The sequence below is a fragment of the Manis javanica genome, chromosome 14, assembly GCF_040802235.1.
Source record: "Manis javanica isolate MJ-LG chromosome 14, MJ_LKY, whole genome shotgun sequence".
NCBI lineage: Eukaryota > Metazoa > Chordata > Mammalia > Pholidota > Manidae > Manis > Manis javanica.
The window spans coordinates 47,499,853-47,571,941 of NC_133169.1; the positions used below are offsets into that span (position 1 = coordinate 47,499,853).

A 72,089-nucleotide genomic window follows, 5' to 3' on the forward strand; every position below is an offset into this window, starting at 1 on the left:
CGGACGCCCGCGCTCTCCCTCCCAGCGCCCGGCCGCGGCCGGCGGGCTGTCGGAAACCGGAGGTCGCGCTCCGGTTCCGCCAGCGACAGCCGCGGGGCCCTCCGACCTGTCCTCCTCGGCCTCCGGGCCCTCGGACGCCATCCCCGCCCTCTGCCTGTCTGGACCTTGCAGCCCTCCGCCCGGGAGGCCGCGCGGCAGGGCGGCCAGGGCCCGCGCACCGCACCTGCGGCCGGGACGGCCCCTGCACAGTGGCGGCGGCGCCAGGGTGCTCCGAGGGCGGGGATCGGAGCGCATGAGCTCAACGCCTCTGGGGCCGACCCGACAGGCAAAGAAATTCCCCTCCCCCAGTGGGGCCAGGTGGGGGAGGCCTTTACCGCCCAACTTTGAAGAGCAAAATACATCAACAGAACTGTTCCTGTGGCCAAAAATGGAAGTTTATATTTAGGAATTTAAGAATTTTGATGTAAAAGCTTTCTAAATGTGTAGGCTTCTCAACCAACATGCAGAATCTAATTAGGTACCTCAGATATTTAATGGAATTAAGTAAGTTTCCTGGTGCATATTAATTCCTAATCTAACATTTTTAGTGCCATTCCTGATGGAATTCACAAATTGCTTAAAAACATGCAAGAAAGACATCTCCCAGATGAGCATTACTATCTACAGAGAAGAGCTACACTCTGGTAAATTACATCACAAATTTAATTTTAAATAAAACTGAATACCTCCCTCCCCACCCCTAACCACTATAGCTGTTATATTATTGAAAATACTGACTCCTGAAGAAGACACCTTTTGTTCTTAATAAAACAAAGTCTTAAAGTAAAGACATCATTTTACACTACATCAAATTGGCAATTAATAAAGTTTGGAGAATAAAAATGCTAAAATATTATTTCTTTATTGCAGTTCTAATTGAACTAATTGGATAAATCTAAAGGGGACAGGTTTAATGTTTCAATAAGAATTCTCATTTCTTCAGCTATCTGTCATCATCTGGAATTTCTGATGATGACATTTTGTCATTTTTGATAGCTCCCTTTTACTACATTCTGGGAGTGAAATAACGAGATGCTCAGGACTAATGTACTGAATTCGAACTCAGTAATGGAAAAACAAAGTGTTTACAAGAAATAATAAGCTATGAGGCTACTTTACCAATTTAAAAGGTGGACATCAGTGACACCTGTTTAAAATCACTGTGTGCAATGAAACAGAACAAAAACATAGTATGACAAAGTGACTACAATGACAGAATCCTGATCAGGTCATGATTTGGAATGATTCAGTTCAGGGTCTTGTCAGTAGATGGAACTAAATCTGAGATGGAATTAAATCTCACTGATCTTGAGCAATCCTTGTCACTATACACTCTTAAGTTTCCTCATCTGTGACAGGAGAAAGTTGGGTCAATGATCTCTAGGTAATTATCCTGCTTTAATGATTTCCATATTTATCTGACAAATAAGAACTTCAATAGGGCCTGTGAGCACAGCAAAACTTAGCTGAGTCTGATTAAATTCTTTCAGTATTGCTGTAGGGAGGCAAATTGTCATAACTCCATCATAAGACGTGTAATAAAAAAATGGAGTCAGAAATCTCAATAAAGTGGTAGCACAATATAATCAACTTACATATTTGGGGAGTCATCCCATGGAATCTATGCTAAAATACACAAACCAATGGAATCCTATTTATATTAATAAAAAATAAAATATCTATTTAAGAATGATCTTAGGAACCACTTCTCTAAACCTAAACCAGTTCAGGAGGAAGGACATGGAGACCCAGAACCGTGAAGAACTGCCTAGAGACAGAGTAAATGGCACCTTCACAGCTCAGATCCTGGCCTTTACATATCCTAAGTCACGCTGCTTTCTTTTTTTCTACTCTATGGTGTTAACTCTACTTTCTTATAAATAAAGCAATACAAGAAACTGAATGGCCCAAATTCTATTGCTCTGAATTGAACTGGAAATTATTATGTATAAAGTATACTACAAATTGTTCATGACATATGCAAAACCAGAACTGTTTAAATAATTTTACTATTTTAAATGAAGTAATTGAAATGTGTTTTTCTCTGCTCCCTCCTTAAAATGCAGTAAAGAGATTTAAGAAACAAAAATGCATAAACCAAAAAGGACAGAGAAGAGGAAAGGTGATTACAGAAATTAAATATAAAATTTGGAAGATGGATATATTAGTATTAGATGACTTAACCGAACTCTAGACTGGCCAGGGAATAGAGAGCAAACACTGAAGAATCAGAGAATAATTAAGGACTTTGGAGGAACAGCCCCCCTGAAACTGGGCTACAGATCCTCTGTCCTATCCTGTGGCTAAAAAATCAATTTTCTCCCTCAGAAGAAAATCAGAATTTTCCTCTTGGAGAGATTTAACAAGAGAGATGTAGAACTGGGAAACACATGGACACCAGTGAGGATGTGGAAACCAGACTGAAAGAGATTAAAAGAAATTCTTCCTATTAAACGGTGAGTTATAATGTCCTTCCTTCTACTTGGCCTGAGAATACCAGCAGCTTAAGTTACACCTTTTAAGTACTAGAGTGGATAATTCTTCTCCAGGGAATCTCACCAGCTCCAAAGAAAAACCTTAAGACATTGAGAGTTGGTATTTGACAATAAAAATAAGGCCCAGACCTAATACCTACAATGAAGACCAGCAAATCTATAAACTACAACCATGTCCAAAATTCCATGGGCTATTTTAATGTTCCATGGATCTTTCTGAAAAAGTATAAAGACTAGATTAAATGAAGTTGGTGATTAGGTCAAAGCAATGATCAGATGAAAAGTGTTAAATGATTTACTAGCTTCAAGAAAATAGGGAAAGTAACACATCAGTAAAATTAAGTGGTATAGAAGGCTATAAGAACATCAGATTGTGGAAAATAACTTATTGAAAAGTTCAAAATCTAATGGGAAACAATTATATTTAAATACAATAGCTGGAAAATAAAGTTGAAACAATCTATAATCCCTTTATTCATTTGTTTAATGCTATTCAATGAACTCCTAGAGATATAGTAGTAAAGACACAAATTTTATTTTTTGGGGGAATGACATGATCAAGGTAAACAAAGGAAACAGTGTAAAAATAGTGTTAGAAGCTAAGAAGAAGAAAGAGGGGATATGACATTTTGGAAGAGGGCTGAAATTGTAGAATGGGTAGCCAGGGAAGGTTTCACTGTGACTTTGCAGGAAAAGACCTGAAGGAACCTAGACAATCTGGAATCCCGACATCTGAGATGGAAACATTGTACCAAGAGAGAGAGAAGAGCCAAGTATCCCAAGAGCATGGATGGCCCATTCCAGGAACACCAAAAAGAAGTGTTCTGGAACTGAAAAAATGAGAGGAGTATAAACTAAGGGAGGTAATAGAAGACTGGTAAGCTCCTCTGACCAGACGATGAAAGGGCCACACTGAGATGGAAGGAGAGGCAGAGACAGTCTTGCCAACAGCCCTCCTTCCAGGACAGTGACCCACAGTGAGGAGGGAGCTCACACTTGCGGAGCTCTCCACGGAGCAAGGGGTGTGTGCCCCACGTCACGTACCCAATCTTTGGGACCTGTACTGGAAAGATGACCCCCCAAAACATCTGCTTTGAAAACCAATGGGACTTATTTCAAGGAGACTCAAAAGGCTATAGGATATTGAGATTCTGATTTTCAAGGGTTCACACATAAACTCGTTCACCCTGGGACCAGTGCAAAACCAGCAGTTTGAAATACGTCCAGACTGTATGAGATGGAGATTCATTGGGTAACCTCAAATAGTCTGTTGGAGGAGCCGGGGCCTGGTGGGATTCTCTCAGGCAACTGAAAGTAGAGTGTCTTCCATACATGTGCTAGATTAAAAACTCCTCTGGCTTTAACTCTGTATCTGGAATTCTTTCCTTTCAGAAGAGGACACACACACACACACACATACACACGTAGCTTGGCATATATGAATCTCATACTAACCACAAACCAAAAACACATAATAGATAACACACAAAAATAGTGGCAATGTTAGAGTAGGCAGTTAGAGAGACAGGAGCAGGAGAGGAGAGAGGAAGGCAGCCGCCCACCCAGTCTCTGGTCAGAGACCGCCTGTCTCCTTCAGACCAACCCGTTCAGTGGTTCAGCACAAACTGATAAACAGAAGATACGGTCACTGGACCTTCCTGATTTTAGAGCATATGCACTTACGAAAGACCTTGTTGTTAATGACCCTGAAGCCACCATATCAGTATTGTATCATTTACATTAAAGTTTTGACCCCACCATGCATCTCTCTTGGATGTTCATGGGAAAAAATGACAAACACAAACTTATACAAAGAGGCTGAAGAGGAGGAAACAAGACATCTGAAAGACAGTGTGAGAATGAAAAAATGGGAGGGAGGAAACCAAATAAACTCCATAAAAGACACAATGAAAAGCCCAATGAGTGGCTACCCACCCTTGGGGTCAGTCTGCTTCTCTGTCTCAGGAGTAGTACTGTCTTTTGCTGCGCTGAATAAAAACACCCTGCAGCTTTAACTGTCTATTGGGTTTTTAAATTGAATTCTTTCCTTCAAGACAAGAACCCAGGAGATCCACAATGCACACTGCCCAGTCACAAAAGGAATCCAGCCAGAATATTAAAGAAAAACACCAAACCACAAAAGAGCAAGAGAAGAAAGGAACAGAGAACTATCAAACCAATCAGAAAACAATCAACAAAATCACAGTTAAGTGCATACCTATCAATCATTATGTAAATGTAAATGGCCTAAATGCCCTAATCAAAACACATAGGATGGCTTAATGGATAAAAACAACACCCATCTCTCTACAAAAGATTCGCTTCATATCTAGAGATACACAGAAATTCAAAGTGAAGTTGTGGAAAAAGTTATTCCATGCAAATGGAAATGAAAAGGAAGATGGGGTAGCAGTAATTATATCAAACAAATTCAAAGTGAAGTTATGGGAAAAGTTATTCCATGCAAATGGAAATGAAAAGGAAGATGGGGTAGCAGTAATTATATCAGACAAATTCAAAGTGAAGTTATGGGAAAAGTTATTCCATGCAAATGGAAATGAAAAGGAAGATGGGGTAGCAGTAATTATATCAAACAAAATAGACTTTAAACCAAAGACTGTAAAAAAGACAAGGGCATTACATAGTGATAAGGGGATCAATCCAAAAAGAAAGTATAACATTTAAAAATATTTATGCACCTAATGAAGGAGCACCCAAATACATAAAGTGACAGTTAACAGGCATATAGGGAGAAACTGACAGCAATACAATAACAGTAGGAGATTTTAATATCTCATGTCAATAGACAGATCACCTAGATTGAAAATCAATAAGGAAACATTGGCTTTAAATGACACATTAATCAGATGGACTTAACAGATACACAGAGTGCAGTTCTTCCAACAGCAGAACACATATTCTTTTCAAATGCACATGGAACTTTCTTAATGATAGACCACATGTTTGGCCACAAAATAGGTCTTCATAAATTTAAGAATATTTAAGAAGACTGAAATCATATCATCTTTTCCAACCACAATAGAATAAAACTGGAAATCAGTTACAGAAGAAAACTAGAGGAAACACAAACATGTGGAGACTAAACCACACGCGCCTAATGAAAGGTTCAGCAAATAAAGAGAAAATAAAAAAAATACCTGGAGACTAATGAAAACAGAAACGCAATGATTGGGATACAGAAAATCAGTTCTAAGAAGGAAGTTTATAGAAATACCTCAAAAAAAAAAAAAAAACAAGAAAGATCTCCAATAAGGAATCTAACCCTGTACCCTAAAGGAACTAGCAAAAGGAAACAAAGCCCAGAGTCGGTAGAAGGAAGGAAATAATGAAGTGCAGAAATAAATGAAATAAAGACAAAAAAAGCAACAGAAAAGGTCATTGAAACTAAGAGCAGGTTCTTTGAAAAGATAAACAAAACCGATAAGCCTTTAGGTAGACTTACTGAGAAAAGAAAGAGGACTCAAAAAAAATAAGAGAAGACATCATAACTGATACCACAGAAACTCAAAAGGATGTGAGAAACAGCCATGAACAATTATAGCCAACAAATTGGATGGACAACCTTGAAGAAATGGAAAAATCCCTAGAAAGAAAAATCCCTAGAAACATACAATCTTCTCAGACTGAATTCATGAAGAAATAGAAAAATTACTAGAAGGAAATTCTGAATCAGTAATCAGAAAACTCCCAACAAAATCAAAGGCTGACGACTTTGTGGGAAAATTCTACCAAATAATGAAAGAGTTAATACCTTTCCCTCTCATATTCTTCCAAAAAACATAAGAGGAGAGAATGCTTCCAAATTCATTTTATGAGATCAACATCACCCTCATACCAAAACCAGACAAGTACACCATAGAAAAAGACAACCATAGGCTAATAACCCTAATGAGCACAGATGCAATAAATCCTCAAGAAAGTATTAGCAAAATGAATTAAACAAACATTGAAAAGATCATGCACCCTAATAAACGGAGATTTATTTCAGGGATGGCTTGATAAAATGAAGGATGAAAATCATATAATAATTTCAACAGATGCAGAAAAAACCTTTGACAAAATTCACCCATTTATGATAGGGGTTCTGGGGACATAGGAAGACACGCGCTCACCTCTTCCCATAGACACACACTATCTGCAGCTCCTGGTGCAACAACAATTTCTGAAATACACTTGCACACTAAGCACTCCTAAGTATGGGGCTAGTAAGAGACCGCCGCGTGGACGCGGGCAGGAGAGGCTGGGACACGGTCTCACCATGAACCCACCCCAGGGCGGGCAGCCCAGTCAAGAGCTTCTCTCCGAACATGGAGAGTTTGAAGCCCACATCCGCTAAGTTTAGGTCCTGCCACTTCCAGAGGCTGTCACAAAGCCCAACTCACTCCGCTTGGACACAAGCTACCGAGTGACACCTCTCCCTCCATGGGGCCCTCCAGCCAGACCTTGACTTTCAGCACTTTCACGCAGAGCCGCCACGCAAACAGGCAAAGACACGCCATTCCGGACCCAGCACAGTCTCCCTGACGCCAGCAATTCTGCCCGCGGGCCCCTGAGTGGGTGCCGATCTTGGGCAGAGCCCCCCGGGGTCCCCGGCCCCTCAGAAAGGCTCTCGCGCTGAAGGGCCCGCAGAGGAAGCCCCGGGCCCAGGCCGCCGCCTTCCCGGCTGCAGCCTCGCGAACAGGGCAGCCGTCCCTTTCACCGTCCCTGGTCCCCCGAGCTTTGGCCTTTCGAGGGCCAGTCAGCCAAACGTGGGCTGGGAAGAGAGCTGCGGCTGGCAGCACCGCTGAGGACACACCGCCCCAAACATGGCGCCCTGGGAACCAGCCCTCGAGGAAGAGGCTCACAGCTTGGGAAGGCTGCGCGGGTCTCACCCGACCCGGCCGCCGATCCAGGAGCGCTGGGACTCTCCACGGAGGAGGCTCACTGCTCACCCGCCGGGCTCAGTCCGAGCGGCCGGCACCCGAGCCAGGACACACCCGGGGCCGCAGGCTGGCCACAGCCTCTCTTCCCGGGTGAGCACCATCTTGACCTTTTATGCGGACGGGCTTGATGCTCTACCCGGGCGGCTGCCATTACGGTTGTTGTAAAGATGAGCATCTTTTTCCCTTCTTCAGGGAGCATCATGCAAACCCGCTCCCTCCGCGGGGCTGCAGCTCGCTGGACCTCCGGGGGAAGCGCGTACTCGACTGCCTGGCCCTGGAAGCCTTGGAGGGCTGTCTGTCCAGAAGATGCCGAGGAGACGGTTCTTGGCTGGCTCCCGCCTACAGGTCACCGTGGGTGCCAGGCTGACACCCATCTGGAGCCCTCCAGGAGGCCTATGTGCCTGTCCCGGAGCTTTGCTGAGGGGCGGGTTTCGGAATGGCCGCCGAGCCCCCGGAAGCAGTCTTTGCCCGCCCTCAGCCTTGCTCCGGCTTTTGGGGGCACATCTGGGATTCTGTGGCTGCTGCCGGGTCCACCTCAGAAGGCGTGCCTCTGGGAGCCAGTGGGGTAGGGGTGGGTCCCGCCGGACAGTGACCGGAGTCGTGACTCGCTCCAGCCTCCAGAGCACAGTGCACTTGGAGCTCAGCCTTCCTAAAAAGGCACCTATTTGCTTATCAGCAGCAACCGCAGGGCAGGCTGCTGACCCCACAAGACCGCTGTCCTCCATTAGCCTTCACTGAGACGGGGACCATGGGCTGAGGCAGAGGGGGGTGAGTGGGGAACAAAGTAAGATGATGCGGGATTTGCTGTAGACTGCTGGGGGGCCCAGCTTGTATTTTGCCTTTACCCAGGTGTTGCTTTTCCTCCTCCAGCCCTAATCAAGTAATTTGCAACCTGGGCAATTGATTTAGCAAGCACCTAGTAAACAACCTAGTAAAAACAGGAAGGACTCCATCCTGAAGGTTGCACTTTAAAACCCAATTTTTAAAGTGACTTTGTTAACATAGTCTTTAACCAGCAGACAATAAGTCAGCTCACCTTGGAAGCAAAGCAGGCCCTCTTGATTGATATGCCCCCCAGAACAGGAAGCTGCTCTCCTGGGAAGAAATAAGAGTAGTACGTTTCTTGTAAATAACTTGTAAAACTAACAAAAAAATGTCTCTTAAAATATAAACATTTTGGGACCTCTTAGCAGGTCTGCATCTCTAGCCCTTTGTCTCTCAACTGCATATAAATCCCCTAAACAATGCACCACCCAGGGCTCTCTTTTCCCCTCTTGGCATGAGCCAGGAGCTCTATCCTCTCACTTTACCTCCAAATAAAAGCCTCTGACTTGCTCTCCTACCTTGAGTGCAAAGTTCATTCTTGGAATCTGCGAACAAGAACCCCGGCATCATCATCACAGCTGCAACCTGAGAGGCAGGCTGCTAATTACACACACCACTGTCCAAACACCTGGGGGGCCTGGCACTACCTTTGTGCTCTCCCGGCTCTGCAACCAAGCTCCATGAGCCTAACTAAAACTGTGTGCGAGCCTAACTGAAACTGTGGTTAACAATACTACGCTCTCTGTGTGAGGGTAGCTAGGAGAGTGGACCTGGAATGTTCTCTTTACAAGAAAAAAAATGTAATGTCTTTTTAGGAATGATTAGTATTATACTGCATAGAAAAGAATACACATGTCTAAAGAAAGTTTCAACCGTCTGGTTCCTGGAAGGTAATTTTTAAGTGTTTTGAACATCTGGTCTAACAGAATTTTTTTTGTCTACCAGAGAATGTGGGGGACATGATAGATAATTCTAACTCTGTGATGTATGCTGAGGACCGTGTGTCTTGTTGCTCTGTGTTTATTAAAGTTCATTTGACACACAACATTATGTTGGTTTCAGGTATACAACACAGTGTTTCAGCAGTCATATATATTATTAAATCCTCACCCCATCTGGTGTAGTGTCTGTCAACATAGAAAGATGTTATACAACCACTGACTATGTTACCTATCCTATACTTTCATCACTGTGACCAATTTATATTATATTGTGATTCTGTGCCTCTTTATCCCCTTCACCTGTTTCACCCACCCACCCCAAGCCCTCCACCATGGTAACAACCAGTCTTTCCTCCATTTATATAAGTCAATTACTGTTTTGATCATTTTGTTTTGTTTCATTTTTAGATTCCATGTGTGAAGTCATATGGTATTTGTCTTTCTCCACCTGGCTTATTTCACAGAGCATAATACCCTCTAGATCTATCCATGTTGTAAATGGGAGGATTTGTTTTCTTTTTATAGCTGAATATTGTGTATATGTACCACATATTCTTTATCCATGCATCTATTGATAGACACTATTTTCTTCAATCTCTTTGACCAAGGCTTTATAGTTTCTATTGCATAGGGTCTTTCATCTCCTTGGTTAAATCTATCTCTAAGTACTTTATTGCTTTTCAATACTATACCATTGTAAATGAGATTGCTTTTTAAATTTCTTACAGATACTTTGTTTTAAGTTATAGAAATGTAACTTTTCTGTGCATTTATTTAATATCATGTAACTTTACTGAATGCAAATTTCTCTGACAGCTTTTTGGTATAGTCTCTTTAGGGTTTTCTATTCAGAAAATCATGCCATCTGCAAATACGCATAACAGGTGTTAATAAGGATGTAGAGAAATTTGAGCAACCTATCTTTTCAGTGGGTATATGAAATGGTTTTGCCACTTTGAAAGACAGGCTTGCAGTTTCCAAATGATTAAATATAGTTATCATATGACATAGTATTTCCAGTCCTAGGTATATAGATAAAAGAAAACATATGTCTGCAAGAAATTTGTATGTGAATGTTTAAAATAGCATTATTCATAATTACCAAAAAAGTAGAATTAACTAAAATGTTCATTGACTGATAAATTAATAAGAAATCAGAGTATTTTCATGTAATAGAATACTATTGGACAAGAAGGAAAAGTAACTTATTGATACATCCTATAACTTGAATGAAACCTGAAAAACATTACACTCAGTTTAAAAAGGCAATTTATACTGCACATATTGTATGATTTCATTTAGATACAAATATGCAAATCCATAGAGTCTGAAAGTAGATTAATGATTCCCTAGAATTAAAAGAAGTTCGAGGAAATTGGGAGTAACTCCTAAAGCATGTTGGGTTTCTTTCTGTGATTAGAAAATGTTCCAAAATTGATTGTGATGTTGGTTGTACAACTCTGAATTAAAACAGGAATATATACTTTATATTAATGAATGACATATGAATTATACATCACTAAGGAACCTTACTTTATAATTGCAAGAGTGGCAACTATTGGGAAGTTGTGTCTCACTTCCCCCTCCCCTCCCCTTTGGTAACTGCTAGTCCTTTCTTGGAGTCTGTGAGTCGGCTGCTGTTTTGTTCCTTCAGTTTTGCTTTGTTGTTGTACTCCACTTTAGCAAGAACTCACAGTATGGTGCTGAGGGGAGTATAAACAGCTGAAGATATTTTTATTTTTATTTAGGTATCACTGATAGACGCTCTTATGGAGGTTTCACATGCAAAACATTGTGGTTAACATATTCACCCATATTATCAAGCCCCCCACCATACCCCATTGAAGTCACTGTCCATCAGTGTAGTAAGATGTCCCAGAGTCACTACTTGTCTTCTCTGTTACACTGTCTTCCCTGTGAACCCCAAACACACCATGTGTGCCAATCATAATAACCCACAATTCCCTTCTCCCTCCCTCTCCACCCAACTTCCCCCTCGCCTCCCCTTTGGTAACCACTTGTCCTTTCTTGGAGTCTGTGAGTCTGCTGCTGTTTTTTTCCTTCAGTTTTGCTTTGCTGTTATACTCCACAATTGACTGAAATCCTTTGGTACTTTACTTTCTCCACCTGGCTTATTTCACTGAGCACAATACCCTCCAGCTCCATCCATGTTGTTGCAAATGGTAGGATTTGTTTATTTCTTATGGGTTAATAATATTCCATTGGGTGTATATACCAATCTTGGATGAAGATATTTTTAGAAACAAAATTCTTCAGTATGGGAGAATAGCTAAGGTGCTTATGGATAAGGGCATGAATAAATAACGTGTGGCCCATGCTATGAGGTGTAATGCTATAAGAACAGAAGAAACAGATATACTTAGGCAGCTTTCAGTGACCCATTGGGGTTAAATCAAAACAGAAAGTGACACTTTTTAGTAACTATTCTTTGAATTAACAAAACACAGATACATGGATAGACATATTAATATAAATTCAGACCTAGCAGCAATTGTATTTGAAAGAGAAGAGCTGGTGGGTTTTGCTCAATTAGGGTCTGGAACAATGACCACAAAACTTTGTTAATTTTAAGATTTAATTCTGAGATTAGCATGTGGTTATCTATATATCAAAACATCATGGAAATAGTAAACACCCTTTTTCCTAATTATAAATTCCCCTCTACTCCTGGAACAAAAATACTTAACTCAACACTGAAATAAGCATTATACAAGTAAAATTCATCCAGAGTTAAGGCTTTCTAAGATTTTGAGGGGAAAATCTATTTTCTAACTGATCAGGATTGTTCATGTGTGTTCCACTCTGTACTTTTCTCTGTGATATGAATTGTCACTCATTTTACTGTCCTGAATTTGGATTCTCCAAACCCCAGCCATCATATGTTATCCACATTCAATGTACGGAAACATAAGTGACTCCATTCAACTCCCTTACGGCCAGGCTCTCATTCTTCATCCTATAAATATTATTTATGTTATGTATTAGAACATTATCAGAAGTTTGTGTTTCTTATGCTAACGTGTGTTCTCCACACACTATTTGTGTGAATTGTCCATTTTGATTTTTTTATGGCTACAATAAAGTAATTATCTGCTTGTGAAGCATTTGTCCCAAATATCTTCTTTCTCTTTGACGTTAACTCTGATGAATGCGAAATCTGAAATTTATTTTATGTTTACGCACATGAACAGACTTGTTTAAGTAGAGATATTTCTCTCTTCTCATAAAATTATAGACTGTGTTTATGCAAAAAATCCTATACTGACAAAGTATCAAAGAGAAAAATTATTATTCTTTGGAAAAATGTAAAAAAGGCATCTTTTCACAATTAGATGAATTTTTATCAAATATTTGTGACCAAATCAATGTATAAATGGGGAAATAACTCATATTGTTCCAGGCCTTTATGACTTACAAAACAGTGGGAATATAAACAATGATTCACTACATGACACATAAATTACATTCAAAAGAGTGGGTGTAAGAAATAATCATTCATTTTATTCAAGCAAAACTTTTGTTCATATGATTACTAGTAATTTATGTATACATCATTCTCCATTTTTTAATAAAAATAAATGAATAATACTTTAAGATAATACAGTTTGTGTGGTATAATTATTTTCCCAAATTGATTATTGAAATATTAATTTCCAGTAAGAAAAGCTCTTCCTGGGACCTGCACCTATTTATTAAACACTGTTCCCCAAGCACTTTAATCTCCCTGTTTCTCAGGCTGAATATGATAGGATTTGTGAGGGGGGCTCCGTGGTGTAGAACATGGCCATGAGCTGGGTTTGAATGGTTGACACATTTGAGACAGGACCCTATACGGCAAATAATCCAGAAATTGCAAACAGAATAAAAGTAGCTATCTGTGGGGAGCATGTCAATAGGGCTTTGTTCTGGGCTTCTACAGAATTCCTCTGGAGCATAGCTAAAAGAATGTGAACATATGAGGTGAAAAAATTGACAGAGAATAGTAAAAAAATGACAGCACTCACAGCAAGGGCCACAGACTCAGAAAATTGGACATCTGAAGATGATAAGTGCATGATTTGAGGCACATCACAGATATATTGATGGATCACATTGGACTCTGTGAAGGGAAGCCTAAACATAGCCCCTGTGTGGACAGCAGAATAAACCAGGCCACTGGCCCATGAGACACCTGCCACCTGTGTGCACATATGTGGGGTCATGGTGAGCCCATAGTGTGGAGGGTGGCAAATGGCCACATGGAGATCGTAGGACATGACCACAAGGAAGAAGATCTCTGTGGACCCAAAGAAAATAAATAGGAAGTTCTGAACAGCACAAGCTGTGAGAGAAATCAGTTTACTGCCTTTTAGAGAATTTGCAATTGAACTGGGGACAGTAACTGAGATGTAACCAAAATCTATGAGGGATAAATTGCCTATAAAGAAGTACACTGGTGAGTGAAGGTGTGTGTCCATAACAATGATGGTAAAAGTGAGAAAATTTCCAGCTAAGACTCCCAGGTAAATCATTAAAAACAGTAGACCTTGCAAGACTTGGAGTTTCTAGGAGCTTGAGATGTCCATGAGGAGGAATTCCCTGAAGAGGGTGGAGTTCTCCATGTTCACTAACATGCTCTTGCAACTTGTAGTCTATGGATATAGTGATAAGAGGTTCCTACAAGCAGAACTTTAGAGGACAAAACTCTTCATATGATCTACAAGCCCTGAAATGACTTGATTTATAGACTTTATGCATATCACATGTCTAATGGTTATAGAATTAGGATGTAGTAATAAATTTATAAAATGAAAGGCTTTTATTATAGGAAAACATGAAAATGCTAATAACACTGAATGGTATCACTGTACCTTGGCAGTTTGGTTTTCCTCAATCTGATAAAACAATCAAACTGCAATCCCATAAGGAAATAAGCATGAAGAGCAAAAACAGATATCCCTGAAGAATGAGATGAGAGGTCTCTCTTCCTGCAATGAGCACTTGTGCAGACAGACTGATGAAATGCCCAATTTCATTACTCTTCAGTTCAATTCAGTGAGCATCATCCAGATAGTTCTTTCTTGGAGGTGTGTTTGCGCTCTAAGCACAAGAATACATGTGTCTCAGGACTGTCTGACGTGTTTGGTGAATGCTTTCTGAATTACACAGCTGTACTTGTATCTCTGACCATCCTCAGGGGAAGTAATTGCAGCCTCCCGAAAAGGGGCAGGTCCTCTATGCCTTGTTTTCCATAGGCATTTTGGACAATCCATTGAGATTAATTAGACTGGCAAGAGTATGATTTTTAGGAGATAAATTTAGAGTAGGGATTTGTAAAGTTTAAAAAAGTATAAGCTCCTAAAAATGGCTTATGAATCACTGGTGGCTAAATCACTATATAACATATGGACAATATAAAATATGTGTTAAAAATGTGCAGTAGAACTGCATCAATGAGTTCAACTCTCACTGTAATAACAAGATTAAGAGAAACTTTCTGAAAGTCTCAAAATCATCACAATTAATGGCTCATGCAATAACGTTGAAAATTGGAAGCCACAGAATGAGAAAGGAAACTTGCTATTACAGCACAATTTAAGCTCCTAATCTAATGCTTAGGACAGTGTCTGATGGCTGACCCATGACGAGCTCTAATAAAAAATGATAAACAGACAAAAATGTCACAAAGTGATAGAAATCTATGGGATAAATTTAGAGAAAATAAAGTCACTGTGTGGAAAAGGACATAGGAGAGGGTCTCCAGTGACTCCCTGATCAGGGGAGATGGAGGAAAGTTACTGATGTCCCCAAGCCGAGCAGTGAAGAGAAGAAAGCTTCATTGAAAGATGTGCGGGGTTCAGGAGAAGATCCCCCTTCTTGAATTAATGTGAGGATGAGTTCCCAGGCCCATACAGGTTGTGAGTCTTGGTTTTTACAAACAACAAAACTGAAGAATTCATTTCAGATTGTTTCATATGCAGTAAGGGCTTGGATCAATATTTTAAAATAACTAGACCAACACTGAACATTGCTTCAGAGCAGCCTAACAAGACACAGCAACAAGTACAAAGCAGGTTCAAAATAATTGCCTGTGTCCCAGAAAAATTCTGAAGTCTGTTCATAGGAGTACAAATATATCCAGGACATGAAAATAAAAAAGAATACTTTCTGGAATCCAAAATAACAGGAATGCAGTAAAGCAACAAAACACCACGCATAAAGGAAATAATCAATCAAGCTAAAAGAATAAAGAGTTAACAGTTGTTTCTATTAGAAGCCCAGGCACAAAAATTGTATTGTATATGCACCCTATGTTCCCAAGTTAAGGATACTGGTCATAGCAGCATAGCTGTTTGATACTGCCTGTTGGGAAGCACATGAGACATATATAGAACATCACATCAAACAGAGACATAGTACAAAACCTTCTCAAGCACACATAGAATAAATCATAGGTTAAGTACCTTCTAGGATAAATAATATATTAATTACAAAACAATTCTTAGGAAAATAAAGAAGACTAAAATAATACCAAGTATCTTTTTCAAACAGTGGAATGAAACTACAGTAAATAACAGGAAGAAAACTGGTAAATTCAAAAGTCAATGAAAACCAAATGCAACATTCCTGAACAAAAAATAGACCAAGGAAGGAATCAAAATAGAATAAACATATTTTGAGACAAATGAAAATGGAAATACAATATACTAAAACTCATAGGATGGTGCAAAAGCAGATCTACCAAGGAACTTAACAGAAATAATTTCATAGATAAAGAAAAAAATCAAATAAACAAACTTTATATAACAAATAAAAAAGATTTTAAAAATTAGCAGAAGGAAGGCAATAAATATTAGAGCAGACATAAATTCAGGACAGGAAAAGAACAGGAAAGTTTAACAAAACAGTTGGATCTTGAGAAGGTATACCAAAATAACTTTAAAGTACATTAACCTAGAAAAACAGACAAGAAAAAATATGTAAAATTTCAAATAAATGAGCAATTATAAGTGATACTATAGAAATAGGATCGTGACACTTCTATGAATAACTATTTATGACAAGAAATTAAACAACCTACAAAAATGGAAAAATCCTAGAAATACGTAATCTACCAACAATTAACCATGAAGTAATAGGGAATCTGAACAGATCCATGAGTAAGAGTAATAAAAACTTGCCAATAATGAAAACCCAGGAATAAATAGTTTCACTGGTGAATTCAACCAAACAGTTAAAAAAGAAATAATATCAATTCTTCTTAAAATCTTTCAAAAAATTAAGAGGAGGGAAAGCTTCCAATATCATTTTATGAAGCCAGGGTTACTGTGTTAAGAACACTACTATAAAAAAATAAAATTCAATTTCTCAGATAAATATGCATGCAAAAATTCTCCAAAATTTATTAGCAGACTAATTCAATAACATATTAAAATGATCATACACCAGGATCAATTAGGTTTGAACCCTAGGGTGTAAGAATTACTAAAGTACAGAAATCAGTAAATGTGATACATTGTATTAATGGAGTAAAACATAAAATCTTATGATCATCTCAAGAGATGCAGAAAAAAATCACTTTATAAAAGACAAGATTCATCCATAATAAAAACTACTAATAATGAAATAGAGAAGAAATGTACCTCAACATAATAAATACCATCTATGACAAGCCCCAACTAAAATCATAATCAGCGGGGAAAGTTGAAGCTTTTCCTCTAAGAACAAGAACAATAAAAGAATGTCTACTTTCACCACCACTATTCATGATAGTAATGGATGTCCTAGTCAGAGCAAGCTGGAAAGAAGGAAGAAAGGACTTTAAATCAGAAAAAAAGACAGGTAAAATTGTCTTTGTTTTCAGGTGACATGATTTTATATACAGAAAAGCCTAATGACTCTTCCACAAAAGTGTTTATCTAATGAAATAATAGAGTAAAATTGAAAGATATAAACCATTCAATTAAATCACATTTCTGTATATCAACAATGAATTATCTGATAAAGAAAACTACTCCCACTGTCAATAGTAAGAAAAATCATAAAATATTTGGAAGTTAAACTAGTAGGTCTGTCACTCTTATATATTACATATAATTTATTTATTGTATGTAATAATTTATATATAAATAAATTATAAATTATTTATTATAGACAATAAATTTAGTATACACAGGATAGGGATGATGGTAGGTTATACACTGAAGAATGTAGTATCGGAACCTGAAGGCATATGAATAGAAACTATACAAAATAAGACATAAATCATTTAGGAAACTAGAAAAATGTCAACTGAATGAAGATATATAGTTATATATGTATATATATATATATGTGTGTGTGTGTGTGTGTATATATAGACATATCATTGTATATAGATATGTAAATCTGTAGTTCAAAAAAAAGAAGAGTAAAGAATAATGGCAGAGATATGTTTGAAAAATAATGAACAGATTTATACAAATGTGATTATGTTAAATTCACATTTCTAAGAACAATGCATTGCAAATACTAGAAACATGAAGAAAATTTCACCAATTCAAAAAATAGTGAAATGATTCAAAACAAGTGATAAAGGGAAAGTCGAAAAGAGAAAAGACACAAATAGAAGAAAAAAGAAACTGCTATACATATAGAATAAATATAGAAGGAAAATATATTTCTCATTAAAATAATACAAGCTAGAAGACAGTTCTTTCATAAGAATTTTGTATTTTTACATATCTTCACAGTAGATAAATAAGTAAAAATTATCCCTGGAAATATATCGTGAAAAATACAAAGCAAAAGCTATGTCATGGAAGACATTAGAGTGAAGAGCCCCAGGAGTCAGTCCCTCCACCAAAGAATAAATATTCAGCTAAAGGCGTTTGTTAGAAATAACTATTTTCAAGCACCAGACCCTAGTCGACCACTTGCGGCATTCCGGAACATGCTTGATGAAGAACAAGGCTGGTAAATTTTGGTGAGTTTCATTTTTTACATGGGGGCAATCAACCCCAATTCCCCATCCCATATCAGGTATGCATGGAAATATGATGTATGTTCCTACTGTAGGCTGTAGATGCCAAATTAGGTAATAAGGACTGTTCCATTCAAGAAACACGAATATATGCTTTGTTTGACATTTGTGGTTCACTAGTGGACAAGCTTGGTGTAACCACTGTTTTAATAACTACTCTTAAATAACTTCTTGGCCAGCATGTGATGAAAAATGTGCTTAACTTCACCAATCCAGTGAGAAACAAGGAACATTATTCTGGAGTCAATACAGTACAATGTTCAAAATATCCAGATTTCAACAAAACATTATAAACATTATCAATCACAGTCAGAAATGTACACCTTAGTCACAAGAAGTACAAAATACGGTCCTTCCTGGTAGAGCTACATCTTTGGATTCTTTTTTTAGTACAAAAGCTAGTATTATTTTGTTGACTTATAATACATTATTTGTGTCCTATATTATTTAAATGACAAAAGCATAAAGCAATGGCAATAAATGTATGTTAATGACGATACAGTGTGTAAAGTTTATTTAAGACAGTAATAACACAATTATGGGAAGAAGGAGCTGGATAAGAAGATAATTAATTCATGTTATTGAACCTGTTGATATAAATTCAAACTTCCTTGGTATAAATTTAAGACATTATTTGTAATCCCCTTTGTAAACATTAGTGAACAATTTGAAAATATGCAGAATGGAAAATGAAAAGGAAAGAATAAAAATAGTATACTAAAAAATTTATGAAACACAAGAAAGGCAGTATTGGAGGACTCAAGGGGGAGAAGGCATAACAAGTACAGAGAACAAGTAGCAAAATAATAGAAGTAAATTCATCTCTATTGAAAATTATTTTAAGTATAAAAGAATTAAGCTACACAATCAAGACAGAAATTGGAATAATAAAAAGTTAAAAATAACAGGAACTAACCATTCACAGTTTATAAGAGATTCACTTTAGACCTAAAGATACAAATAGGTTGAAAACCAATGGATAGAATAAGATATACTTTGAAAATAGTAACCAAAATTGAACCTGAAAGTCAATACTAATATCAAATAGAATCAAAGTAAAATTGTTATGAGAGAAAACAGTAAATGAAATGTTGATAAACATTTTAATTCATCAAGATATGAAGATTATAAACTTTTCTGCACCACATAACAGAGCCAAGAAAAGAATGAAACAAGTATTCACAGAGCTAAAAGGAGAAATAGACGGCTGTACATGAAAGTTGGATATTTCAATATACTATTCTCAAAAGTGGATAGAACACCTAAATAGAAAATCAACAAAGAAATAGAGGGCTTGAACAATATTATAAATGAACTAGACATGAGTAATATAGACATAAATTTCCATCTCCAAATAGAATACTTCTTTTTCTCATGATCATGGGACATTTTACATGATTTATCATATTTTATACATTAAAACAACTTTAATATTTAAATATTATTTTTGAAAGTATCTTCTCAGATGACAATAGGATAAAATTAGAAAGAAAAAAGAAGTAAATCTGAAATATTTATAAATATATGATAATTAACTACACTCTCAGGAAAACCAGTGTCAGAGAAGAAATTACTAGTGAAATTAGAGAATAATTTTATTAAAATGAAACTAAACAGCCTGTCATACTCATGGGATTCACTTAAAGCAAAGCTCAGAGAGAAAATTACAGCTTTCAAGAACTATATTAAAAAGACAAGAGATCTTTTATCAATAAACTGAAGTTATACCTTGGAAACTAGGGAAAAGAAAGAAACAAATAGAGCTTAAAGCCAGAAGAAGAAAATAACAAAGATTAAAGAAAAGATAAAACAGTGAATTGAACAATAGAGAAAAATCAGTAAGACTAAAAGTTGATTATATACAAAAATTTTTCTAAAAATTGTGAAAAACATAAATACAGAATCTAAAAATATTTTTTAAATTCTCTTCAAAAAATGCCAAAACCTTAATGGCAATGTCTTTGACATTGGCAATGATTTGTGGAAAATGACATCAAGGCAAGGACAACAAAGAAAAAAAATCCACAAGTAAGACTTCATGAAAAATTTTTAAATTTTGCACATGGAAGAGAATGACAGCAGAGTAAAAAGGCAAGTACAAAATGGGAGAAAATATTTGCAAATCAATATCTCACAAGGGATTAATGCTAAGAATATGTAGATACTTCCAAAAGTATACAACAGAAAGAACTCAGTCAAAAATGGGCAAGGGATTTGAAGAGCCTTTTCTTCAAGAATATAAACAAATATAAGTAACAGAAAAGATACACAACATCACTTGCCATTAAAGAATTACAAGTCAAAGTGATAATGAGCCATCAAAGCAAAAATTACATAATATTGACTGTTGATGAGGCTGTGGAGAAATAAGGAAATATATCCTGTTAGCAGGAACATAAAATGGCACAAACACCATGGAAAACAGTGCAAGACTTTATCAAAGGTTATTTATTTTTTTAACAAAAATACAAAAATAGAATTACCATATGATGGAACAATTCCCCTTCTGGGCATGTATCTAAACAATGGAAAGCCAGGTCATGAAGAGAGATCTGTGTGCATGTTTTCACCAGCATTATCCACAACAGCTGAAACATGGAAATGTCATGTGTCCCACAGATGAGTGTATTAAAAAATGTGGCACATAACTAAAATGGAATACTCTGTAACAGTAAAAATGGAGGAAATTATGTCATAGAGTACGACATGGATAAACCTCGAGAATGTGATTCCAAGGGAAATAAGTCAGTAACAAAAACATACACTACATGAATCCACTTATACGAGATACTGACAGTAGTAAAATCACAGACAGAAAGTAGGCTGATGATCGTCAGTTGTCAGGGCCAAAGCATGGGAGTCAGGGCTGAATGGGTTTTCAGTTTTCCCAGATGATAAACGTAATGGGATGGATGGTGATGGTTTCCCTGCAGTAGGAACGTTGTAGGAACTCTGACCTATGCAGTTAAAAATGGTTAAGATATTAAATTTAGTTATGTGAATTTTACTACATTAAAAAATGAACAGATCAACAAAGTTGACAAACTCTAATTGGACTGACTAAAAAAGGAGAGAGAAGATGCAAATAACAGCAAAAAAGAAATTGGGGGCACTACTGCAAGTGGGCGGGAAATTAGAGAAATTCAATGATTACAAGAGAATGCGATGAACACACAACTGCCAACACATTTGATAATTTAGATGAAATGGACAAATTCCCCCAAAAATGTATATTACTACTATAGGCACAAGAAGACTTATAAAATATTAGTGAAAAAAAAATATTAGTGGACATATAACACAAGAGATTGAGTTAGTACTTAAAAACCTCTCTACCAAACTAGTGCAAATCAGATATCTTTGCTGGCATAGTCTAACCAATAATTCAGAATTAAGATCAATGGTGCTCTACATCATCAAAAAGAAAAGAAAAAACAAAAGATTGACAAGAACTCTTCCTAGTTCTTTGTACAATGCCTGAATTACACTGACAATAAAGATAGAAAATGGTATCAAGAGAAAAGAACACAGCAAAGTAATATGTTTTATGAATGTTAATATGAAAATGCTCAAAAAATACAAGTGTTTGAACCCAAGAGTATACACCATAAGACAATGTTTAGGGATTTAGTTTAGGATTGCAAAGGTTTTTCAAGGCATTAAATCAATCAATGTAAAACACAAAAACAGAATGAAGGGAAAAAAATTCAACACATTAAAAAAATGAATTATATAAAATTACACACTATAATAAAAATAGTCAATAAGCTAGAACTAGAAAGCAAGTTCTTTAAAACAATACAAGACATTTAATATACCCAAGGCAAATTTTTTATAGTATTTCTAATTTTATTTTGTATTTTTATTGAAATATAGTTGATATACAATCTTATATTGTTCTCAAGTGTAAAACACACTCATTCAGTAGTTACCCATATTATTAAATCCTCACACCAACTAGTGAATTTACTGTTTGTCAACATAGGAAGATGTTACACAATCAATGACTATATTCTTCATGCTGTACTACCAACCCTGTGATCAGCTTTTGATCAAGAATGTTTGTGCTCTTCAGCCCCCTCACCTTCCCCACCCACCCATCCAAATCCTTCCACACACAGTAACCACCAGTCATTTATCAGTGTCTATGAATCTACTGCTATTTTGTTCCTTTTTTGTTGTGTTTTTAGATTCCACAAATAAGTTAAATCAGAAGGTATTTGCCTTTCTCTACCTGGTATATTTCACATAGCATAATTACCTCTAGATTCATTAATATTATCTCAAATGGCAGGAATTCTCTCTTTCTTGGCTAAATAATATTCCATGGTGTATATGTACCGCCTCTTCTTTATCCATTCATCTGCTATTGACACTTTGGTTGCTTCCATATTTTGGCTATTGTAAATAATGCAGTGATAAACATAGGGGTGCATATATCTTTTTGAAATAAAGATTGTTTTCTTCCTGTAAATTCCTAGAAGTGGAGTTACTGGGTTATATGGTATTTCTATTTTTAATTTTATGAGAAACTTACATACTGCTTTCCACAGTGGATGCACCAATTTACATTCTCACCAGTGTCATAAGAGGGTGTGCTTTTCTCCACATGCTCACAAATGTCTGTTTTTTCTTGTCTTTTAGATAGCAGTCACTCTACCTGGTGTGAGGAGATATCTCACTGTGGTTTTCATTTGCATTTTCCTGATAATTAGCAGTGTTGGGCATCTTTTATGTGTCCGTTGTCAATATGTATTTCTTCTTTGGAGAAATGTATTCAGTTCCTCTGCCCATTTTCTAATTGCTTTATTTTTTTTAGGTGTTGAATTATATGCATTCTTTATACATTTTGGAAGGTAACCCCTTATTGGATAAATCATTTATGAATATACTCTGCCATAATGCAGGTTATTTTATTGTTCTGTTGATGGTGTCCTTTGCTGTACAGAAGATTTTCAGTGTGTTGCAGTCCACTTGTTCCTTTCTGATTTTACTTCCCTTGCCCAGGGAGTTATGTCCAGAAAGAGAATGTGCATGCTTATGTTGTCTTTTAAGAGTTTGTTGGTTTCATCTCTCATATTTAGGCTTTTAATAAAATTTAAGTTTACCTTTGTGTGTGGTGTTAGACAGTAAACCCAGTTTCACTTTCATACAATGTAGCCCTCCAATTTTCCGAAGCCAAGTTATTTAAGAGACTGTCTTTTCTCGTACATTCATGGGTGGTTTATCATATACTGATTGAACACATATTCATGAGTTTATATCTGGGCTCTCTATTCTGTTCCATTCATCTATGGGTCTGCGCTGGTACAAAATTGTTTTGATTACTGTGACTTTGTAGTAGAGCTTGAAGTTGGGGAGCATAATCCTCCTAGCTCTGTTCTTCTTTCTCAGGATTGCTTTGGCTCTTGGGTCTTTTCTGATTTCATATGAATTTATGTTTATTTGCTCTAGTTCATTGAAAAATTCCATTGGTATTTTGACAGTGATTGCATTGAATCTCTAAATGCATTGGATAGAATGGCCATTCTGACAATATTTACTTCTTTCTATGCATCATCATTCAATAGATTTCCATTAGCTTGTGTCTTCTTTAATTTATCTCATGAATGTTTTATATTTTCCATATTATAGGTCTTTTACCTCCTTGGTTAGGTTTATTCCAAAGTATTTTATTCTTTGTTATGTAATTATAAGTGGAATTGTTTTCTTTTTCTGCTACTTCATTCTTAATATATAGGACTAGAACAGATTTCTGCATATTAATTTTGTATTCTGTAACTTTGATGAATGCAGTTATTAGTTCTAATAGTATTTTGGAGGAGCCTTTAGAGTTTTCTGTATGTAGTATCATGTCAATAGTGACAGTTTTACTTCTTCCTTAGCAATCTGGATGCCTTTTAGTTCTTTGTGTTGTATGATTGCCATGGCTAGGACCTCCAGTACTATGTTGGGTAAAAGTGGTGAGAATGGGATCCCTGTCTTGCTCCTGATTTTAGAGGAAAAGACTTAAGCATTTTACCTTTGAGTATAATGCTATCTGTGGGTTTGTATAAAAGGCAATCTTTATTATTTTAAGGTACATTTCCTCAATACCCATTTTGTTGAATTTTTTTCATGAGTGGATGTTGAATTTTTTTGTATGCTTTTTCAGCATCAATTGAGTGATCATATGCCTTTATCCTTCTTTTTGTTAATGTTCTGTATGATAGTAATTGATTTACAAATATACAATCCTTGCATCCCTGGAATGAATTCCATTTGGTCATGGTGGATGATCCTTTTGATGTGTCTTTGAATTTGCTTTGCTCATATTTTGTTGATTATTTTTTTATCCAATGTTCATTTGGGATATTGATCTATAATTTTCCATTTTTAGGGTATTTCTCTGGTTTTGGTTATAGAGTGATGCTGGCCTCACTGAATGAGTTTTGGAGTATTCTCTCCTCTTCTACTTTTTGGAATGCTTTAAGAATAATGGGCATTTTTCTCTTTAAATGTTCGATGGAGTTCAGCTTGGTAGCCATAAGTTCCTGGAATTTTGTTTGTTGGGATTTATTTGATTATTAATTCAATTTTGTTTATTGGTAGTTGTTTTGCTAAGAGTTTGTCTTTCTTCCTGGGACAGTCTTCAGAAGGTTATTGTTTTATAGGAATTTGTCCATTTCTTCTGGGTTCTCCATTTTATTGGCATATATTTTTTCATAGAATTCTCTAGTTCTTTGTATTTCTGCATTCAGTTTTGCTTTTTTTTGTTTCTGATTTTGTTTATTTGTGTTTTCTCTTTTTTATTGATGTGCTGGCTAGGGGTTTCTATATTTTGTTTATGTTTTCAAAGAATCAGTTCTGTGTTTCACTGCTTTTTTCTGTTGTTTTATTATTCTCTACTCAATTTCTTTCTTCTTTGATATGCCCCTCCTTCTAACTTTGGGCTTCCTTTCTTCCTGTTTTTTTTTTTTTAGTTTATGTTGTTGTGAGTTTAGACTGTTTATTTGGGATTGTTCTTGCTTTTTGAGGCAGGCCTCTACTACTAAGTACTTTCCTTTTAGAACCATTGTGGCAGCATCCCACAAAATTTCCCACAGTTATATTTTCATAAACTCTCACCAATTTATCTGAATTAAACAAAGAAATAATCAAATTTGTTTTGTAGTAACATTTATTAAAATTAACAGAAAACAAAAACACATACAAACAGCCACATTCAATATGAATAAATGTAATTATTGTATTTGAAGTGGAATTTCTTGTGTGTTTTGCCTATGTGGTGCCTCAAATCATAAGGGTTATAGTTGATCCTTAATGAATATGAGTTTAAACTTTCCGAGGGGAAAGTCTCGAGGCAAAATATCTTTGAAACTGAAATCAGTCAAAGGGAGAAATAAAGTGGGAGAAACCCATTTATTACTAATAAGCAGTCATCCTTTCTGCTTGCCAGTGTCTCTTGTGGCCTGGCTGCTGAGGAAGGGTGTCCCACCCAACCTCTCTGATCCAGATATTCGTCACTCCATCTTGTAATTACCTACTGATATGGAGATGGACTACTACTTGGAAACACCTTTTGGTATGGAGATGCACTACTATGACCAGGCGAGATATTCTGGAAATATTGCAGTTTTACCCACAACTTATGTGAAGATTTCTTTCAGTAAATAAAATGGAAAATACTTTTGACATTCATATCAATTGGATTTTTTTCTTTTCTCTAGCATACTTTACTGTAAGAATACATATATAACACATATAATACAAAATCTGTGCTAATTGACTTCACTGTTACTGTCTAAATTGGTAAATCTTTGGGTCAACAGTAAGATAATAATTAAGTTTTCAGGGAGTCAAAAGTTATGCATTGATTTTTCGATCAGCACCATTAACTTACATTGTTCACATAATTTTTTCAGTTTTCTAGGGATACAATTCATAGGCTATTGTTTAAGGTTCACAATATGTTGATTGATGCATTTATATATTTTTAAATCATTGCCACCATAACATTCACAAACACCTCCAATGCATTTCATAATTATCCTTATTTCTTTGATGAGATCATTATTATTAGCTGCAATCACCATGATGTACATTACATGTGCAGAACTTGTTATAGATAGAAACTGTGTACCCTTTAAACAATATCTGCCCATTTCCCTTCCCCTGAGCTCTGGTAACCACCACTCTCTATCAGTTCAGCATTTTTCAATTCCACATATAGGTGATATAGAAAATGTTTGTCTTTCTCTGACTTAGCATAGTGCCCTCACGTTACATCAAAGTTATTGCAAATGGCAGAATTTCCTTCATCTCATAGCTGAGTAATAATCCATTATACATGTATTGTTTATCCATTCATCTGCTGACGGACATTTAGGCTATTTCCATGTAGTTTCTATTGTGAAAATACTGCACTGAATATGGGGGTGTGGATATTCTTTGGGTTCCTCAAGAGTGGGACTGCATGATCATTTAGATCTATTCTTAATTTTTGTGGAAGTTCCATACTGTTATCTGTAGTGTCTACTAATTTGAATTCCCATGAGCAGCACACAACGGCCCCTTTTCCCCTCACCTGGGCCCACATTGGTCACCCCTTATAACTGTGAGACGGCCCTTCTGACAAGCGTGAGGTGACGGCAGCAGGTGGTCCTGTGTGCATGTCCATCATGGCTAATGATGCCGAGCACCTGTTCATGGATCTGTGGGCTACTATAACTGTGGCAAAACATGTCTATTCAGTGGTTCTGTCCTTTTTGTCCTGAAGTACAATTGATGTACAATCTTGTGTTAGGTTCAAACATACAACACAGTGGTTCCCCCGTTATCACATTGTTATATCCTCACCCCAACTCATGCAGTTACTATCTGTCAACAGAAAAATGTTGAAAGTGGAAGTATTGAAGTCTCCTGCTATTATTATTGCTTGCCTTTCCCCTTCTGATCTGTTAATATTTTCTTTATATGTTTGGGTGCTGTGATGTTGAGGTCATACATATTACCTTGTTATCTGTTATGTGAATCACTTATACTTATTTCAGTAGGTTTGGTTTATGGTAAATTACCTTGTTTTTGTGTTGACATATATTCCCTAATGCGTTCATTTTCCCTTCCTCATTGTTTTGCTTTTTGTGCATTAAAAAGAGCCAACTCTCCCTGCCTTGAATGCTAGCATGGTTTAGGATAAACTTCACCATTCAGCCTGGCCCAAGATTATAGGTACCTATGAAATTTGGCATATGTCCAAACCATTGTCTCCTTTTTTCAAACAGTTCCCAGGAGATTAGGGTGTGCCAAAGTCTGTCGGTGCTCAGAGGCAGCATAAATACCTATACATCCATTCAGATTCCAGAAGGTGTGATAGTGGCCTGCTCCATGGGCTCTCTGATGCAGGCTTATTAGAAGCCTGATGGTGGACAGCCACTGGGAAATTCAAGACATTAGGGCACCACTCTTGCTCCCAATGTGAGATACTATGAGCTAGGTGATTTTTGCTACTCATTCTGTAACGATCTATGGGAATAGCCCCTAGGAGCACTTGCGCATCTGTATAAAACCACCTCCTTGTTCTCTGTGGTCTTGGAGTCTCATGAATCCTGAGCACCGTCAGCTGGCTAAGATAGGGATACAGGATCCAGGATCCAGTCTTTGGTCTGTGGCCATTAACGCTGGTTGGTAGGTGTTGGACAAGTTCATTTCAAGAAGAATATGGAGACTTTATTGCTGGGTGAGCTGGAAGGAAGCTCCCACACAGTGGACCAAGTTCCTGGAGAAATAATTATATGCCCCATCACTCCCAGGTGCAGTTTAGTTAGAAATTTACAATCATGCATCAGCTTGGAAAGTGTGCAGCTAATCCTCATCCAGGGAGAAATTGTTGGCCTTATGTTTTTGCAGCTATTTCTCTGCTGAGATGGAGAATAACTGTACAAGTTGTTTCTACTTCTCTTTTATTGCTATCATTAATGTACAATTACATGAACAACATTATGGTTACCAGACTTCCCCTACCATCAAGTCCCTACCACATACCCCGTTACACTCACTGTCCATCCATGTAGTAAGATGCTATAGAATCGGTACTTGTCTTTTCTGTGTTATACTTCCTTCCCCGTGTCCCCCACACCTACATCATACATCACACTTCTCTTTGAGACTGCCTTATATTTTGATGTGGTCCCAGGGCACTTGCAATTTCAGTACCCACATTCAGCCTCAGGAATTGGTGATTTGGAACCCATTTCCTCAGTTGACAGCCATAAAATTGGAGCACTAGCTGTGTAGACAAGCTCCTTACCTTGGAAACTTTTCTTTATATCCACAGAGCATGCCAGCAGGAGGAAGTTTGGAGAAATTTCCACAGGCCTCCCAGGTTCCTAGAGGAGCCCAGTAACCTCTTCCATATGGGCTGTAGAACTGTCTCCCTCTGGGACACCTGGGAAAGCAGGCAGTCAAAACCCTTTGAGGGAGAAGCTGGGGGCTGGGCTTTTTACCTCCTATCCTTCTGAACAGCGCCTGTGAGGACATCTAAGGGAAGTGCCTGCACTTCCGCTAACAAGGGCCTCTTTGTAGAAGGTAGTCCTGGGACACTCAAGAATGCCAAGCCCATTGGCTCTCGGAGCTGGATGGTAAGGTGGCAGCTATAAAGGTTGGGCTTCTTGATATTCGGACATGCTCCTTTAAGGGAGAAGCTTGGACTTGGTTTTGCTCTTGGAATAGTCCTGGGTGAGGAGGCCTGAGAAGAAGATATCACAACCCTTTATGGCTCCAAGGAGGATTGCAGTCAGCTTCAGAATGCAAGATAATTAGAAACCGACCCTCAGGAAGTAACTGGGATAATAGGCCATCTAACTTGTCCTAGGGAGAAACTGGGAGCTGAGCATTTTTGCCTGCTCCCTCTGCACTGAGCCCAGGACAGTAGTCGCAGGATGTGTTTACGTGCGTATTTAAAGACATCCCTTTTTAGTGTGGTCTTTGGGGCTCATGAGTGCTTAAATACTCGGCTCTTAAAGCTATGGGGTTTGGAAGCCATTCCTTTCATGTGTAACTACATCAGTAGGGACACTGACTGTGCGGCCCTCAGGCAGAGTCGGAAGATGACAGTTCCCTCTGACTATAATGTGCTCGCTGTTTGACATGATTATGCCTCAGATTTCCCCACCCATTTTTATACTGGTATTTTCTCATTTGCTGAAAGTGTGAGGGTCCCTCAACTAGAGTCTGGGTTTATCTCAGAAATAACAGATCTTTGTGTCACTATATATTTAGTGCATCTCTACGAGGAAGGAGGCGGGAGGCCCCTTTTCTACCATCTTGCAGGTGTTACAACCACGTAATTTTAGTGTGCTTTTCTGTAGGGTCATCCTGAGTGAGGTGGCCGAGGACATCCTAGGCTGTGCTGCCTGTGTGATATGCAGGCTAATGAATGAGACAGAATGCAGAACAGATATATTTATATCCTAGAAAGATGTGATTATAATATTGTTTTGTTTCAATTGGCAGTTTTATTTTTATTTTTTAACTTTCTGAATTATATTATTTCCATTATATCATAAAAGTAAAAATTTTTGTTTTAGAATTATTTTTATATTGACTCATGTTTTGACCTGTGTATACACTCATGTAACCTTCACCCAAATCAAGATTTCACCGATTCTCATTCATTTTCCCCCTTTCAAGATTTAATCCATCCCCCCTCATGGCAGCCACATTCTGTCCTTTATGTGAGACTATTCCTGTCTTATTTATTGATTTGTTTTAACAGTCCACATATAAGTGAAATCAAATAGTAATTTATGTTTCTGTCTTTTTTAAGTTAGATTAATACCTTCTAGGTCGCTCCATGTTGTTGCAAATGGCAAGGTTTCATTCTTTTTTATGACTGAGTAATTTTCTCTTGTATATATGTTACACATCTTTCTCCATTCATCTATTGATGGACATTTAGGTTTAGGTTGCTTTGTATTTTTGTACAAATACAATAGTATTTTGTACTATTGTAAGTAACACTGCAATGAACATAGGAGTGCATATCACTTTTGAAATTAGGGATTACCTCCTCAGATCTATTCTCAGAAGTGGAATTGGTGGATGGTGGATCGTATCATATACGCAGTTTGAGTTTTTTGAGAAACTTTCCACTGTTTTCACCCATGTGCATTCTCACCTGCAGGGTACAAGGATTCCATTTCCTCAACATCCTCTCCAGCATGTTATGTTGTGTGTAGGTGGTGTTAGCTGCTCTGACTGGTGTGGTCTTATCTCACTGTGCAGTTGGCCTTTTGTGACCACATGGACGGACCCAGATTTTATTTTGCTAATTGAAGTAAGTCACACAAAGAAAGACAAACACCACAAGACTTCACCTATATGTGGAATCTCAAAAAGAAAGAAATGAGCAAACACAACAGAAAGAGGCTCAGAGACATAGAGAACACATAGGTGTTCTCCATTGGGTAGCTGAGTGAGGGAATGGGTGTTAAAGGTGAAGGAGGAAAAAATTCTGTGAGATTATTTCATACCTTGATCTTGGTGATGGTCACATGAATGTCCTCACATAGAAACGTTCACTGAGCAATGCACTGAGATTCATGCATCTTTTTGTATTTACCACAGAAACAAAAATGACATAAATAAGAACCAGAAAATCTTTTTGACAAAATTTTTATCAGTAAACGAAATATGTAAACTCACATGAAATAAGCCTTCATACAAAAATTAATTGCATCTTTATACACTGATAATGAACTATGTATAAGAGAAATGGTTCCATTTATAGTAGCCTCAAAAATATATTTAGAATACATTTAACCAAGGAGGTGTAAGACCAGTACACTGAAAATTATAAGATTGCAATGAATGACATGCAAAAAGACACCAATAAATGTAAAAATATCCAATGTTCATAGACTGGAAGAATTCGTATTGTTAGAATGCCCAGACTACCTAAAGCCATCTATAGACTTCTTCTGTTGAAAGTATTTTATCTTTTAAAGTTTACTCTTTATGAAAATAATAACAGATGAGGTGAGGTAGTAAGGAATAGAAAGAAGGAAAGATGATGGAGAAATGGAGATTAAGAAAGAATAAGAAACAAAATCAAAGAAAAGAAAGGTGGAGGGGAAATATGTAACGAGTTAAAAAACTGGAAATTTAGGAACAGGGTCTAAAATTTTTTTAACAACAAACCAATGAACCTGTTGGTAGTTTTACCAATTTTCCTATTAAACCACATATGATAGATGTCTGTTATTTTCCAACATGAATTATCTTGGTCACATTAAATTCATCTGAGATTCTCCAATGGGGATTTATTCATAAATCTGGTTGGCATCCCGGCACTTACTGGGCTAAAGCTTATGCCTGTAGAGGGTGTGCGGAAAGATGGTGGAGTTGAAAAGTACGGCAGAAACACCCCTGCATGCACACTCCAAGGACGCAACTGCGGAAGATACAACTAAACTGAGAAATGAACTGAAGACCGCAGAAGCCGTCGTCTACCTCCAGTGTGGAGGAGAGGACCCACTGCAAAGGGCAAAGGGCCAAAAAGGAACGGAGGGAGAGCGACGGGCCGGGAATCCCCCGCGGGGCCGTGCGCACCGCCGCCGCCGCGGCCAGCGGGCTCCACGACGACGTCCCGGGCGGCGCCGCCGCGCCTGCCGCCCCGGCTCGGGGGGCGAGAACCGCGCTATCGGCCCCGCGGCGGTGAGCCGCCCGCCCCCGGCCGCCCCAGGCCGCCCCAAGCGCGCGGACGGGACCCCTGGCGCGAGGTGGCGGGAGGGCAGCCAGGAAGACCGGGCGGGGCGTGGGGCGCGGGAGGAGCGGGAGGGGCGCGGCGCGGCGCCGGGAGGGACGGGGCGCGGGAGCTGCGGGAGGGGCGGTGCATCACCGGCGCGGTCGGCGTCCCCGCGGTCGATGCCCGGGTGAACAAGACGGGGCCGGAGCAGGGCGGAGAGAACGGAGACGGGGGCGGCGATTCCACAGCAGGTCGCCCTGCGGAAGGAAGCCGGGAGCGTGTCAGACCCGGGCAGCTCCGGTCCGTTACAGGAGCGTCTGCAGCGGTTTCAGGCAGGTGCAAAAGCGTAGCCACGGTCTCAGGGGAAGACCCGTAGGACTCCCCGAACAGAGAGAAGTGGGTGCAGCAGATACAGCCGGGGTGCAAGCGCCTCAGGTGGTTTGATCTCAAGTAGCACATTGGGCAAGAACATGGAAGATCGTGAAAAGGAAGTAGTAAGAGAAAGGCAAGAAAATTGAAGACTTGTGGGACTAATGCAAGATGAAGAGGAAATGATCGGAAAACTCAAAGAAGAAATTGATTTGTTAAATAGAGACCTAGATGACATCGAAGATGAAAATGAACAACTGAAGCAGGAGAATAAAATTCTTTTGAAACTTGTTGGGCAGCTAACAAGGTAGAAGATTCAAGGCTCAATGTGGAAAAAATTTTTAAAACTACTGATTGAATGTTATTGTTAGTGGTAGGACAAAATTCCTATGCTGCCATACATTAAGTAAGTATATTTATTTCTAGAAAATAGTGGATGTTTATTTTCAAAATATTTCTGTTTCATTATTAGTTTAGAAAACTCATCACCCTATTTCACAAATAAATAACATCTTTCAGTTATTAAAATAATAGATTATCCATCTTTTGGTTTCGTGTGGTATTCAGATAACATATGGTTTTCACAACCGTATGAATATATTTTATCTAAGGTAATGTATTTTCTCTCATAAGGAATATACATAGTCTTTGTTTACATAAATTCAAATAATTGTGGGGAGTTATCTGCAAATGCCTTAGTGCTGCTGTGAACAACCTTTTATGTAAATATCCCATCATGTATAAGAAGAATTCATATTGTTAAAATGTACACACTACCCAAAGTTATCTATAGATTCAATACAATTCCCATCAAACTTCCAATGTCAGTTTCCACAGAAATAGAAATCAAAACTCTTATCATATGGAATAAAAAAGAACCTAAAGTTACAAATACTACTGAAAAAAGTACAGAGTAGGTATCACTCTTCTTTACCTCAAACTATATCATGAAGCTATATTATGCAAAAGAGTGTGGTACCAGCCAACAAAACCTTATAATAGACACTTAGACCCATGGAATAGAATTAAAAGCCAGAAGTAAACATACATATATGGGCAGCTAATAACTGATAAGGCAGCCAAGAAACACAATGGAGAAAGGATAGTGTCATAAAATAGAGGTGGTAGATGTGTTAACCAACCTTATGGTGTCAAATATTTTGCAACAAATATATCAAACTATCATTTTGCACACCAAAACTTATACAACATTATATGTCAACTCTATCTCAGTAATGGTGGGGAAAATGATACAATTATAAATTATGTGTGTCCATTTCTCCATAATAGTTACTATATCTAAATGAGAGACTAGTTTCAGGGATTTTAGTCCCTGTAGCTGGAGAATACTGATACTAAAAATACACAGCAACTGATAAGGAGTGTTTGTGGTGTGTGTATGTGTGTGTGTGTCTGTGTTAGAAAATGGTGCTTTCAGTTTTGATCATGTTGAGAGTAAGATGAGAGTACTTTACTGAACTAAATTAGATAACTAAACCAGAGACAGGTAGGTCTAAGAATGTACAGGGTCACAGAAAGAGGAAGAAAAGCAGATAAATACATAGTAAGTAGAAGCAAAAAAAAAAGACAGAATGAGCAAAAGCATAATTTTATGGAGAGAGCACAGGCATTCAATCACATGAGGAAAAGAAGAAAAACAAAGATCTATGAATAGACATTTAGATATAGATGTAAATGTAGATATAAAAACAGGTAGTATAGGTTTAGCTATGGATATGGATATGGCTATGAACATAAATTCTAATTACCTTAAAAGAGGCTCAGTTTATTCTTATATACTATAACTAGTATTCTCTGCTACTCATGAAAAGGTTTATTTTGGGGTTATATACTTTAAGTTCCCCTTGGATTGAGATACAACATATGCATATATAGGAATGTAGGCTTTCAGATAAACTAAAATCATGTGTATGTTTGCATGTTTATAAATTTCAGTGTGCGTAAGTGTATTCTATGTGTCAAATAAAATTATTGTCTATGAATTCTCCTTATAAATGTGTTCTAAAATGAGTATGGACTTTTTCTGTTTTACTCTTACACTCAGTGTAAACATGCTCAGTGACATAAGACCGTGCCAAGTGCCCCTTTCACCTCTGTGTTCCTCAAGCTGTAGGTCATGGGGTTTAGCATTGGGGTGATAACCCCGTAGAGCATGGCGATGAGTCTGTCCCTGTCTGGGGAGTGGTGACTTGAAGACGAATATAGGTGAAGATGGCTGTGGCATAGAACAAACAGACCACCAGGAGGCGGGAGACACATGTGGAGAAGGCTTTGTGCTTCCCTTCCACTGACTGGATCTTTAGGATGGTGGATATGACAGAAACGTAAGAGATGAAGGCACCAATTCCCGAGACACCTCCTGCCACTAAAACAAGCATTTCTGCCATGTAGGTGGATGAGCAGGAGAGGGCCACCAGTGGGGGGTCGTCACAGTAGTACTGGTTAACCCGATTGGACTTGCAGAAAGACAGGCAGAAGGTGGACACTGTGTGGAGGAGGGAATGGAGAAACCCTGCTGCCAGCTGGGCACAGCGAACCTTTGTCATGATGAGGGTGTAATGGAGGGGGAAGCAGATGGCCACGTACCAGTCATAAGCCATGGCAGCGAGAAGGAAGACCTCAGTCCCCGCCAGGGTCACCAGGAAATAAAGCTGCAAAGCACATCCCAGGAAGGAAATCTGTGATTCCCAGTCAGGAGGTTGTCCAGCATCTTGGGGATAGTAGCTGATGGGCAGAACATGTCTAAGAGGGACAGACTAGCCAGAAAGTAATACACGGTGTGTGCAGCTTCTTCTCCATCCAGATGGCCAAGAGAATGGCCCCGTTTCCCACCAAGGTGACCTGGTAGGTGATGGCAAAGACCACAAAGAGAGGATAGTGCACCTCGGGGAGGTCAGAGAGCCTCGTGAGGATAAAGTGAGTCACGGGGGTGAGATTGTAGCCATCCACCCCTCTCTCCACATGATACTCAGCTCCCATTCTCCTTAAAATAAATATTTCAACGTGTCTAATTGTTCAAAGAAATTTGAGATCACAAAAATTAGGTGTGATGGAAGCTCTTGGCCATTGTAACTCCTTTAATGTCTCTCTGGAGGGAAGGAAGGCAAAAACTGGGTTAGAGAAAAAAGCCAAGGGAACTATTGATTAGAAATTTATCAAGTCATTGTGTGTGGTTGATGATGAATATGTTACTTATATTTTAATTAAAGATTCCATTTATTAGACCTGTTGTTAAAAACATCTCCTGACTTCATGCTCTTGCTTGGAATACTCATCCTCAGTTCCTTACCATGAGGAAGCCCTCTGAGACTAGAGATGTTTAAAAATTCACCTCCTCATTAAAACCATTGTGGACCTTTCACTAGCATTTGAAGTTTCACAACTCAGTGATATAGCTGTTTTGGATTCTTGAAACTAATGGGAATTTACCTTATTTTGCTTTTATTATTTCAATGTTTACAATTTTATGCACTATCTCAATTCTAAGTATCTCAAAGGCAGTAGCTATATATTTTACAATGTATGTAATTTTGGGGGGATATTGTTCATGTACAACATTGTATTGGTTTCAGATGTACAACAAACATAGTGACTCAGTACTTACCCACATTCCCAGCGAGTCTTTCTATGGTCCATGTACACCCCGCTACCAACCACCGTATTACTGTGTTATTTTTTATAACCCTTTCTTTCACTTCCATTCCTATGCCCAATTCATTTTATAATTTGAAGTCTGTACCTCTTTATCTGTCACCTTTTCAACCATCTTCACACCCCCATTTTACTTTATGTACAAAAAAACAATGAAAACAAATACATGGTAAATTATTTTAATAAATTTTACCAATGAACATACAATAAAAGAATATTTTACTTTTTTGTATAGGTGCAGATGAATAAATGGTGCATCTCCTGGTTAGACAAATTGTATCTGTTGTTAAGAATAAATATGGAAATGTTTTTTATAATAGAATCACAATAATTTAAGAATGAATTTTAACAGGTGTTCTCCAGAATTAGTATAGCTTGATAAATTGATGCAGCATACAAAGTATAAACTAAACAAGCTAGAAAATAGAAACAGACTCATAAACACAGAGAATAGACTGCTGGTTACCATGGACAGGGGCAAATGAAATAGGTGCATTAGATAAAGAATTACAAATTTCAATGTATTAAATAATTTAGTCACAGGGATGGAAGTAGAGCATAGGCAATAGAACTAATAATATTGTAATATATTTTTGGTGACATATAATCACTACACATTATGATGAGCATTTGGCAATGCATACAATTATTGGATCACTTTGTTCATCTAAAACAAACATAATATTGTGTATCATCTATTTCAATAAAAATTTTTAAAGAATAAAGGACAAATAAAATGTTTGATAGTGCCTAAGTATGAAGAAAATTAGAAACAAATATATTCACATGATACTCAGCTCCCATTCTCCTTAAAATAAATATTTCAACGTGTCTAATTGTTCAAAGAAATTTGAGATCACAAAAATTAGGTGTGATGGAAGCTCTTGGCCATTGTAACTCCTTTAATTTTTAAATTACATTTGTATGTATTTTAAGTCCTCATAATCATTTTGAAAACTATTTAATAAAGAAACCTAGCTGAAGGTCTAAAAATCAGTACTTCTATGGGTGGTTCTGTCACATTGAAAACTACTTTTTTAAATATTGAATGTGTATGACAGAGAGGGAGATGATTAGCTAATAAAATATAACCATCATTTCAGTGCTTCTGCCTCCACATTTATTTTGTCTACTAGAGATTACTGATGATATATTGGCTCAGATAAAATATACAAATAATGCAAATTTATATATAATGATTTATTTTTACAAATGGAATAAAATTTTCTACCACCTTTCTTTAATGCAATATTTCATTATTTCCTTCTTATCCGTCTTCTGATTTCTTTGTTTCTTTTTGTCCTTCCTTCCACCCATTTGTCTGTCTTTTGAAAACTACAGAAAACATTCAGTTGACAAATTTTTCTATTTTATTATTTCTCTTATGTTTCATTAAACTAATACTCTTGAATATCTTCCTGAGGGCTACTACCCTTAACTTTAATTGAAATAAAGTTAATTGAAATATAGTTAACGTACATATTATACTGGTCTCAGTGTACAACATAGTGATTTGAGAATTATACACTTTGCTAAATGCTCACCATGATAAATGTAGATATCTGTAGATAATATCATACAAATATTCCACAATATTATTGACTATATTCCCAGTGCTGTGCTTTCATCCCTGTGGCTTCTTTATTTTATAATGGGAAGCCTGCACCTCTTTGACCCCTCCTCTCACTTAGGCCATCCTCCCGTCCCTCTTCTCCATGTGATGTATATTTAAGCAAGAATCACTGATGTTACTTGGATTATTTTAGCTTTTATATTCGCAAACCACCCCGGGTCTGTATCATGCTTTGGAGGAAAAGACAATGTATTTTTGTGATATTAAAGTCATGATATTTAGGAAAGAAAATTACAACACAGACCAGAAAGTGTTTGGATATAATTCAATCAACAGATGTTTAGTGAGCAAATGAAAATGACTGAACAAAAACACCCACTTTCTCAAATATCAAGGTTCTGTAAAGCTGCACAATTTCAGTTCTCTACATCTTTACACACTCACTTTTTTTGGTTTCATTAATCTACAACTACATGAAGGACATTATGTTTACTAGGCTCCCCCCTTCACCAAGTCCTCCCCACATACCCCTTCACAGTCACTGTCCACAGAGTCACTGTTTGCCTTCTCTGTGCTTCACTGTTCTCCCTGTGATCTCCCACACCATGAGTACTAAACATAATACCCCTCAAACCCCTTCTCCCTCCCTCCCCACCCATCCTACCACACCCCTCCCCTTTGATAACCACTAGACCCTTCTTGGAGTCTCTGAGTCTGCTGCTATTTTGTTCCTTCAGTTTTGTTTCATTGTTATACTCCACAAATGAGGGAAATCACTTGGCACTTGTCTTTCTCTGCCTGGCTTATTCCACTGAGAATATTGTCCTCAAGCTCCATCCATGTTGTTGCAAATGGTAGGATTTGTTTCTTTCTTATGGCTGAATAGTATTCCATTGTGTGTATGTACCACATCTTCTTTATTTATTCATCTACTGATGAACACAAGTTGCTTCCATATCTTGGCTACTGTAAAAAGTGCTGAAATAAACATAGGGGTGCATATGTTTTTTTGAATCTGAGAAGTTGTATTCTTTGGGTTAATTCCAAGGAGTGGGATTTCTGAGTCAAATGGTATTTCTATTTTTAGTTCTTTTAGGAACCTCCATATTGCTTTCCACAATGATTGAATTAGTTGACATTCCTACCAGCAGTATAGGAGGGTTCCCCTTTCTTCGAATCCTTGTCAGCATTTGTTGTTCTTAGTCTTTTTGATTCTGGCCATCCTTACAGATGTGAGGTGATATCTCATTGGGGCTTTAATTTGCATTTCTCTGATGATTAGTGATGTGGAGCATCTTTTCATGTGCTTTTGGCCATCTGAATTTCTTCTTTGGAGAACTGTCTCTTCATATCTCTGCCCATTTTTTAATTGGGTTATTTGCTTTGCTTTTTGGGTGTTGAGGTGTGTAAGTTCTTTATATATTTTGGATATTAACCCCTTGTTGGATATGTCATTTACAAGTATATTCTGCCTTACTGTAGAATGGCTTTTTGCCTGTTGATGGTGTCCTTTGCCGTACAGAAGCTTTTTAGTTTGATGTATTCCCATAAGTTCATTTTTTGCTTTTGTTTCCCTTGCTCAAGGAGATGCATTCAGGAAGAAGTTGCTCATGATTATATTCAGGAGATTTTTGCCTGTTTTCTTCTAAGAGTTTTATGGTTTCATGACTTACATTCAGGTTTTTGATCCATTTTGAGTTTACTTTGTGTATGGGGTTAAGCAATGATCCAGTTTCATTCTCTTGCATGTAGCTGTCCAGTTTTGCCAACACCAACTGTTGAAGAGGCTGTCATCTCCCCATTGTATATCCATGGTTCCTTTATCCTATATTAATTGAGCACATATGCTTGGGTTAATATCTGGACTCTATTCTGTTCCACTGGTCTATGGGTCTGTTCTTTTGCCAATAACAAATTGTCTTGATTACTGTGGCTTTGTAGTAGAGCTTGAAGTCAGGGGGCATAATTTCCCCTCCTTTATTCTTCCTTCTCATGATTGCTTTGTCTATTCGGGGTCTTTTGTGGTTGCATATGAATTTTAGAACTATTTGCTTTAGTTTGTTGAAGAATGCTGTTGGTATTTCAATAGGGATTGCACTGAATCTGTAGATTGCTTTGGGCAGGATGGCAACTTTGACAGTATTAATTCTTCCTATCTATGAGCACAGGATGTGAACCATTTATTGGTATCTTCTTTAATTTCTCTCATGAGTGTCTTACAGTTTTCAGGGTATAGGTCTTTCACTTCCTTTGTTAAGTTTATTCCTCTGTATTTTATTCTTTTTGATGCAATTGTGAATGGAATTGTTTTCCTGATACCTCTTTCTGCTAGTTCATCATTAGTATATGGGAGTGCAACAGATTTCTGTGTGTTAATTTTGTATCCTGCAACATTGCTGAATTCAGATATTTGATTTAGTAGTTTTGGGGTGGATTCTTTAGGGTTTTTTGTGGTATGTGATCTATTCTTGAAAATGTTTTATGTTCAGTTGAGAAGAATGTGTGCCCTGTTGCTTTTGGGTGGAGTGTTCTGTAGATGTCTGTTAGGTCCATCTGTTGTAATGTGTTGTTCAGTGCCTCTGTCTCCTTACTTATTTTCTGTCTGGTTGATCTGTCCTTTGGAGAGAGTGATGTGTTGAAGTCTCCTAAAATGAATGCATCACAATCTATTTCCCTCTTTAATTATGTTAGTACTTGTTTCACATTTTTGAGTGCTTCTTTGTTAAGTACACAGATATTTATAATGGTTATATCCTCTTGTTGGACTGACCCCTTTATCATTATCTAATGTTTTCTTTGTCTTGTTACTTTGTTTCCTGAAGTCTATTTTGTTGAATACAAGTACTGCAATGCCTGCTTTTTTTTCCATTAGTTGCATAAAATATCTTTTTCCATAACTTCAGTTTTAGTCTGTGTATGTCTTTGGGTTTGAACTGAGTCTCTTGTAGGCATTATATAGGTGGGTCTTATTTTTTGTCCCAAAAGACTCTATGTCTTTTGATTGAAGCCTTCAGACCATTTACATTTAGGGTGATTATCAATACGTATGTACTTATTGCCATTGCAGGCTTTAGATTTGTGGTTACCAAAGGTTCAAGGGTAACTTTCTTTCTATCTCATAGTCTAACTTAACTCATGTAATGCTATTACAAACACAATCTAAATGTTATTTTTTCCCCCTCCTTTTCTTCCTCCTCCAGATTTAGTATATTAGGTGTCATAATCTGTACTCTTTGTCTATCCCTTGTCTGACTTTGGGGTAGTTGATTTAATTTTGCATTTGTTTAGTAATTAATTGTTCCACTTTCTTTACTATGGTTTTGTTTGTTCTTGTAACAGCTATTTAGCCGTAGGAACAATGTGGAGACAGTTTGTGGAAGAAGGTAAATTCTCTCAATTTTTGCTTATGTGGAAATTGTTTAATCCCTTCTTCAAATTTAAATGATAATCTTTCTGAGTAGAGTACTGTTGGTTCAAGACCCTTCTGTTTCATTACATTAAATATATCCTGCCGCTCCCTTCTGGCCTGTAACATTTTTGTTGAGAAGTCTGATGATAACCTGATGGGTTTACCTTTGTATGTGATCCTTTTTCTCTCTCTGGCTGCTTTTAATATTCTGTCCCCATCCTTGATCTTTGCCATTTCAAATATTGTATGTCCTGGTGTTATCTTCCTTGGGTCCTTTTTGTTGGGAGATCTGTGCTCTTCCATGGCCTGTGTGACTTTCCTTCCCCAGATTTGGGACATTTTCAATGATTATTTCTTCAGAGACCCTCTTTATCCCTTTTCCTCTCTCTTCTGCTGTTATCTTTATAATGTGAATATTGTTCCTTTTGGATTGGTTACATGGCTCTCTTAATATTCTTTCATTTCTAGGGATCAGTTTTTCTCTCTCTGCCTCAGCTTCTCTGTGTTCCTGTTCTGTTATTTGTATTCCATTGAGTCTCCTGTCACTCTTCTAATCTGCTTTTAAATCCTTCCATTGTATCGTTCAGTTCAGCTATTGTATTTTTCAAAGTCTCTACATCTGTCTTGAATTGTCCCTGAGATCTTGAATATGTTTTTGTAGCTCTGTGAGTTCATGATTTTTACTTTGAAATCTTTATTGAGAAGATGGTTATCTTGGTTTCACTCTCCTCTCTGGTGTTTTAGGGATTTTGGATTGAGCCAGGTTCTTTTGACATTTCTTCCCTACTTGAATCCTATGAAATGATAACTTTGTGTAATTCACTCCCACTAGTGACCAGGATCTTTACTCTCTGGGGTGTTCACATTGGTTGCAGGTATGTGGCACTGGTGCCTGCCAGGATGATGGAGCTCTTTCCTGATTCATGGCCACAGTGTCTGCCTGAACTGCGAGGGCCAGTTAGTCAAGCATGCAGGGAGCAGCCTCTGCATAACACCCCTTTAGCCACTGTATTGGGTGCTGCCCTCCTGCTGATGTGGTGCCATGGAGGGTGTAACAGCTTTGTGAGCAGGTTCTGGCCAGGAGGAAGGAGTGTCTGGCTGCTTGTGATGGTGGGGGTGCCTCAAGGCTGCATTGTCAGCCAGGGGGATGGAGCTCCTGAAACTCCTGAAAGTTCCCATCCTGATGGGCTGAGTGTGTTGGTACAATTTTGTCTACTTATCCTTCCTCCTTAGCAGCAAGCTCTGTGTAATCCTTGCCCCTTTAGCAGCCCTCTCACTGTTGGAAAGTCTTTCAATGCGTCTGCGTTTGTTTTGTCCTGTAGTGGCTGCTTTTGGGTACTTGTTCTATATAAGTGGCTGGAATCTCAGTCTGCCCAAGTGTTCCACCTGTCCCTGCTTTCCAACCCCTTTAATTTCCAGAGCACCATGCAATATGGGTTCGTGGTCCTAGAGTAGATCTTCAGGGCTGGGTATTTAGCAGTCCTGGGCTTCTACTTCTTCCCTCCTCCGTTTCTGTTCCTCCTGCCTGTGTGCTGGGTTTGGGGAGAGGGCTTCGGTTCTGCCCAGTTGTTGCTTTGCTACTTTACCCTTTTCCGTGAGGTATTCTGCTTTCCCCAGATGCAATGTCTGTTGGTGTTTCCTTCTGGTCACTCTTTCAAGATTAGTTGTATTTGCTGTGTTTTCATGTTATATGTGGTTTTGGAGATTATTTCTACTTCACTTCTCATGCTACCATCTTTCCTGCTCTCCTGAAGGATATTGTTTTTATAACCACTGAATACCATTATCATATCAAAGAAATTTAATAATATCATCTATTTTTATATTTAAATTTTCCCAGTTGTCCTAATAATTTTTTTGTAGAGGATTTTTTTTTTTGGTCCAAAAGCCAAGAAAATAATCATGCATTACATTTGCTTGTCATTTCCTTAGTCCCCTTTAATCTAAAACAGTTTTTGCTACCTCTTCTTAAAAAAATTCAAGAGTCCAGTTCTGTACCATGTCTCATTTTCTGGATTTGTGTGATTATTTCCTTATCATTGGATTCAAGTTAAATGCCATTACCAGTTTTGGTAATGGCATTGTATAGATGATGTTCCTTCCCATTTTGTCATATCAGAGGGCTCATAGTGCCATTTGCCATATTGTTGGTGATGCCAACCACGTCTGATTACTTGGTTAAGGTGATAGGTAATCTATATGATGATACTCTATATTTTGACTCTAATAATTTATCCTTGCCCCCTTTTACTTGGAATCCTTGCCTGAATTAGTGAATATATTATCTGTTATTATCATTATTTTTAATGCTCAAATTTTCTCAAATTTGGCTAATTGAAATTTCTTTAGTGCCCTGACCACTCCGTGTTTGAATACTTCCTTGCTCTTTATTACACACAATTATAGTTCACCTTGTGCTTCTCCCCAGTCCTGTACTCAGCTTTTTCTCCAAGGATCACTGTTTCCTGTTATTGAGAAATAATATACTTAGGAAGGAAGTTTATTTATACTGGAGAGTCATAACTTCTAGATTTTTTCAATGGACAGATTTTGGAAACCATCGTCAGTCACTCCATACATCCATCTATCCATCCTTCTTCCATCCATCCATCCATCCATCCATCCATCCATCCATCCATCCATCCACCCATCCATCCATCCACAGAGTTCATACTGATATTTTGTTATTTTTAAAAAATTGGTATATTTGAAGCTTTATTTACTGTATAGAAGAAAATTAGAATACCACTTTAGGTCTTTAAAAATATTCTAATAGTGGAAAAAATTAAAGTAGCTGGAGGTAAATAACAACTTTTCTTGGTGACTCAGGTATATAAGTTTGTTATTTAGTGAGCACTTATCTCTGTTGTTAATGTAATTTTGGGGAAATGCCGTGACAACATTGAGTCAAAAAAGCTGCCTGTCAGTGAAGAGGAGCAGATTTACCCTTGGGACACATGTGCAGCTGTTCATGACGTGAGGCTTTCATTATTACAGCATTATTTTAAGGATGTAAGTACTCTTTTTTTCACATGTATTTTTTTCTGAAAAATTGATGGTTATTTCTCTCCAGAGTGTTATTCTATATTTTTTCTTATACAAAATATTCTAATTTGGAACCTAGATGTTTGTTAGAAAAAACTTAATGTGTGGATTGTAAGGAAATAGAAATCTTTAAAAAGTAAAAGAAATGGATTGTAAACAATAAATGAAAATTTCAGTTTATAGGTGTTATACCTTTGTTTTAAATGTTATTTATTATGAGGCATACAAATTCAGTTCAATGGAATGTAAATATTTACAAAAGCTTTTGATATACAAATATTTTATGAAGATTTTTGCCTTCTTTCACTTTTATTTAAAGATACATAGTATACTGTCATTATGATACTTCTAAAATGTAAAGTAGGGTCAGATTTAATTCATGCCTTTCTGGTTTCCTGTGAACTTGTTTTTTTTTTCCAGCCCTTTGCACCTAGGGGCTCTAGCATTCAGGCATCCTAAACCTCGGAAGATCAACTTTATTTATTTAGTAGCAATAGCATTGTTAACTTCTTTGTAAAATTTCCATACCACTTCTAGTGTTTCCTGAGTAGATTATTAAATGAAGTGTTCTTTCATCTGGTTTTTTTTTGAACTACTGTGTTTTGAATTAAGTAAACATACAATAATAATTTAAAATGCTTAAAATACAAAGTGCAACATTATTTTTGGTTAGCTAATGAGATTCGTGCTCATAATACACTAGATTAATTAAAAGAAAGTAGTAGTACAGGTGGAAGAAAGATTACTTAATCAGATAACCAGTAATTGGCCTAGTGATGCTAACAGTCAGAGTAGTACAGTTCAGTTAGGTGGACAGAGGAGAAAAATTTTGGTGGATTCTTGAGGAGATGATGTCTCTAGTTACAGAGGTGTCGTATAGATTATAAAGAGTCCCAGATCAGAAAAAGTGGGTTGTCATTCTGATTCTTCGATATCTTAGCAATATGAGCTTGGCTATATAAACACTCAAAGGCTCAATTTCCTTATCTGTAAAATAGGGCATATAGTGGTCTTTGATGCAGTAACCCACCAGGTTAGAAATTTCTTTAGATCACTTTATACATAATAAAGGTCAGTGTAAATGTAAAGTGTTGTTTTTAATATTCAAGGTAGCCCATTTAGGAGGGCTCAGGTTAGGCTTTATAATGCAGTTTGGGTTAGGTAATGAGGATTATGCTTCCACGTATTTTCAGAAGCTTTTAAATGAAATTTTCATTATTTTGAAAAAGGATGTCTTTCATACATTTGTTGCAGGTTGAGTTCATTCTCCTGAGTCCTTGTCCCCACTTGCAGTAAGAATTGAAATGTGGAGACACAGTAGCAAAGCAGAGGGCACGTTTTATTTGAATATACTCCAAGGGAGGAGTGGGCCAGAGTCAAGGTAAATGAAGGCCTTGATTTGTTAGGTGGGAGGCTTGTCTATTGAATTCTGGTTAGGAGGTACCTGTTTGACTGGCAAGGTGGGATTATTTGATTTATAGGTCCTTGTATACAGTCACCCCTCTCAGAGAGCATTTTTAGTCTATTGTGATCTGGTTGGGGAGGGGAGGAAGTTATCTCCCTGCAAAACCTTTGCTGCCTCCACATGGGAACCCCCCCCCTCCGGGCAGAGTTTGGGTGGCTTCTTCTTTGAACCTTATCTTCCCCTTTTCTGGCTGCTTGTGTCTGTCTTTCCACCTAACATTCCTAACACTTTTTTCTTGATTATTCCTTTGAATTTTTGAAAGCTTATATATATTATTTTATTATTCAGACACTAACAGATATCTTCATTTTAAAGATAATTGTACAGTTGTGCTAAGTTCTGCTTTTGCAGAAATTTACTACAACTTTCATTTAGATTTTAGTGTCCTGCCACACACTAGTTTTAGTTTTATCATTTTGAATCACTTTATAGTAAATGAGTAAAAATGAATCCTAAAGCCAAATAGAAAGAAATATAAATTGATTCAATCAAAATATGATCCAGACCTAGGAGTGAAATAATTTTGAGGGAAGGATTGATCTAATAACAGAGAGAAAAAGTAGTATCCTTTTTTGCTTCAAGGATAGTTACTCATTTTTAGAAAAAAATCTCTTTTGTAAAAAGGCTCTGAACTTGTCTGATTCTCTGTTATATTTCTGCTAGTGATTGTGAGTCTATTCTTGTATTAATACTTTTATGTACTTTCATAATGGTTATTGTATGTATACATGGTGTGCTCCTGGACTATATACCTCTGGACATTTAGGGCCATTTCTTATATTGGTTTTATATTCCATTCAGAGAGTAGCATATGCTACGTGTGTTATAAATGCTTACTGGATATCTTCCTGAATTACTCTAGCATAGATTACCAGAGTTTTGTAGCCAGAGATACTGCTCAGAGCAGAAAAGAGTACAGAGCAGTACCAAAGGGCACTGGTACTGATTATGGGATTACACTGTGTAGATTCTGCTTTCCTCTGATCAAATTTTACAAAGTTGACATGTAGAATTTTAGTCATGTAAGACTGTGGATTTATGGTCGACACTACAAGCATTTTATATGAAAGAGGCGATGTAGTAGCAAGGGAACCTGAACTTTAGAGTCAGATAGACTTGGGTTTGAAATTGGTCTCTATCACTTATAACTGAGTGATCTGGATAAACTTTTCATTCCTTTTTTGTAAACAACGATAATACCATCAGGTTTTAATAAATATTGAGGTTGTGAAGATGTAGTGTTAAGCAGTTAGCACAGCGGCAGTTGGGCATATCATTGAAATCTTCCTAAAATATTTGTCTCATGTTAGTGTTTTCATGCTTTTTTTGAACCTAGCAGATTACAAATAAGAAATGTAAAGCTGCATAGACAAATGACATTGTATTTTCAGTTTTAGAAGTTAACTGCTTTAATTAAAAAGATTAATTACATTTTCATAAGACATTGTCAAAGAGAACAGGTTGTTTATTAACTGACTACCAACTATTCTAAAATGAACTAATACCAGTATCTGCTTCTACTTCAAGCAGCTCCGAAGAATAAAGCAGAGATGAACAGGTCTCCTGTTGTTTTTCTGATTTTTAACATTAAAAGCTAGCGCACCTGCTGTGAGGATTTGATTTCTGTGGCTGCACATCTTTAAATCAGCCAGGAATGCATTTTGCACTGTGTAATAATTTCAACTCTCAGATGCTTATGAAGAGCCTTGATTTAATGTTGGAACTTTGTTTACTATTGTTTAAAGAAGATTTGGTCATCTTACATTACCATATGTTCCTTTTCAACATAAAAGTAAAATATAAAGGTTTACTCAGTTTTGATGGCTCTCAAATCTTTCTTCGTGTGTGGTCTCATGTCAGACCTTGGGCCTAATGCTGCTCTGGCTTCGCCATGTACGTACTACAGACTCAGGGAGGTGAGGTCAAGTTCAGGCCCAAATGCTGTTCAACAGAGGCTAAAGGAAAATTCAAAGAAAATTATTTTAGGAAGAAAAATTTTAGCCTGTTTATAGGTTTAAAGGGAAGGAATTAGCAGGGAAGGAGGAGAAGGCAATTAACTCTCAAAAGGCTATGTATTTTGCTTACATAATCTTGGTTTCCTTTTTGTGCATATTATATGAAACCCTTGTTAATGTTAAGATACTTCTTAGGGTTATTCTTATGAGCACATTTTTACTTTAGAAAGATGTGTGGAGGACACATCATGGAGAGCAGAAATTGGAGTCAAGGAGACCAGTTAAGGAACTTTATTTTAAAGAAGTCCCTCCCCCACAACAAATGATACAGACTTGAATGTTATAGTGGGAATAAAGAGAGGTCAAAATCTGTGGCTTGAGAACTAATACATATAGTTGTATTAGTGTAAGGAAAGGATGTGATTATAGAAAATAACTCTTAGTTTTCTGATTTGGTGACTTAATAGATTGTAGAGTTTTTAAACCAAAAGGAAAAGAAAGATGCATGGAGAAAATGACAAGTTTTTGACCCACTGGTTTTATATTATCTGAGGGACATCAGAGGGGAGATTTCTGGTTGGCAGCTGAGGTTTTTTTTTGAGTTCTGGAGAGATCTAGGCTTGGAAGATAGTTACATTTACTGATTAAATCACTCAGGGAGAATAGTTTGAAGGAGAAGGGAGCAGCACTAAGAATAGAACTTTGAGGAATATTAACATTGAAGGGGCAAAGAAAGAGTCTTAAAAGGAGGTGTAAACTAAATGGTTAAAGAAATTGGAGAGAAGCCAAGAGAGCAGCACTGCAGAAGCCAGAGGGAAACAGGCAGGCGAAGGAAGCCGTTCGTGTCAGCGGCTGTAGAGAGGTGAGTACCCTGCAGGCCATGCCAAGTGACCAGCAGCAGCATAGTCCACACTGAGCTGTGGTATAACATTGGGAGCTTGTATTTTATGCGGTGGAGAAAGACTAATTCAAAATTTTTCTTTCATTATGTACAGAGATATTTGGAAGCTAAAACTTCATGAAGTTTCAAGTTTAAAGATACTGGCTTAGGGCTGTCAAGTCAAGTGTTCTGTCACAAAAATACAAAGTTCACAGTATTATAATAAAAAATCATTCAGGGGTTTATGTGGGTATATTTAGGTTTGTTTAAACTTCTTTAAAATTAATTGTATTTTTCTTTTTTCTTTTTCTTTTCTTTTTTTTTTTTTTAAGAGTTCTTGTCTCTTGGCAGTATCAGTTGGCTGGGAAGGAGGTGTTTATGTACAGACCTGTGGCCACACATTGCATATAGGTTGTCATAAATCTTACATGGAATCTTTACAGGTAAGTAGAGTGAAACATTTCTGGTGGTGTGTATCTTTCTAGGTATCAGATATTTTTACAGCAAATACATCCCATTTCCTCTTGAGTGATTTTTCACTGCTTGAACCATCCATCCCGAGAGTTCCTTGCCTCTACAACTTCAGGGATTTCAATTTTTTACTTCACTTTTGCAACTGACTTCCGTAACTATAATTTTAGACTTTGCTACTCTAGCTTTGAAATACTGTTTTAATACCCTACCACATCCTCTTATTATATTATTCTTCACATTCTCATTTTCACTGTCAAATGTTTGTTTTGCTTCTGACATGAAGCTCTCTAGTCCTTTAAACCCCTTTGCATTTTTCCTAGCATTAGCTGTTCCCTAAACTTACTTTCTTGTACTATCCCCATCCTGTTCTTAATACTGATCATTCCATCTACCTCCTTTGATTCTAGACCCAGGCAGCTAGTCCTGCTAGTAAAATTATAAAACTAGGTGAACTGGTACCTCTACAAGTTTGTAGTTTCCTATAATAGTAGCTTAGACTAGGATCCTGGCCTGTAGATACTACTTATCAATTCATTTGCCTGTCTTTGATCAGTTCTCTCTTCTATTTCCTCAGCAGCTATTGCAAACCTTTCCCTCCCTCATCCCAGACTCTTTGCCTAAACCCCAGAAAAGATTGTTGTCTCTCACATACTACCTTAGCTTCTTGCCTTATTTTTCTGTTCTTGATAAATGTCTCTGCATCCCAACCAAACCTTTCCTTTTTACTCCTTGAGGCAGTATTCCTTCTTCTGTTCAGGAATAATTTTTCTGCTATTGCTCTACTACTACTTTTTCCCCATCACCTCAGAGGCCTTTGATCTATCAGTAGGTAACTTATTTTTCTTCTGTATCTCCAGTTTCTGCCTACTCTGTCCCTCCTTTTCAGCTCATAAAGACACTCAAGTCCCTGCTATTCAAAATTACTTCGCTTGACCTCACATTCCTTTGTAGCTGCAGTCTTTCTCCTTCTCTCAGATCATCTTCCTAACAGCATTGTCTACTCTGATTTTAGATCCCTAACTCAGAAACAGTGAATTTTTGCTTTTCTCTCCCTAATTCTTACCTCTCACATTCAGTCACTTACCAAGTTCTATTGATTCTATCTCCTAAATTTTACTTGATTATATCATGCCTTTGTTATTCCCACTTAGGCTTTTTGTATATGCCTTCATCTCTCATTTTGACTTTTGCAATTTCTTTCTTACCAGTTTCTTTACTCCAAGTCTAATTTATTCACTACATTAGATCTTTCTAAGATGTAAATCTGATGACATGTCATTGGCTTAAAAATCCTTCGCTGACTTCTTCCTGACACAATAAAAGTTCACTCTTCTCTGAATGACATTCACAGCACTCCATGATCTGGGCTTACCTATTGCTTTCCTTTATCTTCCATCAGCTCAGCATTAATAAGCTAATTAATAGCTCACTAAGCACATTATGCATTTTTCATACCTTTGTATCCAATTTGTTCATTTAACAAATATTTATTCAGTGCCTGCTGTGTTCCAGATACCATGATAGACACTGGGAATACAGCAGTGAAAAGACAGTTTCTTCCTTAAAGTAGTTTAGTATGTATTACATGAGACAGAAATAAACAGTTGCAGTGTATGTGCTAAGTATTATGAAGTGTGCACAGGGTCTTATTAGAACATCTGCAAGTGTTGGAACCTTTGATAAAGTAAGGTGGTTGAGTGATGAGAGAGAAGACGGGGGAAGTAAGTAGGGGTCATATTGTAAAGGGCCTTGAGGTCCCTGTAAAGAATTTGGAATTCAGACAGATTATTTACAGAGAGCTATTAAAGACTCTTAAGCAGAAATAAGATGTGTTCAGAAAAGCCATTGCGGCAGTTGTATAGATTGCAGGGGTTGTTGTGGGAATGCAGGAGAATAAAAAGAATGTGGTGATATCATTTACAAGATAAGAGGTGTTGGTGGCTGGGGTTTAGTCAAGGCAGTGGAGATAGTGAAGGGGTTAGAGATTTGAAATATATTTAACAGTAGAGTCCTCTGGACTTGGTGAGAGAATGCATGTGGAGCATAAGAAGAAAAAGTAGTTACTGTGAGAGACAATGGTGATCCTTGAAAAACTGTGATGAGGAAAAAGAGTCTCACATTACATAGATCATATTAGCAGTTGTATGGTTGGGAGACTAGTTAGGAGATAACCAGCAAAGGGGGTAGAAAGAAAAAGTGGATGGAAGGGCTGATGGGATTGATTAAGTTCATATTTGAGGAATCTGAAGGAGTTGCATGACTTTGTTCTTTCTGAGGTGGGAAATGTAGGTTTATTCAAGTAAAAAGGGGCAAGGCTTGGGTAGGTGAAGGGACTTGACAAGTCAAGTGGTTGGAAATGGGGATTAGAGGGTGCTTCAGAAGATGTAAGGAGAGATTGCCAGGCAGTATTCATGGCTTAGTTGAGGATGGAAACAGGTTATAACAAGGAGTTATTTCAATTTCCTCTAACAGCACTCAGTTCGCATGCAGAATTGAAGTCATACATTGGATTAATGCTGTGTGAAGGTTTTGTTAGATACATGTGATTAAAGGACATATGGATGGGGAATGAGAAGCATTGACAAGAGTTTTTGAAATGGTAGATCATGGTGTGTAGGCAGGATGGGAAAGTCCTGATAAACTGGGAGAAAAAGGAGGGACTAAAGGTGGTAGGGAGAGTTGGCAATCAGAATGTAAGATGTTTGCATTTTGTATTTCCAGATATGGACAATTTGGGGTCATTGCAGGACAAGGGGATGGTCATGGTAATAGGTTCTGGAGTTGGACGTCACTGCTATAGAATTTGGTGAGGTCAAAGAGCTGACTGACTAAGATACAAGACTGACTGACTACATACAGACATACATACATGCACAGGAGGATAGCAGGTCTTGGAGTGAAGAGGAAAACTGATCTAGGCACCAAAAGTCTTCAGCGATTGAGGGCAATGGATTTCAGAGAAAATGAAGGAAAAGTGTGGTATCATTAAATAAAATGAGCCGCAAAGACAGAAGAACGCAAGAGTAATAATCTCCAGCCTGCACTGGAGATGAGAAGGGCACTCAGGTGTAACAGATGTGGGGGAGTGAGTAATGCCTAGTTTGTGGGGAGGCTTCAGGGAACAACCTCATGTCAATCAAGGCAAAGAGGAGGATCTAGCCTTCTTTGAAATTAAGGCCCTACGGAAACTTAACACAGAATGTCCTTCAGTGACCAGGATCCTTGCCCCAACCTTCTAAAAACACTCTTCTTGTGTATTTTTAAAACTTAGCTCACAAGTCTCCTTCTCTGGGAAGCTTGCTCTGTTGTATTTATTACACTCATTAAAATATTTTTGTTTCTGTTTGCTTTTAACTGGTTGATGCTTTATGTGAAGATGTGTCTTCCCTTTTTATGTCATCACTGCATTTGACACATGAAAGGAGCTTAGTAAATGTTTGTATAAGTGGATTTAAAAAGACATGGTGTCACATTTTTAAAGATTTGAAAAAATGTCAAAAGGTAAAAAAAAAATAAAATTCAGTTCTTTTTAGTCAAAGTTTTTGAGATCCAAAGTATAGTCAAATGAGCACCTAGTTAAGAGTTGGGAAACCTAAGTTCATCCTGATGTCACTAACTACCTTTGTAACCATGGGCAGTAAATGCATTTTCTTTTCTTTGTATCACTTTCTCTCATTATTTTTGTCTTGTTAGTAGTAATGCTCATATTGTAGGATTCATACATATACATTAGTGCATTAAATACAAATTTTGAGACAAAGCATTGGGCTAGTGGTAAAATAAGAGACAGACTACTGGGAAAAGATTTATATAGTAGTTAGGACTACACAATAGCAATATTCTTAAATTGCAAAGTAGACCTGGGGTGGTGTCAGGCAAAAGAAAGGAACAGATGTAGCAGGCAGAATTCCTGCCTTAAGTTGTCTGTTTAGTCAGCATATATTGTTGTCTCTTATGAGCAAGAGTTTCCTCCTAAGTGTGTGCACATTATATATCTGTCTCAAAAATTATTTTTCTTCCTCTTCCTATCAGAAGCATCTGAAGTAGAAGTATTAAATTAATTCACCTCCTATCACACTTATGTTCTGAGTAATTTAACTAAATCTTCCTGCATCAATTAAACCTAAACCCACTGCATAAAATTCAGTCAGTTTTGTTCAGCAATTAGACACCTTAAATGACACAGCACATTGTTTAGCCTTAATTTACTCTCAAAAACTGCCTATCCTATATCAAAGAATATGGGTCCTGGGAGAATCTTCCCAGTAGTGATTACAGACTGTGAAAACAGGGGCATGTAGTAAGAGGAAAGAGATCCACTTTAATGTGGCCTACTTTTTGACTTATTCTTTATCTAAAATCCACATTTCACATTGATTGCATGATGATTTGACTGTCTTATCCTGAATGAAGAGCAACTAAATAAGAGACTTTGTTTGTGTTTTTATGACATATATTCGATATATCTTTTTTTGTGTGATTCATTTTATTTACTATAAAAGGTAGTAGTGTCAATTTTGTTTGTGGAATGGTGTTCATCTTATATCTGTATGTTTATTTCATTTTTTAGAATGACCAGGTTCTCCAGGGCTTCTCGGTGGACAAAGGAGAATTCACGTGTCCTCTCTGTAGGCAGTTTGCTAACAGTGTCCTTCCTTGTTGTCCTGGAAGCAATGTGGAAAATAACGTCTGGCAATGTCTTAGTAACAAAAGCATCCAAGATCTCATAAAGGAAGTGGAGGAGCTGCGGCGATGGCCGGGAGCCTTCCCAGTAAGCATCAGTGTGAGGCCGAAATATCCTGGTTGACTCAGCTCTGCTTTTCAGCTTTCATTTTCGTTCTGTTTCTAAATTACTGCAGAACTTTGTACATTTAGTAGAAATTGCTTTTAGGGGCTTTTCTCCTCTGTTTGTGGTTATTAAAAACAAAAATAAGAGTAACAGAACAAATTATAGAACCAAAGGCATTAGAACTAAAGGATGTACTTTTCCATAGTCTGAATTGTTATAGTTTTAATATGTATCTTCCAGATCATAAAATCCTATCAGCTTAGATATGGTTACACTCTTTTAAGATTTTGAAATATTTAACAACAAAGCCAAACAAACAAATTACATACATGTATCTTGCAATGTAAAGCACAATCTAAATACATAAAAATATACCAATTAGGCACATTAGATTTAGATGATATATTTCCACACACATGCATACTTTATGTGTGGGCAATTATAGATTTACACACGTGTGAATGCATATCTTTGTATTGGAGAAATAATTGTGTACTTGATTGAACCATTCACCATAAGTCAGTCAATTTTACTGTGGGATCTGGTGTAAGTGAACTCCTCTTTAATCTCATCCAGTCAGATTTGTTTATTTGATTTAAATTCTTAAATATTTCACCTTCATTATAGATCTATGATATGGTCGCTGAGAGAAGTGACAGCTGTGTCTGTTCTATGGAGTAAATTTATGAAAGCTATGAATATTTGACTTTTGAAACAGAAATTCATCATTGAAATCTGCTCAGAAAGCTTTCTCTCCTGGCATTTCCTTTTCTCAGTTGAAGACTGTTCTTATTGTGTGTGTGATTATTTTCTTTATAAACTGAAATTTTTGTGTTAATAATAGGCTTAAAGTAAGGGATATTGATATTAGTCTTTGAAAAATGTATTCAAATGAAAGTGCAGTTTTTTATAAATATGGAAACTGTTCTAAAATATACTTTTAAAAACATCCACTTATTTGTTTAGGATATAAATTTATGTGGTTAGTTCATGGTTGGATTATAGTGTTACCAATCACAATGTAGAATTATAATGAAAGATCTCTAAAATAAGAGAAAATGTTTCTTGATCTGTTTTACATTTGTGCACTAAATATAGTAGATAGCTAATGTACATTTGACTTTTTAATTTCCTAGTGTGTTTATATGATAAACATTGTACTATTAAACTATTAGAGAAAATGAATATAAATAAATTTTACATGTATGTTTGCATTTTTGGCAGTCAGAAAGCAACTTAAGTAAAAAAATGGAATCTGTAATGAAAGACATCAAAAATACCACTCAGAAGAAATACAGAAACTATAGCAAGATCCCAGGCTCACCAGACAATGATTTTCTCTTTACATATTCTGTTGCTAGGTAGGTAATAATAGTATACATGTCTGTATTTAGTTATTAGAAGTAATTGGTTTTATTATTGTCATTCATATTTATTTGAGGAAAGGATGCCTTTTTTAAATGTTGGTTGACATTATGGCTAGTTTTAAAACCTCCTAAAAGTATGAAAGTGTAGTTTTCCTTCATTTTCTGAAGTTTTTATTTTAATGAACTATTAGGTTAAGCTTTATTAAACATTATATGATATGTGGGAAAAAATATAGTAGCATTTGGGGACAGATACCTACCTCAATGCATGTGAATATTATATATACAGCATGTTGTTAAGAAATCCCTATTGAAGTACTGCCCAAAAGTGGTAATACTGAGAATTAAAAGATTGTAATATGTAAACCACTTTAATTTATTTAAAAAAAAGTAAGAAGATCTTACTTTGTTTCATTTAAGCTAATGAAAGATCTAGTAATATCCAAAAATACTACAGGTAGTTTAGAAAATCAGGTAAGGGAGAAAAGCAAGAGAACTGGCATGTTCTAAGCCTCTGTTAGTGGCCAGCAGCAGGCTCAAGAAAACAGAGGTGAGTACTTTTCATTTTTCAGATCCAGTAGAATTAGTCTGATTGACTGAATATGTGTTCAGTACCTAAGAAACAGTTCCAAATAGGAATTTTAGAAAACTTAATTGAATGAGAACCATAACAAAAATGAAACTGGGGAGAAGTAGGTACAATTAAGAACTTAAAAACACATTTTGCCAGCATCAGCATTGTAGACCCTGGATATCTCTAGATACATACTTAATGTTTTCTCCAAGTACTATTTATTACATAATAGGTAAAATGTAGAGAGATAATGTGATTTGAAGTCATGCAGCAAATTACTGGCAGAATAGGACTGGAATTCAAATCTTGAATAAAGGTCTAAAATATGTGGAAGTTCTTCTATTCTGTCCTAAGAAGGAGGAGTTAGCTTGAGCTGACTCTGGTATGGATGAAGATATTTTTTTCTCTGAAAACCAGTAACTTGTTCAGACAGTAGGTGGTAAGCTATACCAGTATGTGTTTGAGTGTCTCTGTGTATGTATATATACCCATTTCTTTTTCAAATTATAGCTCTAAAAATAGAAGTTAGTGTCGACATGGGGTAGAAGGGAAAGGCAGACCCTGGTCATGTAAATAGAAGCTGGGACATGGAGGAGTTTTTGTCTGGGATTTCCAGGTGGCCACTATGGGAATCTGGAAGCAGTCCTTCTCATCATTCTTTCCAGTGTAGAGATTTTCTCTTTTTTCCCCTTCCAAACTAATTTGAAGGTATTTGTGTTAGAAAATACAGAAAGTAGAGTCTGTTTTTCTCTGAGAACAAGAAGGCCCAGAAAACTCCTGCTGCCAGGGCATCTTATTCTTACAGCATCCATCCAGGGGGACAGGAGCAGAACACTGTGCTGGGATTTTCAGCAGTGAGGGAAAATCAGACGTGGGGCATGTGCCGCAGTTGTGTTGTTTCTTTCCTCCAGGAAGTGTCAAAGGAACAATTTTGATGAAATGAAATATGGGCAGGCTGATGGTTAGGGCCTCTGACATATGGATTTTTATCCTTTGGATAGGTAGTTTTTGTGTTTTTAACTCACGTGAAAAGTTGTGTTGGAGATCTTCCAAACATAATCAGAAATAATTACATTTAGTAGTTTTCTTTCAGTTATTCTTTAAAATAAAATTCTTGGTAACATGTTTGTCATCCTTTAAAATATCTTACTTGATGATTAAATAAACAGAATTGTTCTTGTATTTATATTTTAATGAATATTTTGTCAAAGTATGTTGAAATAAAGGTTGGTATTCTGGTTCTAACATTCATTTATAGTAATTGATCATGTTTCTGTAGCTCTTTTAAAAGTACGATTTAGGAAATCTTAGTTTTAATAAGAGAATATAACCATTAATTTTTTTCTACAGATTAGGCAACAGAAGATTTGTGAAAACAAAATGTGTTGATCTCATTTATGTTCCCCTTGATGAAGGAACACATGCTGGTCTCCGCTCACTTTCTGTCCACTGATGTGAAATCCTTGTCCCTGCTTCCTTGCTGGTAGGTTTTTAGAAGTTCAGTGAGCAATGCAAATCGCCTGAAGGGTGGAAAGTTCCCTAGTCACACAGATGCCCTTATCAGCAGCAACCAGATGGAACTCTGAGCAGGAAGATTATCAATATTAAATTGTCCCCCCCACCCAGTACAGAGCATTAAAGCATTCCTTCAGAAATGGGTGGCAAACATACAGACTTAGGAATATTATTTTTAACAGTTTGTATTTTTAAGTAAATACATGAAAATAACATTTCAGACATTGTGTATTCAAAATAAAATGAAAACAGTTCAAAATGTTTTGTTTTAAATCAAATAAGGTATTTTTCTTGAATTCACTTGCCAAGTGCAAGCTTGAAACTGCCCTGTTTTGTTGTTAAGATGGGGGAAGTCTAACCACGAGTGTTAAATGCATATCTTAGATATAAACTAGCTTATTCATCTTTAATTGTGGCAACTAAATGTGTGTTTTTTATTAGTTGAAGTAAAAATACAACTTATGTTTCTGAATTTTCATTTATTTTGGCAAAATTGGCTATTTTACTGTTACTGTTTTTGTATAAATCTGTGAATTCTGCATCAATTTGATTTTTGAAATATTAATTTAACAATTATTTCTATCCTGTAAGCTAATAATCACTAAGTACTATAAATTCAGATCTGTATGAATGGTACTGATGTTTAGCAGTGTTAATAGTTACACTATATATTTTAATTAAACTGTAATATTAGAAGTCCATGAAAGAGACTGCCGTTAATTAAATGTGTTGTTCATAGCTGCTTTAGTGTTAGTGATTTTGTTTCTTAATACTGATTTCTAGATACCATCTAAGCTCCAACGAGTGACAACCATTTCTCTGCTAGGAAAATTGGTATGCCTTTGTGTCTTATATGACAGAAACTACCTAATTAGTGGCTTACAGTTGGAGTGCAAATGCTTTCATCAGATTCATATGCAGGTTTATGAAATGTGTTACAGTATTTTTCTTAAGGCCTACATTCTAGTATTTGCCAACAGTTGAGGTTTTGCAACAATTACACCATAACGTGTGCAGTTATGCAGGTGGAAATATGAACATGTAAGTAAGGGTAGATGAACTGTTTCCCTTTTTAGTTTTAAATACATAAAACATGATTATTACTGATATTGCATATACTATACTTTAGCAAATAATAAAGTTGAAGAACTTTACTATTTGGGTTGATTCAGACATATCAATAAAATAAATTTTAAAATATTGCTTCAGCCTAATGACTAAGATATATTTTAATGTTTTACTTACAGAACCAATTTGGAACTTGAATTAATTCATCGAGGAGGCAATTTGTGCTCAGGTGGTGCAAGCACAGCTGGCAAAGGGTCTTGTTAAGTAAGTATTAAAGAGAGCTACCTTCTTAAAATGTCTAATTACATCATTTTTGAAGTATATACAGGCAAAGTATTTTTTTTTGGTATATTTTCTACTTACCTTTATGTTATAATCAGTTTTACTAGTGATTCTATGCTTTAAATGGTTAATCTTGTACTTAAAAGAGTCATATGAATATTTAGCTCTTTCTATACTATGATTACTCAGTAAATTGATGTCATACTAACTAATCAGATTTACATTGGTTCAAAATAAAAAATAATGTAGCATTCTCAGCTGTAATTGTCCTCAAACTTAAGTTTTTTTGAAGAATTTTTTAATTGTGTGGATTTAAGAATATCTTTTTATAAAGACAATGTCTGTTCCCTAAAAATTCCTGTAGATTAGCTGCTGTTAATTAATGAAAGTGTACTGTATTTTGATGTGCACATTAAAATATATTAAAATTGTGCATGTTTTCTTTTGTTTATGAGTATATATTATAAAATAAGCATGATGATTCAATACTTTTTGTAAGGGTAAATTTGAGAGAAATGTCATTTAGTACTTGAAGTAGATTTTTCATGAGTATGGTTTTGATAATATCACTATTTATTCATTGTTTAGAGAATTAGTGTGAACACTAGGAGTAATGTTATTCCATGTCCTATACAGCTAATTACTGGTCTCAAATCACTGACATTAAAATATTACCTAATGTGACTGTGTAGGATACAAAAATTATTTAAAACAAATAATGTATTCTTTCTAAAAATTGAATATGTTTTCTTAAGTATTAAATTATTAGTTATTAAATATTACTAGTAATTTTTTAAATTAGTATATTTTTAGAAGATATATATCTTTTAAATTTTGGAATGATTTCAAAGCAAAAGACTGATCAAAAACATCTTGCATTTTCTAACATAAAGATACAGACTTCTGTGCGATTTCAACTGAGTTACTTTAAAATATTTAATCAGTTGTATTAGATTTTGATATTTTATTTGGGGTTATCACTTGATTCCTACAAGTTTAAGGTTTTGGAAGTTATTTTTTACTGAGTATTCAGTATTTTTTGATCTTTTGATGTATACACTTAAACTCTGCTTAATCAGTGATTTAATATTATTTTTTAAATAAAGGGGAAGGTGCTGACTGCTAAGGGCTTTAGCTTCAAAGTCTGTTTGAATTAGCTGAAACTGTCATTGCACTTACATAAGTTATTCTTTTTTGTTGATTTATTCATACCTGATGTTTTGCATTGGATGATAATATTCCAGAAAATGTTACATTAGGAAGCATTTAGTAAGGGAATTTCAGTTTTATATTCAAACACTCTTTCATATTTATTTTCTCTGAAGTATTCAAATTTACTCAGAGGATTGTAAATTATTAATTTATTCAGAATCCTAAAGTAGTGGTAAAATTCTAGCAGCAGCCACTTCAGTCATCATCCTCAATTTTTAATTTAAATTATTAAATTGATAGTTATTTTCAGATTTCTTCTTTTTATTTTCCCCTTAGGTAATAAGAGATTACAGTGTACCAATATAGAAAAAGTAGTGATGAAGCTCATTCTAAATATAAGTTAATACTGTTTTTAGTTTTCTTTTCTTTTCTTATTAACTAATACTAGTTCTTTTTTTCCCCCAACTTTGTTGAGGTATGATGGTCAAAGAAAAGTTTATGTGTTTAGGTTTCACAACATAATGTTTTCTTTCATTTTCATCTGATTTATTGTTCAATAGTTCATGTGTTATTTATCCTAATACTTATAAAAGCAATCAGGTATGTAGAATATATTGTATAAAATCCCACTATTTTTTTGCAAGTGTATAAACTTAAGCACTTGTTTTTCACTCCTGCTTAACTCAAACCTCATTTACGTTGAACACCAGAACTTAAATGGATGGTGTTTCATAGGATGCTAGGTCAAATATCTCATTTTTTTCATCTTCCAGTAGAACTTTAATGGTATTATTAAACAAAAATTTCTGTCTTTTCCCTAGAGAGTCATCATATGTCAGTATTTTCCTTTTCCCATTCATTGCTCTCCATTACCTTTTATTAAATATCTCATTTTAAAAGTGTCTTTTCAAAATTTCATATTTTGAGGAAAGACCGAAAATGATCCACTAATTAAACAAATGAAAGGGAACTTAGATTTTTTTGAATACTCCACAACTTTTGATGAAATTGAAGATTAGTTTAGTCAAGGTAAGATTTAATAAATTTTGTCTGGCATGGCTTCAGAGGCCTGACAGGTAATTAATACATGCACACACATGTCCACAGGGATGGGGTGGTGAGGGGTCAGAGGTGGACAGGAGATTGAGGCTTGTTCTTTCTACACAATAAAAGCAGAAAATATAATGGCTGAATTCATACTGAGAAATCAAATAATGTTATAGTGGAACAATACCCTTCAACACATTTATATTCAAATAGATTTTTTAAGTTTTATGGTAAAATTATCACTATCCAATCACTAAATATGGGTCTGCAAAATTTTCCACATTAAAAAAACGTGCAAAATTAATTTACACAGCAGAATACTACGGTATTTTAATAATACCTTACATTTGTATTCTCAAAGTTGTAAAGTATTTTCACATAAATTATTTATTCTTTAGAATGACTATGTGAACAGGTGTTAATTTCTTTTTTGTGGAAAAGGAAACTGAAGTTCAGAGTGATGCCTTGCGAAGTCATACAGCTAGAAAATGTCAAGTTCATACTTCACCCCAGGTCTTCTACTCTAAATTCACATTTGTAAGACATATTCCTTCCCCTTAAGTGTTCCAAAGGATGCAGAACCTTTAGGGCCTTAGTCAACGGGCTTGGTCAAGGACTGAGCTACACTGTTGCCATGGGATCTTTCCAGGCTCTGCCATGCTAACCCTCCTATTACCTCCTCTGTTTTCTCTTACCAACCTTTCTCTGCGGATCCTATTTTTGTGTTGGGCCACTCCTTCAGATATTTTCTCAAGTCCTGATTCCTTCCTCCTTGAATACCAGTTTGTTCTTATTTTTCACCAGTTTGTTGACTGGTCCTTCCTCACTTCTGCTGTGCACCATCTGTGTCAGTTCCGACATATAGCTCTGCTACTGAGTCCTGCTTCAGAGGCCTAGACCTCCTGCTTATCCACTAGCAGATCAGATTTAAGGACCTTGGGTTCAGTAGATAATGCTGGTTCTAGATCATTTATTATAAGGTAGAAAGTGTTACGTTCTAAAGAGGGATATGCATAAAGTTCCAGGAAGTTTGGAGGTTTAGGATCATATCTAGCTGGTAAAATGAGTGAAGATTATGGTAGACATGGGATATGAACAAGACTGAAATATAAGGGAATTTAGAGTTTTTGTTAAATATTGGTGTATATGCTGGTACTACCAACTTGGTTAGCAACTGATATAGGACAAAGTGATGGAAAAACTGAAGGCAAAATTTTTGTTAAGAATAATGTCTTATGGGGATTAAACAAGATGGCTGCGTGAGAAGTGAGGCAGAAACCTCCTCCCAAAACCATGTATAACACAAAATACAGCAAATACAACTAATCCTGAAAGAACCATCGGAAAGAAGAATGCAACAGACAGCTTACATCTGGGGAAAAGAGAAGACCTCATGGAAAGGGTAAAGAAACCTGTGATCCTGTGTGACACAAGCCCTCTCCCACCTACACTCACCAGCGGGAAGAAGAGAAATGGAGGGGGGAGTGAGTAGAAGCCCAGGACTCCTAAATACCCACCCCTGGAGATCTGCTCTGCGAGCAGGAACCCACATTACATGATTCTCCTGAGATTAGAGGGGTTGGAAAGCAAAGACAGGCAGAATACTTAGAAAGACTATATTCTACCTACTTGTGGAAAACAGGTCCCTACAGCTAGCTACACTGGGACAAAAGAAAGGCAGGCACTTTGAAAGACTTCCTAACAATGAGAGGGCTGCTAAAGAGATAAAGATTATACAGAGTTTGCTGCCAGGAGAAAAGACAGGTGCACAAAATCATCCTGGCACACTAGGCAGAGCAGATTGGGAACTTTCAGAAGCTCCATGCACTTCATTCCCCTGGCTGGCAATGCAGTGCCAAGGCCTACCCAGTGCAATAGGCAGCCTGTGGCTCCTTCTTCCCAGCCAGCATCAGTTCACAAACCTCCTGACCCCAACATCATCCCAGGCCAGCCAGAGGCAGACCCACCTACAGCACCAACAAGGGTGTAGCGTAGAGAATCCATCCTGCCCTCTTGACCCACTGGCCCTGGCATTGGAGCCAGGCACTGTGGCCAGGAAGATGGGAAAGTGCTCTTTTTTCTGAGAAGGCTCTGGCCTTGTGCACCTCTGACCCCCGCCTTTGCTCCAGGGGCTGGACAGCTCTGGAGAGTAGAGCTTCTGGGCACTAGAGGCCACTGCACTGCCTACACAAAGTTACTATTCAGTAGGATTCATTAGAAATATGAAATGGCAAAAAACCTGGTACTAACCAAAATCCCTCAAATACCAGAAAGAAGGCTAAGTGAAACTGAATCACCAATCTTCCTGATAAAGATTTCAAAATAAAGATCATAAACATGCTCACAGAGGTACAGAAAAATTTTCAAGACCTCAGGGAGGTTTTCAACAAAGAGACAGAACATTGAAAAATATAGCATCTAAATGAAACGTACAATGGAGGGATATAAAAAACAGATAAGATGAGGTATAGGAGATGATAAATGAAATAGAAATTAGGGAACAGAAATGCAAAGAACCTGAGGTGGAGAGACAAAAAAGGATCTCTAGGAATGAAAGCGTATTAAGAGAATTGTGTAACCAATCCAAAAGGAGCACTGTTCATGTTACAGGGGTACCAGAAGGAGAGAAAGAAAAGTAAAAAAAGGAGAGAAAGTGTCTTTGAGGAAATATTTGCTGAAAACACCCCAATCTGGGTAAGGAAATGTTCTCTCAGGCCATGGAGGTGCACAGATCTGCCAACACACAAGGGACCCAAGGAAGACAACACCAAGACACATAATAATAAAAATGGCAAAGATCAAGGACAAGGACAGAGTATTCAGAGCATCCAGAGAGAGAAAAAACACTAGATGCAAAGGAAAACCCATCAGGCTGTCATCAGACTTGTCAGCCAAAACCTTACAGGCCAGAAGGGAGTGGCATGATATATTTAATGCAATGAAACAAAAGGGCATCAAAAGAAGAATACTGTACCTGACAAGATTTTCATTTAAATTTGATGGAAGTATTAAACTATTTCCAGAAATGCAAAAGTTGAGGGAATTTACCTCCCAGAAACCAAACTATCTCTCTGGTGCATTTCGGAGGTACTGCTCTAGATGAGAGTGCTATAAAGACTAAATAGCTGTTCACCACAGAAAATAAAAACACAGTAAAGAAAGTAGACCAATTAATTGCTAAGCAAATGGGAAATTAAATCAACTACCCTCAAAATCAGTGAAGGGATACACAAAGAGGTTAGAATATGACACCTAGTATATAAAGAGAGGAGGAGGAAGAAAATGGAGAAAAAAATTCTTTAAATTGTGTTTGGAATGGCATGATAAGGAAGTTAAGTTAGACTGTTAAATGCTAAAGATGATGCCCTTGACCCTTTGGTAACCACAAATCTAAAGCCTGCAATGGCAAAGTACATATCTATCGATATTAACCCTAAATGTAAGGACTGAATGCACCAAACAAAAGACATAGAGTTACAGAAGGGATAAAAAAAACAAGACCCATACATATGTTGCCCACAAGAGTCTCACTTCAAACCCAAAGACCTACACAGATTAAAAATCAAGGGATGGAAAAAGATATTTCATGCAGCTAAATAGGGAGAAAAAAGCAGGAGTTGCAGTACTTGTATGAGATAAAAAAAGACTTCAAAACAAAGGAAGTCAGAGGAGAAAACAAAAGAAGGACATTACATAATGATGAAGGGGTCAGTCCAACAAGAGGATGTAACCATTAGAAATGTCCGTGCACCAAACATAGAGCACCCAAAAATGTGAAAAAATGCTCACAGAATTGAATGTGGGAATAGAATGCAATGCATTCATTTTAGGGGACTTGAACTCACCACTCAATACAAGGACCGATCAACCAGACAGAAAATAAGTAAGGAGACAGAGGCACTGAACAACACGTTAGAACAGATGGACCTGAGACGTCTGTAGAACACGCCACCAAAAAGCAACAGGATACACATTCTTCTCAAGTGCCCATGGAACATTTTCAAGAATAGATCATATACTAGGCCACAAAAAGAGCCTTGGTAAATTAAAAAGGATTGAAATTGTACCAAACAGCTTTTCAGACCCCAAGGTATGAAATTAAAAATAAATCCTGCAAAGAAAACAAAAAATCGCACAAACACACGGAGGCTTCACAACATGCCCCTATATAACCAATGGATCAATAACCAAATAAAAACAGAGATCAAGCAATATATGGAGGCAATGAAAACAGTAATTCAGAACCCCAAAATCTGTGGAATGCAGCAAAACCCATGCTAAGGGGGAAGCATATTGCAATACAAGCCTACCTCAGGAGAGAAGAACAATCCCATATGAACAGTCCAATCTTGCAATTAATAAAACTAGAAAAAGAAGAACAAAGGAGACACAAATTCAGTAGAGGGAGAGGCATAATAAAGATTAGAGCAGAAATAAATAAAATCGAGGAGAATAAAACAATACAAAGAATCAATGAAAGCAAGAGCTTGTTCTTCGTGAAAATAAATCAAATAGATAATCCCCAAGCCAGACTTATCAAGAAAAAAGAGTCTACACACATTAAACAGAATCAAACATGAGAAAGGAAAAATCATGAAGGACACCACAGAAATAGAAAGAATTATCAGAGATTGCAATGCAAAATAACATGCTAAAAAACTGCATAATCTAGAAGAAATGGACAACTTTCTAGAAAAATATCACCTTCCAAGGCTGACCCAGAAAGAAACAAAATCTGAACAGACCAATTACCAGCAATGATACTGAATGGGTAATCAAAAAACTACCTAAGAAGAAAATCCCTGGACCAGATGGCTTCACTGCTGAATTTTAATCAAGCGTTTACTGAAGACATAATACCCATCCTCCTTAAAGTTTTCCAAAAAGTAGAAGAGGAGGGAATACTTCCAAACTGATTCTATGAGGCCAGTATCACTCCAATACCAAAACCAGGCAAAGACACCACAAAAAAGGAAAATTACAGATCAATATCCCTGATGAACCTAGATGCAAAAGTACTCAACAAAATATTAGCAAGCCGATTTAAAAAATGTATCAGAAACATCATCCACCATGACCAAGTAGGATTTATTCTGGGGATATAAGGATGGTACAATATTCGAAAATCCATCATCAGACACCACATCAACAAAAAGGACAAAAACCACATGATCATCTCCATAGATGCCTAAAAAGCATTTGACAAAATTCAACATCCATTCGTGATAAAAACTCTCAACAAAATGGGTATAGAGGGCAAGAACCTCAACATAGTAAAGGCCATATATGACAACCCATAGCCAACATCATACTTAACAGTGAGAAGCTGAAAGCCTTTCTTTTAAGTTCAGGAACAGGACAAGGATGCCCCCTCTCTACACTTTTATTCAACCTAGTTCTGAAGGTCCTCTCTACAGCAATTAAACAACACAAAAATAAAGGGCATCCAGATTGGTAAGGAAGAAGTTAAACTGTCACTGTTTGCAGATGACCTGATACTGTACCTAAAAAACCCTAAGGAATCTACACCAGAACTACTAGATCTAACATCTGAATTCAGCAAAGTTGCAGGATAGAAAATTAATACACAGAAATCTGTTGCATTCCTGTACACTAACCATGAACTAGCAGTAAGAGATATCAAAAAACAATTCCATTCACAATTGCATCAAAAAGAATAAAATACCTAGGAAAAATCCTAACCAAAGAAGTGAAAAACCTGTACTCTGAAAACTACAAGACACTCATGAGAGAAATTAAAGAAGATATCAATAAATGGAAACACATCCTGTGCTCATGGATAGGAAGAGTTAATATTGTTAAAATGGCCATCCTGCCTAAAGCAATCTACAGATTCAATGCAATCCCTATCAAAATACCAACAGCATTCTTCAACGAACTAGAGCAAATAGTTCTAAAGATCATATGCAACCACAAAAGACCCTGAATAGCCAAGCAATCCTGAGAAGGAAGACTAAAGCTGGGGAGATTACACTCCCTGACTTCAAGCTCTACCCCAAAGCCACAGTAATCAAGACAACTTGGTACTGGCACAAGAACAGACACACAGACCAGTGGAATAGAGTATACAGTCTAGATATAAACCCAACCATATATGGTCATTTAATATACGATAAAGGAGCAATGGACATACAATGGGGAAATAACAGCCTCTTCAACAAATGGTGTTGGCAAAACTGAACAGCTACATGCAAGAGAATGAAACTGGATTATTGTTTAACCCCATACACAAAGATAAATTCGAAATGGATCAATGATTTGAATGTAAGCCATGAAGCCATAAAACTCTTGGAAGACGACATAGGCAAACATCACCTGAATATAAATATGAGCAACTTTTTCTTGAACCCATCTCTTCGAGAAAGGGAAACAAAAGCAAAAATGAACTCATGGGACTACATTAAACTAAAAAGTTTCTGTAAGGCAAGAGTCATCATCAACAGAACCAAAGGCATCATGCAGTATGGGAGAATATATTTTTGAACAGCATATCTGACAAGGGGTTAACATCCAAAATATATAAGGAACTCACACGTCTCAACACCCAAAAACAAATAACCCTATGAAAAAATGGGCAGAGGATATGAACATGGAATTCTCCGAAGAAGAAGTTCAGAGGGCCAACAGGCACTTGAAAAGATTCTCCACATCACTAATCATCAGTGAAATGCAAAGTAAAACCACAATGAATTATCACCTCACACCAGTTAGGATCACCACCATCCAAATGACAAACAACAACAAATGTTGTTGAGGATGTGGAGAAAGGGGAACCCTCCTACACTGCAGGTGGGAATGTAAGCTAGTTCAATCATTGTGGAAAGCAATATGGAGGTTCCTCAAAAAACTGAAAATAGAAATACCATTAGATCCGGGAATCCCACTCCTAAGTACTTACCCAAAGAATACAAGTTCTCAGATTCAAAAAGACATATGTGCCCCTATGTTTATTGCAGCACTATTTACAATAGCCAAGAAATGGAAGCAACTTAAGTATACATCAGTAGATGAATGGATAAAGAAGAGGTGGTACATATACACAGTGGAATACTATTTGGCCATAAGAAACAAACAAATCCTACCATTTGCCAGAACATGAATAGAGCTGGAGGATATTATGCTCAGTGAAATAAGTCAGGTGGAGAAAACAAGTGCCATATGATTTTCCCTCATTTGTGGAGTATAACAAAGAAGCAAAACTGAAAGAACAAAACAGCAGCAGACTCGGACCTCCAAGAAAGGACTAGCAGTTACCAAAGGGGAAGGATGTGGGAGGGCAGGTCAGGAGGGACACAGAAGGGGAATTAGGGGGATATGTTTAGTACACATTGTGTGTGGGGTCACAGGGAAGGCAGTGTAGCACAGAGAAGGTGAATAGCGAATCTGTGGCATCTTACTACACTGATGGACAGTGACTGCAATGGGGTATGGGTGAGGACTTGATGAATGGGTGAATGTAGTAACCACATTGTTTTCTCATGTGAAATATTCATAAGAGTGTATATCAATAATACCTTAATGAAAAGAAATTAATATGGAACAACAAAAGACTCCGAATCGCCAAGCAATCCTGAGAAAGAAGAATAACGATGGGGAAGTTATGCTCCCTGAGTTCAAGCTCTACTACAAAGCCACAGTAATCAAGACAATTTGGTACTGGCACAAGAACAGACCCATAGATCAATGGGACAGGATATACAGTGCAGATATATACCCAATCATATATGATCAATTAATATATGATAAATGAGCCGTGTATACAGAATGGGGACATGACAGCCTCTTAAAGAACTGGTGTTGGCAAAACTGGACAGCTACATGTAAGAGAATGAAACTGGATTATTGTGTCACCTCATGCACAAAAGTAAACTTGAAATGGATCAAAGACCTGAATGTAAGTCATGAAACCATTAAACTCTTGGAAGAAAGCATAGGCAAAAATCTCTTGAATATAAATGTGAGCAACTTTTTCATGATCAGATCTTCTTCGGCAAGGGAAACAAAAGAAAAATGAGCAAATGGAACTACATCAAGCTAAAAATCTTCTGTTCAGCAAAGGACACATCAGTAGAACAAAAAGGCATCCTATAGTGTAGAGGATATATTTGTAAACAATGTATCCGTAAGGGGTTAACTTCCAAAATATATAAAGAACTCACATGCCTTAACACCCAAAAAGCAAATAAACTGATTAAAAATGGGCAGAGGATCTAAATAGACAATTCTCCAAAGAAGAAATTCAGATGGCCAACAGGCACATGAAAAGTTACTCCATATCGCTAATTATCAGGGAAATGCAAATTAAAATCACACTGGATGGCCACCATCCAAAAGAAAAGGAACAACAAATGCTGGTGAGCAGGTGGAGAATGGAGAAGCATCCTACGTTATTGGTGGGAATGTAAATTAGTTCAATGGTTGTGGAAAGCAATATGAAGGTGCATCAGAAAACTAAAAATAGAAATACCATTTGGCCCAGGAATTCCACTCCTAGGAATTTATGTGAAGAAAAAAGATCCCAGATTCATAAAAACATATGCACCCCTGTTAATCACAGCACTATTCACTGTAGCCAAGATTTGGATGCAACCTAAGTTTCCATTAGTAGATGAATGGATATAGAATATGTGGTACATAATACACGATGGATATTTTTGAGACATAAAAAGACAAGAAATCCTATGATTTGCAATAACGTGGATATATTTAGATGGTATTATGCTCAGTGAAATAAGCCAAGTGGAGAAAGACAAGCACCAAATGATTTCACTTTTTTATGGACCGTAACAATGAAGCCAAACTGAAGACATGAAGCAGCAGCAGACTCACAGACTCCAAGAAGGGTCTAGTGGTTACCAAGGGGAAGGAGGTGGGATGGGTGAGGGGAGAGGGATAGAGAAGTGGATTAAGCGATATTGTAATTAGCATACATAGTGTCGTTGGGTCACGGGGAAGGCAGTGCACCACAGAGAGAACTAGTAGTAAATCTCGCATCTTACTATGCTGATGGACAGTGACTGCAGTTGGTTTTGTGTGGAGGGGTACTTAATAATATGGGTGAATTTAATAACCACAGTGTTGGTCATGTTAAATCTTTGTAATATTGTATATCAATGATACCTTAAAAAAAGGAATATCTTATTAAATTTACTCAGTTAATTTCTTCGTTCAAGTAATTTCAACGTGGACATTCGTAGGCTTTCAACACTTTTTTGCTATAACATTCTTAGTGTATTTCTCATGTAGTAATTGTTGAAACCTGTGGCTGGAGGAAAGATGTCATTTGGTAAATTATTAACATTAGAGGATAAGTTTTACAACGTTATCTTTAGATAAAAAAACATCTTTGCATATGGTTGGGTGAGACTTTCTGTAGTTGTAAGAAGTCTTAATTTGTATCACAAATGGATTTCATGGTTTTATGCAAAGATTTAGAAATGAAACTTAAGAGAGAGTAAGCAAACCCTCTCTCTGACATTTTCATTTGAGGAGCTCTAACTTATTTGTGATATAATTTACAATCTTATCAAGAGATGATGCAAATATGAAAAACTGACCCCTGTATTTGTTTTTCATGGAACGCAATCCATCTTAAATGTGTGCAGGCAAGTTAAAGTAGCTTTACTTGCTCAAAGAGTGAAGTTTTTGTGAGTTCAGAGTATGGGAGATTATTTTGATGTTAATTTCACCCTGCAGTAAGGCTGTATAAAGGTCTTGTTGAGTAAAACCCCAAAATTGCTCTTATGTAGTCTGACCTTATTCTTGAACACTGGCAAAATTCTGGTATATATGGTTTACTAAGTTTTTGTTTTCAGATTTAAAAATTATGAATTCTGCAAATATGTTTAATCACAACTTCTGTTCTTGTTACCCCATAACTAGTGGAGAGTTTGTCCCCCAAATTTTATAAGTCAGTGTGCATAAATTAATAGAAAAATGTGGAGTTTGCCTCCTGACACCATTATTTATGGTAGACATGGTTTAGGTGCGAGCTTTTTCACCTCATCGATTCTGTTCCTCAAGGTCCTCAACCCAGAAGATTGTTATATAAGACCTCAATTTTACAGTGTATTTTTAAGTCTTCATAGATTGTAATCTCGACAATTACTATGTCTGCTATTTCAACACTACCATTATCAAATTAGTGATGGTGGTGGTCGTGGTTGTGGTGGTAATGAGACCAGAAGCAAGATGCAAGTTAATGTTTAACTCTTTTTTTTTTTTTTTAAGATTACAACAGTCTTTCAGTCTGTTAAGAGATGATGTTAGAAAGGACAGAACGGGATTTATTTCCAAAGACTGATATAGCTCATCTGTTTGGTTAATTTCAGGGAATTTTAGCTCTAATATTTGGAATCAGAGTTGTGGCTTTGACAATTCTTTAGTCTTTCTGAAGGTCCTTTGCTTTGTGGCCCAGGAAGCCAGGACTCCCTGCATTCATCATTCATGACTTCCATATTCTGGGACCTAAGTACCACATATAATAATTTCTGCTGTCAGGGCATAGGCACAAGGCATCCAGCTCCTTTTTTCTTCAGTGTGAGTAGAACTCTATTCTCTGTCCCTCAGTTTTAAATGAGGTGCTCCAATTAGACCTGGATTCATGAAGTGTGCCCTCTTTGGTAAGAAGTAAATTAGGAATCCTAAGAACTGGCCTGTTTCTTTACACTTCCTGGGGCAACCTATATTTGGAAGTAGAATTGTGCCCCACCCCACCCCTAACATTTTACCTTATTGTGGGAATGGGGATGATGATTCCTGTGTTGATTATCTAACATACCATGATTAATGAAAGGTTCAAATGGTATTATCTAATGCTATATATCTTATGAATTATAGTATTTTATATATATTACTTTATTATTATTACTATTATTACAAAAATTTTAACCCTTTAAAATTCCTACCATGACTGCCACTTTATTCCCTGCCCTTCCCTGCCCTGCCCTGCCTGGAGTGGGGAGGAGTGGCATGGGGAAAGTTCCTGCCACCCAGTGGTATGAGCCTATTTCTTGGGAACCAAGAGGAGAGCTGCAGATCTTTCCTCCTTAGAGTTGTTCCCAGACCTCAGTTGAGGAGCTCTCTCCCATTTTTCCGCGGCTGATTTCTCATGGGTGTGTAGAGAAACCAGGGGAAGCTGACCCTGCTCAGAGAGGATACCCATACCTGTTATATTCACCTTTTGGATAAATGGATCAGAACCATTTCCTCACTTTCATTATTCAGTTACAGAGAAACTGAGATTTTTTTCCTCATGGTAATTCAGAAAGTCATTTGGCTACTTGAGATTTTTTTCACTGACAATTATTTAACCAGTGATAACTGTATTGATAGGACTAAAATCCTGAGTGGTCTGGAAATGCAACCCAGTTAATTTTACCTTAAGTAAATTTTAACAGTGGTGCAACTTAAGATGTAAAGCTAAGTGAGCACTCAGCTGA

General features: G+C 36.9%; 2 pseudogenes; one reads left to right on the plus strand and one right to left on the minus strand.

Moving 5' to 3' along the window:
• Nucleotides 1–18,040: 18,040 nt before the first annotated feature.
• On the plus strand, nt 18,041–32,885 carry LOC140846020 (PRKC apoptosis WT1 regulator protein pseudogene; annotated as a pseudogene).
• Nucleotides 32,886–34,436: 1,551 nt separating this feature from the next.
• On the minus strand, nt 34,437–36,017 carry LOC140846021 (olfactory receptor 5V1-like; annotated as a pseudogene).
• Between the last annotated feature and the right edge of the window lie 36,072 nt (nt 36,018–72,089).